The following is a 72089-nucleotide window of genomic DNA, read 5'->3' as shown; positions in this document are numbered from 1 at the left end:
GGCAGCACGGCAGTAGGCCTATTCGATTTGCAAGGTTCGACCAATCGCGAGCGGCTAAAACGCCCCAGCCCTCTGGTAGCTAGACAGCGGCGAGTTCCGGTTCCCGCGGCTGTCGCAAACGTTGGCTCAACAATCGCCGTTCAACACGTCCGGTATAACAACACGAAATCTAGTGAAAGTTATCGCATACTAGAAAGCGAGCTCGAAATTATCTGCCATGTTATCTGCTCACAACGGTCACTACAAAACCACCCAAAAGAAGAGAGAGAAAAAAAAAAGGCGACAACGGAAGTGCGCAGTGCAATGCGACAAAACGAATGCGCTCCGGCTGGCTCCGGCCAACGTTGGCTCTGGCTAGCTATGGCCGACCGCATGTCGAAAAATTGAAGAGGCCCTGTGGTGGCAGCGTGGATATGAACTCGGTTCCTCGGTTTCCCGACTTTTTTCGCCCGGCCGCAGTGTGCTTGTGTGCCAGCCCGCGTCATCGTAGGTCTTTTTTTTTTCTCGGACAGTCCAGCAAAGCGTCGTACGAGGCGGGGCCGGCGTAAAATTGCGTCGTACAATTGAGGTTTTTAATACATTATTTCTATGGGGGTTTTGCCGGGACCAAGCCAATTCGTCGTAAAACGCGGGTCGTCGCAGGACCGGGGGACGTATAATCGAAGTTCCACTGTAGTGCAAAAACGTAGACTCACCGAGAGCGGCAATCCCATTTATTGGCAGATTGTGCATCTGTCACAACTAGTAGGAGCATTCGGTGAGCTTTGGCACTGGAGAACATACATATTACCAGCATGCTGCAATCAACGCGGTTTATTCGCCGACATTCAGCTCATACCACTCACAACGAATTGCCGCTGTGTACATTTGTATACGCGCCGCCAGCTGCCTATCCACACTAACGCGTGACGGCGCTACCACCTGTAGCCCGATCTCAAGACAAATACAGGCACGGCCATAAATCTCTTGAATAACAGCACTAGCGCCATCGTGAAAAGAAAATAATACCAACCGAGGACATCAGTTCTAAAATTTTCTGATAGCATGCGGAATGCTTGTCACTTTCGTTGCAGTACATTGGTGTTCTGCGGGAAAGCGCATTGAGATTGGCGAGGGGCTACTAGCTGTCATGGGACCCAGCCTATTTCGTCCCTTAAGTACACACATGTGCATGCGCTGTATATTAGGGGCGAAGCTCCTTAAGGCGGCACCCGTTCGTCCCTCGTAGTCGTAGTCGTAGTGTGTAACCAGTCTTACGCTTTGACCTCCAAAGTTGTGCCGGTGGGAGATTTTTCCTGTGCGTTGTTGAACAATAAAAAATTCGCAGCGGTAGCTAAAAGCCGACTTCTTCTGTCTCTCATTCCCATTAGCAGCCATTCTTTACCTCCAAGGTAGTGCCTGGTGAGATTTCTCCTGTACGTGATTAAACAATAAAAATTTTGTTCAAAACGCCGTTGATTGATGAAATAAACCAACGAAAGACGCCAGATGTTTTGTAAAAGCAAAACAGAATAACGCCAGATGTTTCTAAAGCAAAACGAAAAGACGCCAGCTGCTTAACGAAAGACGCCAGATGTTTTCTAAAGCAATGGTTTTCTAAAGAATGAAAATTCACAGCGTACATGTAAAATTAAAGTTAGCTGCAAGTCGTCATAACTCATCGAACCTTTAGTATAAACGCACCCGATCTCACGTCGGTGATGATGTACTGGGCAGAGTTCACGGAAGATTCACGGTTTACCGATGAACCTCCGCAGCTTCGCCCACTCATCATCATTCACTCCGTGGATATGCTGTGATTTTTTACGAATACCAGTATGAGCGCTGTCTTGTACAAGCTTTACTGGCAATGACTTTTATGGTGTCGCTGTGGGCCTGAGAAACAGTATGTTAATACGTCCACCAGTTTTCTTCCGTCTCGCCCCCCACTTTACAATTCTCTTGAATTTCGAGGTCACCATGTTGGCAGGTATGTATATAAAATAAATACTGCCTTGAGGTGTGGTTTCACAGGAGTGTGGGATGTCCTGCCACAAAGCCACACCTTTGGCACTTGTCTCATCAGTGTTGATGAAGGGCTGAGAAACAGCAGCCTTGACCGAATATCCAGCGTGGATGATTCTTGCATCTGCTAAAGGAAGCAGGATATGTTGAAGGATATGATCATTGTATGCAATGAATTTGTCAGGTTATGGGCATTAATTTTTTAAAGGCACTTTTTCATTTACAACGTTTGTTCTGGCTTTGGAATAGAGCCATAAGTGGGAGTGGCCAACACAGTCAATTCTCAATACAACTAATCTCAAGGGACTGCTCAATTAGATTGTTTGTTTTCTTCCTAAAAATGTTATAGTGAAAAAATGAAATTCATGCTAAAAATGATTAATGCTTCAAAAGGAGTTGCCTACCTTTGCTTGGAACACATCTGCAAACACGTTATTCTCAAACAAGCATGAAGGAAAGATATGAAGTAATCTGGAATGAGTGCACGTTTATGTGAAAAAGTCTGTGATCTATGCCTGGCGGGTGCAGCTCTACTGGTACAACACTAACTCTTCAAAGTTGTGCACCTGCTTGTTCACTGCCTCAGTTCACTGCTTCTTCATTGCTGCAGCTGCCAAGGAAAGTATGCATCTTTCTTATCCACTCTAAAATGCATTCTAATACAGATAAACTCTAATACACTCTAATAATGCGCTCTAAACAAATTCTTCATGTTGGTGTGTGTAGGCTGTTTCGCTCTCAGCATTCTCGTTGCTTTTTCCTTGATATGATCTTATCACTTGTCAGTGCAGGTGATATGCACGCTTCATCGTCACACAGTGCATTGTCTTTAAAGGGGCTGCCTACCGTCCTTCATCACTTTTCTGTTTTGTATCGCAATAGAAAGCGTACTATCTGAAGTGTCCAGTCTTGCAGTGGTTTCTCTGGAACGCAAGTATAAACTTTTACTTCTTTTTCAACATTTCTTGTTCATTCTTTTTTTCGATGTTGCACATCAAAAAACAGGATGGGCAGTTAAATTTTCGTCTTTCTTGAATGTTTTGCCACAAACCGCATTGAAGTAGGATACCTTGTAACAAAACTGCAGCGAAATGAAATAGGCCAGTTCTGAAAGAATCACCCGGTATTATACATATAGCAAGTGGTAAAATTACATCCCAGATACGAATGTTTGTTTGCTTTTGTGCAGGATGCTCCCAGTTTGGACGCTTGCACTTTGGCAAACAGCGATCTTTTGCAGAAGGTTGAAAACCTGGAGAACGAGATAAAGGACCTGAAGAAGCGTCAGAACGAGGAGGGTGAGTGTTTCACTGCTTGTAAAGTCGCTTGTAACCTCGAAGTTCAGTACATGTGGTTTTTACTGAGGTGAATATATTCTGAGACTCTTGTGCTGTTGTTTCGATTTTGTTTTGAAAGTTTCGATTTCATCGTCACTTTCAGTTCGCATGTGTTTGTGTAAGCATTTTTTAGTGCCCAACAATATTGTGTCAACCTCGGTGTGGTGGAGCGCTCTGAACTTTAGTTGTGCACGTGTTTAAAAACCTTGCAATAATTTACAGCTTATGCAGAGCCCGTACAATTCACCTAAGGCCCTACACTACCATCTCGAGTGGGTTTGTAAAAAATCACCAAAACTATTTCAGGGTCCCTTTATTACTGGGGGACACTCTCAAAAGGTGTGTGGTCATTTCACTGTGCTTCGAACAGTTTTGTTACGTTATAAGGCTATAAGTGAGACTTCTAGATACTTTTTCTAAGCAAGTGGAAGGAAGGAATGTAGTGTTAGAGTTCAAGTTTTCTTTTTTCAAATGCAGTGTTCCTGAGAATTCCAAAGTTAGCCAGCTGTAGTTATCGTGTGCCTTTGGTAACAAAAAATTGTGTCTGGCATGTACGCTGATCAAATGTAACTGTAGTAAACTGAACTTTCTTGTGTGCAAACATCAAGAAAGTAGTGTTGCGGGTGTCTGACGAGCTAGGTCATTGATGCTTATTTTACTGAAAGTTCAAAGCAAGTAGGGAGAGTTTGCGATTGGCAAGGAGTGTTATGATATAAACCTCTTTTTCTAAGCTGCAAATGGTTAGCATGTGTGCTTTATAGAAAGCCCTGGAAAATTGTCTTTTACTGTATAGAGTAAAATCCCGTTACTACGAACATCAGATTAACGAAGTTTTTTGAAATCCCCGCCAATTCCTATATTGCCAATGTAAGACTTTCAGTGCTACAAATTTCAGAATGCCGAATATTTCAGGTTAACGTATGTAATTTAACCCCGAAATCAACAAGATATTACGAAGTTCCGTGAATGTTTCGGTACGGACATCACTGAAGCTTACACCTATCATCATCTGCAGCAGATATGCGCCGGCAAACCCGCTTCAACGGGTGCAGCCCTATCAGCGTCGCCATCAATGCGAGCGTCACCAACCAGTCAAACTTGTCAAACCAAATCAAACAACGTCGTAGGCTTAGTCCCGCTGTTGCCGCTGTTCTCACCACATTTCCAGTTGCTGTCGTTTGGAGCTGCGAAGTTGAGATTGTGTTGTGCGGTCGCTTTTCTGGCAATGAGTTCTCCTGGCCCCAGTGTTAAAAAGAAGCGACGCCAGTTTTTGCTCAAGGAAAAAGTGGACATTCTGACGGAGCTAAATGCTGGAAAAAAGCAAGTGGACATACATGTATGCAGGAAGCGTGATATCATGCCGTCAACAGTGGCTACTTAAGGATCAGGAGAAGATCGTGAAATTACATCGAGAATCACAGCTGGCTCCCTCAAGAAAACGCTTGCGGCTGGGCAACTACCAAACCGTCGACGACGGCGTCCTCACATGGTTTAAGGATGCCAGACAACACGGTGTGCCCTTGTCAGGCCCTATCATTCAAGAAAAGGTACGACAATTCGTGGTCGCTTTGGGCACCTCCGGCTTCGACGCAAGTGCCGGATGGCTCTATCCGTTCCAGCAAAGGAATGGCATCATGTGGCAAGTCGCGTGCAGGGAAGAAAAGGCGGCCGATGCCAAAAGTACTATTGCCTGGCGGAACGAGCGCTTTCAGGAAATCGTTGAGTCATTCAGTCCAGGCGATGTTTTCAATGCCAACGAAACGGCATGCTTTTATCAGCTGTTACCTGATAAGACAATGTACTACTTTAAAGGTGAAAAATGCAAGGGCGGAAAAAAATCGCGTCTTCGCGTGTTAGTGCTCTTCTGCTGCAACGCCACAGGCACGGAAAAACTCAAGCCTCTTGTTATTGGCAAGTCCGCCTAGCCTCACTGCTTGAAAAACGTCTTGTTACCTTGCGACTATCGGGCAAACAAGAAAGCGTGTATGACATGGGAACTGTTCACGCAGTGGCTGCTGCAGTTCGACAACACAATGAAGAAGAAACAAAAGAAGGTTCTAATCGTTGATAACTGCTCGGAACATATGGTGAACGTGCATTTGAGCAATGTGCAGCTTGAATTTCTGCCCCCGAATTGTACGTCTTTGCTCCAACCTTTAGACCAGGGCATAAGATGTGTGAAGCCGAATTTCGGAAGCGACTTGTGCAGCGCCTTCTCACTAACATATGACTAAGCTGCCCATGGAGGTCAACATCCGTCAAGCCGCAGAAATGCTGACAGGGTCGCGGTGGAACATCAAGGCAAGCACCATTAGCAACTGCTGGCGAAAGGCAGGTCTTCTTGAGACATCGCTTACGCCGGAAGACTGCGAGCCTACGCCACGAGACTGCAATGACGAAGCAGAGCTCGATCCAGAGCTTTGGAATGAGCTTACCGAGAAGCTCCCGGTAGATGCTGCAGTAACCTTCGAGGGTTACCTAGACAGTAACTGCGCAGCGGCTATGTCCGCAGAGCTCACCTGCGAAGAAATCTTGAGTCAAGTGCGTGAGCAAGATTGCTGTAGCAGTGACGAAGACGATGCTGGAGATGCAGAGTCTGGGACAGTGGAAGAGACTATTTCCAGCTCGGATGTTGCGGTGTTCCTTGAGAAGACCCGATCGTACCTCGGGTGCTGCAAGGATGTACCCGAAGACATCCTTAGGAAGGTTGCGGACATGGAGGCATACATGCACCAGCGCCTGCTTTCTACTCGCCAGACGAAGATAGACTTTTTTAAGCAGTAAATTGTTTCCACTCGGTGCCCAGTGTTTTCGTTCATTGTTTGCTCCCCAACACGTGCACCTCCTGCAAAGGTATGTTATTTTCACTGTTGTGTTACATTACCGACATCATTTTTCAGTACTACGATAGTTCAGAATAACGAATTAAATTCGGCGGTCCCGCGTAGTTCGTTGTAACAAGATTCTACTTATTTACTCGTGTAATGATCGCACTTGTTTTCTTGAAAACTTGACCGAGACTTGGGGATGCGATCATTGCATGGGTTAAAAGTTGCACGTCAGAATTTTTGCAATGGCTGCCATGAGAATAACTAAAGAATCAGGCTGAAGAATAAGGCTCACTTTGGCATTAAAGGCACACACTTCGCTCTGCGTGAATTGCTCTTCGGAAAGCATGGCACATACATAGGAGGTTGTGAAAATTGTGCTGAAAAAATGGAGGAGGGGAGAGACAGGCCTGTAGCCAGGGTGGGGGGCCCTTGGTCCCCCCCCCCCCCCGAAATTTCCGTGAAGGAGGTGTTTTTACCAAAAATAAATAATGAAAATAGGTGCTTTTCTCAAATAGTCAAGGTTTTCAGCAAGTGGACCCCACACGAAAAAAATTCCTGGCTATGGGCCTGGGGAGACAATACACCCGTTTAGGCATTTTATCTGCATTATATCAAAGCGATTTAGTGGAAGTTACTGCACTGTGTCCTAAAATGTAGGCTTGTGTGAATATTTGAGCATTTCGAATATTTGAACGAATATTACAGTTCGAATTCGCTTTGATTCGAATTTAAATTATTGGAAATTTTGAAGTATTCGAAATAAACGAATAGGTGTACCAGTGCTGGGCAGTATCGAAGATACATGTATCCTAGATACTATCTTAGATACTCTTTGGGTATCTTGTATCTGTATTGTGATACATCTCGCAAGTTGAGTATCTGTATCAGTATTTCCAATGCTTTCAATAATGTATCGTGTATCTTAAAGGGATACTGAACAAAAATTTGAAAAATCTACGAAAACACTTACATTCGACTCGGACGACATGACTGTTCCTATAAACAGCATTTATTTCACGTAATTTCGAGCAGTTGGCCGTATTTTTAGTGAATTGTGAGAGCGCGGCGGCTGCACGCCAGTGCGCTTGTCGATGGCTGTGACGTCGAATGCTTCAGCAAGAGGGGGCAACCGGCGTGCTCTCTCCTGCCCTGCCACTTCCCTTTCTCCAGCTCTCAAGAACCGAGGGTGGCTCGGAGAGGCTGATGTGGCGCTGAGCCTTGTCCTTTCCCCACATGGGAGACAAAATAACGCTTCTTCCTCAAAATCCACTACAACTACCCAGTGTGTCGCGAGCGCGCAAACATGAAAGGTGCGAGTGACAGTAGTTCCACGAGCGGTGATTGCGACCCCGAGTTCGACAGGCCTCCAAAACGGATGCGCCAAATACAACCATATCTGTGTGACCCTTCTACTTTGTCAAGCGACAGCGAGCTACGAAAAGCCAGATGAGCTGCCATAGCCCAACGTGGGTCGGCAGCCGGGACCAGCAATTTATACAGTCACTCACAGTCACTATCCTCGAAGTGTTCGGAGCACAAAAAGTCACGCTTTGAAGGCACCCATGTTGGCTGCGATGGGCGCGCAGCGTGAATCCATATCCTTTGAAGCTTCGGCTCTCTCGGAAAGGTATGACAAGGCTTGTCGCTCCCTACGCTGCTTCTCGCACACGCTAGCGCAGAACAGCGTTCAGGCATTCTGCGTTGTGTCAGGTGCTTCACCGTTCACATTACTTAGCAGCACACAACACAAACGGCAAATTCGTAGACGCGGGCGCAAGCTCCGCTTCCGAAAACAAATATACGGCCGATAGCGCGGCAATGGCGTCGTTGGCTGCCGGTTGAGCACACGCACGGAGAACACCTTCCCGACCGTGAAAACACGTTTTGAGAGAGATGCGGGGCAGCGGGTGGCGGCTTGCGATGTCGATTGGTAAGCGAGTTTGCAGCGAGCACGGTTGGCGAGTCAGTATCCGCCGAGCTTCGCGTCACTTCCTCTCTAGTTCGCGGCACGGCCGCTAGACGCGCCAATTTGCGAAAAACGCATTAAATTCATTATTTTCTGCTAGTCTCTGGCTGAAATGAAGGTTGTTTCAACAAATTTCAGCACCCAGTCTTTCAATTGGGCCATTTATCTCGGCGCCGAAAATTTTGTTCTGTATCCCTTTAAGATACAAGATACTGCTATGGAAACACCACCTTGAGAAATTATAAACGTTGGCTGAACTCAGCTTTTTAAGCTGATAATGCTGCCGCTAAGCCAGCTGAATAAAACTAAAGACAATGGCATTCACTTTATCTTACCGATAGTGTCCTTCAGCAAGGGCCGGTGATGAAGTCTGCGCATTCTTATTGGTGGAGCGTAGTCACGTGGTGCCGCTTGTGCCATCTCGACAAAAACAAGCGCGCGAACGTCCACGCGCAGCCGACCTTCATTTTCCCTAATATCGACGAACCCAGCCTTCAAAGACACGTACACAAGAAGAGAAGTTTTGATGACCGTACACGCTGGGACTAGCAACAGTTTAATGAATTGACAGCTATTCGAAAGGAAAGCCAAGATGCACATGCCCAGATACATGATAATGTAGAGGTGAGAACTGTGCGCATGAGACAAATGAAGCACAACAAAACGCCCATGAGCCCTAATGGGACTGTCTACCGTCCTTCATCGCTTTTCTGTTTTGTACCGCAATAGAAAGTGTACCGTATGAAGTGTCCAACCTTGCAGCAGTTTCTCTGGAAAGTGAGTAGAAATTTTCGAAACAGAATTTTTCTATCTGCGTTCAGTTTTCTTCTATTGGCATGAAACATGCCCACAACACTGGTTGGTGGACGCGATGACGATTGTAGTGCCAGTAAGAATTAAAACCGAAAGCACATGTGATTTCTGTAGGATTACTTTATTTTCGCTGAACACTATTGTAATGAATGCAACAGTCGTTTTCAGCGCACTAGCGGTTAAATGAAGCCTTATGATACGATTACAGAACACTTGTTTTGCTGTAATCGCAGTCTATGCATTTATTTTAGCACTGCTGCCGCAATCCAAGCCAGGTTGGTTCATCAAAAAGCGACGATAAATGCATGCCTTCACAGCGTAGTACATGTGAGACATCCTAACAACAATACAGCGGCACGGTATGACCAGCGCGGAGGTCCGCATGGCATAGAGCATGAGTTGAAGTAGACGAAATCGAAGGTGACGCTGCCAGCAGCACCTCCGGGCACCTTTATGGCCGCGTGAGAAAAAAAAACAGCAAAAGATTACTTTCTCACGCAAGCGAAAGCTGCCTCAAATGCGTAAAGTACAATTTCAAGTCATACATGCTTGTTTTTAATTAAGCAAAATGAGTCTACCTGCGAGGATTTATTGTCCTACCAGTAGATTGACCACATCGCTGTTGGGTGACGCTAGCGGTCATTCTTTTACAACTTTCAACATCAGATTAGAAATATAATTCCTTTCTTATGGGGCAAAAGCATGCTCGTTGCCGGCGATGTGACGAATGATCTTCTCGTTTTCACCACAATCAGAAAAAAATTTCCGAGCGGTAGGCAGTCCCTTTAAAAAACCGTGGAGGTAAAAACGCAGCGCATGGCATCTTTTAATTATGTTTCTTTAAAAACGTCTCCTCTTTTTGTGATAACGATAAGGAAGGTACACTTACCCCCGAATGCAGAGATGTTACTTGACTCGTGCCTTCGACTTGACTTGAGCAAGTCGGCCCGAAGCAAGCAGCGGACTTGAAAGCGCCCAAGTCGGCCTTCGCGTGTCATAGACGCTCAGGCTGTCTTGCTTGGTCAAGTCAAGAACGAGCTTCAATGCAGAAACACGTTGCTCGCCTGGTACCGAGGTTAATAATGAAGTTGTTGGCGTAAGGCACGTGTTATAGAAAGAAAAGTTCGTATATTTCAAAAGAACTATCAGATCAAAGTGCTACAAGCATATTTTTGTCATTTTACTGCTAACGAGCGACACGTGGTTCCCGCCGCTGCAGCGATGCGCAGTGTTGCTTGTGTAAAGCGTCTGTTGCCCGCTGGTTTCATTGGCCGCCCAAGCGCGGCGCGTTACTCCAAGCTTGCTTGTTTTGGCCTGCGCGCTAATAGAATTTCCCATAAAAATGCGAAACACGGCACGGTTTGCGTTGTGTTCTTTCGTAGTTTTTTTTTCTTATCGAACGCGGAGTGTATATGCGCTGCCCTGGCTCGCACGTTCTAAGCGAGGTATTGCGAATTTTCAAGGTACTAGCCTTTCTATTCGCCTATGGACATGCTTGTAGCGAGCTAGGTCGAAGTTATATATGACGACATAAAAAAGCAACAAGTTCTTAGAACAAAGTGTACAATGCCTGTGTTCAGGCCCATGTGGGTGCCGCCACCCGACAAAAAAGCTAAAGAATAGAACTGGAAATGCTCATTATTTGTCTACTTTCTTTGAACTTCTGATTCTTGGTAAACAAGACAAGAAGCGGGGGTCGGGATCATGGGCCTCGGCGGAATTTTACCTCGTGGGGTGCAGCAATGCCGCGCTGCATGTTGGTGAGGGGAGGGGGGGACCCACATGATCAGGATATGTTATCTGCTGGAAGCTTTGTCGCGAACAACGAAAAAGACACAGGCCTGCCATGTGCATCCTGCGAGGTGAACGAAGAGCTCATCCACCTGTTTGTATGAGAGCACCTGTTTGTGCTGGGCCAGCAATGCCACAGCCAACCCGTGGCGCACGCTCGACAATCGTCCGATATGCTTCGCATGTCGATACCCCGGACACGTCGCCAGGTATTGCCGCCGCCGGGTGCAAGGCAACGACGACAGCCCTCGAGAGCCGTACTGCCCGCCAGACTCAAACGCACATTACGCTCCCGATGCTCCAGCGCCAGCTCGCTACCAGTCTGATCGCCGCCCTAGGTTGGAACATCTTCGCTCGCCATCTCCGCGCCGCCGCTCGCTTTCCCCTATGCGTCGACGGTCCGCACCTAACGAAGAGGGAAACTAGACGACGCAGTTCCTGAGGCAAGAACTGCGCAAGTTTCGGTTTGCCCAAGTCCTCATTCGTCACCTGCTAATGTTATTGATGTGTTCGTCGAAGATGTCGCTACAGTCGCTCTTATAGATACCGGTGCTGCTGTTTCTGTTATCGATGCTGGATTTTGCCGCTCACTTCGTAAAGTAACGACGCCTCTCTCCGGATTGTCGCTTCGTACAGCCAGTGCTCAGCCCATTCAACCGGCCGCAGTCTGTACAGCGCGTGTGACCATTCAGGACGTTCTGTACACGATAGAGCTCATCGTACTTTCATCGTGCTCCCATGCGATTATCTTAGGATGGGACTTTTTGTCGCGTCACAACGCCGTTATCGATTGCACTCATGCTGAAGTCGAATTCTGCTCACTCGATGACCCACCCTCCGTCGACCACCAATCTTCCGCTAAACTTGTCGTCAACGACGACACCTCCATCCCTCCGTACTCTTCGGCAGCCGTACCAGTCTCGTGCAGCGCCATATCCGACGGGCCGGTCTTCTTCACGCCCTCTCAGATCTTCGTTACCCGAAGAGCCCTTCCGTTGCCCTTTGCTGCTCTTGACCTTGTCGCAGGTTTCGCCACAACGCCCATTTACAATCATCATTCATCGCCGCTATCATTGCTTTGTCACGAGTGCCTTGGCCACATCGAGACGGTCAACACCACACGAATCATCTCCGTCCCCGATGAGGTGCCTTCGACGGCCGTCTGTGAACTGGGTGTCCTCTCCACGCCTGACCCAGCATCTACAGACGTATTCCGACCGTTCATCGCTGAAGATTTGACACCTGCGCAGCGATCAGAGCTCCTTACCATCCTTCAGCACTACCGCTCTTCTTTCGACGTTGCACGAACATCGCTAGGTTGTGCCTTGCCAGTCGAACACCACATCGACACGGGTTCTCACTCACCGCTGCGGCAACGTCCATATCGCGTGTCTGCTACAGAACGCCGTGTCATCGCCGACCAGGTGGACGACATGCTCCGCCGAGGTGTCATTCGACCTTCCCAGAGCCCATGGGCGTCTCCGGTGGTACTTGTCACAAAGAAAGACGGTTCCATCCGTTTCTGTGTCGATTTCCGGCGATTGAAGAAGATCACGCTGAAGGACGTCTATCCACTGCCGCGCATTCACGATGCTCTGGACTCTTTACAGGGTGCTGAGTTCTTTTCCTCGCTAGACTTGCGGTCAGGCTACTGGCAGGTGCCGATGGCGGAGGCCGATCGCCCCAAAACCGCGTTTGTCACGCCAGACGGCTTGTATGAATTCACCGTCATGCCTTTCGGACTTTGCAACGCACCTGCTACGTTCGAAAGAATGATGGACAATGTTCTCCGTGGCCTTAAATGGAAGATCTGCCTATGCTACCTCGATGACATCGTGGTCTTCGCCCCTGACTTCGCAACACACTTGCACCGCCTTCAGCACGTCCTTAGTTGCTTGACCAACGCGGGGTTTGCAATTAAACATTAAAAAATGCCGATTTGCCATGCGTCAACTGACCATTCTAGGCCACGTTGTGTCCAAGGACGGCATCCTCCCGGATCCCGAGAAATTGCGCGCTGTTACTGCGTTTCCTAAACCTACTAGCATCAAAGAACTTCGCAGTTTCATTGGCCTATGTTCTTATTTCCGGCGATTTGTTCGAAACTTTGCGTCAATTATATTGCCTCTCACACAACGCCTTGGCGACACTAAAGATCTTTCATCGTGGTCTCCTGCCTGCGACGAGGCTTTCACCACCTTGCGACGGCTTCTCACGACGCCACCCATTCTTCGCCATTTTGACCCTCAAGCTCCAACTGAGGTACATACCGACGCCAGCGGTGTAGGCCTGGGTGCTGTGCTTGCACAGCGTCAAGCTGGCCACACAGAATACGTCGTGGCATACGCAAGTCGCACGCTCACCAAGGCAGAGAGTAACTACAGCGTCACAGAAAAGGAGTGTTTGGCCATTGTGTGGGCGCTTGGCAAGTTTCGCCCATATTTATATGGCCGTTCTTTTGACGTCGTGACTGACCACCACGCGCTGTGCTGGCTTTCGACGTTAAAAGATCCATCCGGCCGCCTTGCTCGCTGGGCGTTGAAAATTCAAGATTACGATATACGCGTGGTTTATCGCTCAGGACGGAAGCACGCTGACGCTGACGCGCTTTCCCGTTCCCCTCTCTCTCTGGAAGCCACTGCTGATTCCACGTGTGAGAGAACATTATCATCTCTTGACTTTGACAGCATTGCTGCCGAACAGCGCAATGACCCGTGGACTGCGTCTCTGCTAGACCTCCTCTCCGACTCTTCTCAAGTGCCAGCGTCGCGAATGCTCCGGCGCCAAGTCCCGCACTTTGCGATTCGTGACAAGCTCCTCTATCGACGCAACTATGCACCAGAGGGACGCACGTGGTTGCTCGTCGTACCGCGAGCCTTGAGGTCGGAGATCTGTTCCTCTTTCCACGCTGACCCCACAGTGTGGCCACGCAGGAGTTTTCAAAACGTACGAAAGACTTCGACACCGTTACTATTGGCGTGGCATGTATACTTTCGTCCGCAACTTCGTCCGCTCTTGCCGTGAATGTCAGTGCCGAAAATCTCCACCGCACGTCTCCGCCGGTGAACTACTACCTTTGCCGTGCCCTTCCTGACCCTTCGATAGGGTCGGTATAGATCTCTATGGGCCGCTTCCATTGACTCCTACCGGCAACAGGTGGATAATCGTTGCAGTCGACCACTTAACACGCTATACCGAGACTGCTGCTCTTCAAACTGCCACAGCACAAGAGGTCGCCTCTTTCATACTGCACCGTTTTGTGCTGCGTCATGGAGGTCCTCAAGAACTTCTCAGCGACCGTGGCCGCGTCTTCTTATCAGAGGTCGTTGAAAAATTGCTCGCTGAATGTGCTATTGTACACCGCACATGTACTGCTTATCATCCACAGACCAATGGCACTACAGAGCGCTTTAATAGCACTCTTGGTGACATGCTCGCTATGTACGTCACACCTGATCACTCGAATTGGGACCTAGTTCTTCCGTTCGTAACCTACGCCTACAATACCTCGACGCAAGCTACCACTGGTTTCTCCCCTTTTTACCTCGTTTATGGCCGTCACCCTTCCCACACCATTGACACCATTCTGCCCTATCGACCGGACGCGTCCGAGTGCCCGCCAATCTTGGAATCCGCCAGGCACGCAGAAGAATGTCGCCAGCTGGCCCGCCACTTTACCTCCGATGACCAGAACCACCAAAAAGCCATCCACGATGCCCAGAACTCGACTCCCGTCTTTCTCCCGGGTGCCCTTGTGTGGCTGTCAGTGCCGCATCGCACACCAGGGCTCTCTTCTAAATTTCTTCCCAAGTACGATGGGCCATACCGCGTTCTCAAACAGACTTCTCCAGTCAACTACCTTATTGAACCTCTCACGCCACCGTCTGACCTGCGGCGTCATAACCGCGAGGTTGTACACGTCCAGAGACTCAAACCCTATCATGATTCTACGGTACCTGCAGACGACTAAGTCGCCAGGATGGCTCCTTTTTTTCGCCGGGGCCATTGTAACGAAGACGAAGTACTCCGCAGAAGCAGCAGCATCGAGGGTGCAGCAGAGCCTCGCGCTAGCGGACTGTGCTCGGTGCATTACGCGACCAACGATAAGCTCGACGCCCAATAAATCTCCTTTATAATACAATTAAAGCTATAAGGAAGTCCCAAGAAATAGCCTTTGCGGTTACGGAACACTTCGGCGTCGTCACCACCGGGGCTACTAATGCGCACGTGTGTACAGTCGACACATCCTGTAACGCCTGGGAATTCGGCCACTTCATAAAAAGTCCCGCATAACTTTAGGAAATCCAACCGGCTGCGGGAAGCGCACCACCATCGAACGCTTTGCGATGAGTAGGGTCACTTTTCCGACTACGCGGCACACTGTCGACTGCAGAATGCGGACGAGATCCCCGGTGACTGTCTGGAATGTTCCAGCGCCGTAAAACCTGAGCGCCATCAGTAGCTGCAACATGGGAGGCACAGGCTGTCCTCAGTTGTCCCCGCTTTCTTGGAGCGGCAACATGGCCAGAAGCTCTTGCACGGCGTTCTTGGTGAACCTGTAGCGAGCGTGGAATTGTTCCTAGTCGTACAACTCCATCGGATTTCCTCGGTCACGTAAGGCGGGTCGCGGAATCTTCAGCAGGCAATGTACCTCAGAAAATTCTACGTTCATAGCGTGGCAAGCAAACTCAAGCGCAGACAACCTCCGCGCTACGTCCATTCGAGAGGCGGCCACGTTGGAATAACGCATCAAGACTGTTTCAAGCTAGCCCCGCAGCAGACTTGAAACTTGTCCTGACTTCGACCGAGGCAAGTCGCCCGCAAGTCGTCCGCAAGTTCGAGAACGATTTATGGCGAGCGGCAAAGCTGTCTTGAGTCAAGTACGAGTCAAGTACGAGACAAGTGACATCTCTGCATTCGGGGGTTACACACCGATGATGTCCATGTTTTTGCATTTGGTACGCTTCAATTATTTCTCTTTCACCTTTCGTGGCTCCCCTACCAACAATCTCGGTATCGTTAAAAATGGGTGAACAACCGCGCGCTCTGCAATGAGCAGGCAAGTTCGCGCCTCCTTCTGAAGCGTCCTGGTTTTTCTTTCGAGTAGCTGTTATGTCATTAAACTGTTGCTAGTCCTAGCGTGTATGGTCGTCAAAACTTCTCTTCTTGTGTACACATCTTTCAAGGCTGGGTTCGTCGATTTTCCAAGCTATGTACCAACAGGCCCAACACCAGACTCTACCCTAATATTTTCTTCCTTTTCAGTTTTGCATCTATACCATGACACTTGCTTTTAGCCGCTGTACTATGCTTCATACTCTGATGGGTGCGGCGTCTATCGCACAAATTATGATGCCGTTATAGTAAGTGTCGTTATCGAAGTTTATCTTACGTGGTGCTTCGTTACATCTGAAGAATGCAAGAATGGGCTTGCTTTGTATCTTGCGGCTTTCACACATAAGTGAGTTGAAATATCTCGTCGATGTATCGAAGTTTATCTTGCGTGGTGCTTCATTACGTCTGAAGAATGCAAGAATGGGGTTGCTTTGCGTCTTGCGGCTTTCACACATAAGTGAGTTGAAATATCTCGTGGATGTATGTTTTACTTACATACGATGCCATTGAGTTATATGCAAATTAGATTCTAACAATTCTCACACCATTGGTGCCGGTGATAGATGCTACAGAACAAGCATTTACGTAACAGAACATACCTTGGTGTTCTGCATCTTCGTTCTTCCTGCTTATTATTCAAGAATTTTTAAAGTCATAATTTGATTGTTAGCACAAGAGCTTTTCTTTGCTGTCCTCTGTTTGCATCCCATTCATTACGTAGGCATCTGTATAGTTTTCCCCGTCCGTTTACTGCTATATGTTTTTGTAACCTGCTGTTAAAAGACAATTTGTGCTTTATTCGTATTTTTAACTGTCTGCGTCATTCCTGCTGTTTACATATCTACATCCCGTGCGACTTTCCTGTTGTGTCAAGGCGATGTTAAAGGGGTACTGACACAAAAAATTTGGCCTCGCGTTTTTTTGCTGCAATGTGTTGCTGGGGGTCTGCTAGCCATAACACGGCACATTGTTTGCTGTAGCGCGCGACAGATAGTTAATTACAGGCACCTTATTACCGACCAGTCTCAGTTTCGGTTTCAGAAACGACAAACCTTCGGGTGCAACTATCACCACCTAGCGGGTGCAGCGCTCGATCACATCAGCACATATAACTGTGACGCACTTCCGCACAGTTCATGAGCAGCGGCTGAGAAGTAGGCTGCCGGAGCAAACTCGTCAAAAAAACATGGCAGCTATGACGTCATCATAACTTGTTGCAGCGTGGTCACGTGAAGGAAGTAGGGGGGTCCCCAAGGGTCCCCTTTGAGAGTGTCAGTAGCGCAAGGATGTCGATCGCTCACGCAAACTTCAGAATTCATTTAAAATAACTTCCCAGCTATATTCGTTGTTGGTATTTTGCAGATGATATACGCATGTTCACCGAAATCAGTGCCACAGGCTATCTCGGCCGCAAAATTTTGTGTCAGTACCCCTTTAAATCTGGTCGTGCCAGGAGTATACAGTAACCGAAATTCTGGCCACGACTCAGTAAAATAGCGAAACTAAGTTTGCATTATAATACTGGAAAATATAAGAAAATGTCTTAAAGGGACACTAAAGGCAAATAACAATTTATGTCAGAGTGAAAGCTCAATGTATGACAACGTCTAAATCGGCAATATTATCAACAGCAGTGCCTACTTACCGAGAAATTAAGCTAAATGTATCACACGATGAGTGCCACGAGTGGCACATTTTGAAAATGATCTCGATGACGTATGAGAGTCTGTCGACAATTAATCACTAGTAATCAAATAAGCAGCAATAAAAAAAGAACCTTCCGTGCATGAAGAGACGTAATAAAATGCTCTTTGTTCGTTTCTGTTTAATTCACGGAAAAAAGAACCTCTTTGGCGTTGCCATGGGGAATGGCGCGCGTGGTTCAAAGGTTCCGTTTCCGCCAAACTGCGCTTCGCCCAGTGCCCTGCTTCGCTCACACGGTCGCGTCTCAGTGGTAGTTTCGGTATCGCATACTGCCGCGTGTGTTTTGCGCGCTCGTAAAAGTCACTCTGACAGAAAGTTCGACAAAATGCCGCATGCATGTGATGTTGCCGGATGCCTGAATGATGCACGGCGCCGCGCAGTAAAGGCGGGCAACTTTGGGCACGGCAGCAGTGACGTGTGAAAGACTGATTTGAGGCAGGTGATTTGAAGTGCGCTAACGCGATTTGGACCACTAAAACGTGATTTTATTTCAAAATAGGCACTTCCTTGGCATAAAAGTAGCACTACGAGGTGAAAGTTCGACAAAATGCCACATGCATGTGATGTTGCCGTATGCCCGAATGGTGCACGGCGCCGCGCAGTAAAGGTGGGCAACGTTGGTCACGACAGCAGTGACGTGTGAGACTGATTTGAGGCGGGTGATTTGAAGTGCGCTAACACGATTCGGACCCCTAAAACGTGATATTATTTCAAAATAAGCACTTCCTTGGCATAAAAGTAGCACTACGGGGTTTCTGGACCGCTATTTAAACAATCAACGTCGACTTAATATTTGCCTTTAGTGCCCCTTTAAAGATGTTAGGAAGGAGATTCAAGAAACATTATAATACCAAGTACTCCATCTTTCTCATGAGCGCCCCACGAGCCGTTTTATGCTATTTTCTGTAGGTGCTGAGTTTTCTATTATCTGACCTTAACATCTAAGTTTCTCAATAATGCTCAATTGTCGTGGCTTTTAGGAGGCGCCTGTATCGTTTATATAGAGTGTTCCAGGTAACTAGGACCAAATATTTACAAAAAAGTGGTTAACCTCAACTGAATGAAACCAAGGACATGGTTTTCCGTCATGTGGCGCTCGTTAGGGTATTTTTATATTGCGCTTAATTGATTAATTATCTAAGATCAATTATGCAACATTTTTAATATTCACTGTAGCGCCAAGTGTGTTTTGTTACGTTGTAGTTGAGGGCTTTAAAAAAAATGACCAATCCAGTTTTTTGAGGCAACATACGTGCTGCGTGGTGATCTCTGCCGGCTTCTAAAGAAAGCCCGCGAAATACAACCACATGACTGCTCTAGTGCGCCGGCGTACTGCAGTGCTCTGAAACATGCTTCGAGCAAAAACAACCGACAAACGGACTGTGACGAAATAAGGGGCCGCAACTCTAGGCATCGGCTGCACAGTGCGTCAGTATATTTGACGGTCGCACTCGGCAAGGAAACACTATCGTCCCCGAGAAGCGGTAGGCTCTGATCCGCGCGCCCGTTGTTTCGCTTAAAACACATCTAGCGAATGCTTCTCGCCAGCCGATAAGTAGAATATCACAAGTCATTGAAGCTTTGTGTCCTCAGTGTATACAAGATACCTCACGAAAAAGAGTCGCTACCAGCGTTGTTGCTGTAAACCTGCCGGGTGATCTGGTATTGCGAAACCGGTAATGTGTTTACGGACATAGTAAAGCTGTACAGCAGTATTTGGGATCATGCGAAGGCTTCTTATTGACGTTCTTGTAAGTACATGGATGGCAACCCGCTAGCTGGTCGGCAAGCAGAGCAGCGACTCCCATCAGTTACAAAAGTGAGAAGGAAAAAGCCACTAACAGTGCAGCGTATAAAAAGCTGTAATGTGTAACAGTCAAATCAATCCCCTTAAGTTGTTTCAGAAATAACTAATGTACTTTGAGCAATGAAAAAAATCCGTAAACAGTGGATGGGTGCTCGAGCCGACGTTTCGACGTCTTCATCAAGGCTTGAACTCATCAAAGCCCCCACCCACTGTTTACGGATTTTTTTCATCGCAAGCTTCCATCTTCGCCTTCCTGTCGTTTTTTGGATACTTTGAGCAAGAAAGACTGAACTTTTGGGATACCAGCAGATATTTCACTAAAAGTAAACAAGGTTTGTGGCAGGCAAGCAAATTTGAAGCGAACATTTTTTAAATAGGCGTTTGCTGCTTCATTATATAGATCTATAATTACAAATTCACAAATGTATCGAAGTATCTTAAAGGGGTCATGAACCACTTTTCCAAGTAATGATCTAATGGCCTCAGTATCGGAGTGTACTGCCTCCCGAATCGATTGCCGCAAAAATTTCTTGAATCCGTCAAGAATCAGCGGAGTTACGGGGGTTTGGCGCACGCTCCCAGCGCTTTCTCTCTTTTCTAGTGCCGACGAGCGCACTGGAAGCTAGACAGGGAGGGCTGGCATGGGGGAAAGAAGTTACGCCAGCGCGCGTCATGAAACGCGATCGCTCTCCCACTGTGATTCGCTTGCGCGAGTGCGGCTACCGTGTACTGAGGAGTGCGGCGCCGGCAAGTGGCGGCACCCCGCGGCAAGAAGCGCATCTGATCCGAACGCCGCTCTCGATTTACGTCGGCTATCGGCCAATAAGCATGCTATGTCTCTTGCGACGTACAGCGGACAGATGCCCCGCCCACCGACGAGAGTGAGAACCGGCCTCTGTTTGAAAAGAGGGTGCCTGGGGAAATGGCAACTTCGCGCTCCGCTTGTGGCCATTACGCGGCGCGCACGACTGTAATATTTGGCAGAGCAGTTCATAGCCGTGTCAGCTTTCCGCAGGACGTGTTTTTTCAATCAGCCCAAGGGGTGCTTCATGACCCCTTTAAGATACAATAATTCTGGAATTATCTTGTATCTGTACTTTAAATACTTCTTGCCCGAGTATCTCGTATTGTATCGCGATACAATTTCAAAGTATCTTTGCCCAGCCCTGACCTGGTGTACATAGTCCGCAAATAAACCCCCCCGTGTAAAGGTGGTTTCACTGCAGTGGACGGGTGCTATACCGTGAGTACACCTTTCCAGGAAAAATCCGCACTGCCGCGAAGCCCCACTTCAAGGTTAAGGGAGGACACTGCTCTTAAAATTTTCTTAATTCTTGACCTATTTTGATGAAACTTATGTATGTTTGTGTGCTCATTTCAAATATGCAATGATTTTTCTAGTATAATGAGTTTTTTTTAAAATGCGTAATATTTCATGTGGCTTTTGGGGAGCAAGATTTTTTCTAAAACTGAGTTACAAAGTAAATCAACATATCAGAATACTAATCTGGAATCAGAACTGTGTGCAGTGCAACAAAAACTGATGTTCTAAACCCATGTGAACAAAACTTATGGAAACCCTTGAATTCAAAAAGTGCATTCTCAAGGCCCTTGGAATATTTGTAATTATTTTTGTTGCCTTGAAAACTCGTGATTTTGTTGACTAATTCTGTCTAATATTGTGACCGGATTTTTGTTGTAGATAAGCGTTCGTCAGTAGTTCACAACTCGGAAAAAGTTGAAGCATCATACGACATCACCTTCGTAATGAAGTCATACGGTTTGCCAAAGACTTGGGTAAATAAAGATGGAAAACTGTTGAACATTGCCTATCTCATACAAGAGATGTCCCAGCACCTGTATTAAAGGGTCCCTGAAATGTTTTCTTTTTTTTTTTTTTTGACATTTCGTTTTTGCTAAGACTATTACTGGAGCAAATCATCGGCACTATAATTCAGTCGAAACACCCTTTATTAAGGGAGCTGCATATAATAAATAGCTTCCCTCCACTCCGCCTTGCACCCTCAACTTTTCCTTCGAGCGCTCGGGGCAAAGCTCCGCCTTCAAGAGGCTCTGCGTCACGATGTGACGTGCGAGAATGCTTGCGTGCCGTCGCGTCGTCTACTTCCGGTAAGTCGAAGCCAGCGCAGTAGCCACCGGTGGGTCAGGCGCTGGACCGCTGGCTCGGCTGATCATCCGTCTCCTGCGAGCGCCATCCGATAAGCGTGTGTTTTGTTTCACGGCAGTTCAGACAGGTTGCTCAGAATGGACCCCAGCCTCGAAGAGCGGTTGCGCCGAATGAGCCGAGACGTAGGTTTCGACCCATACAGTGACATGCCATTTCGCGATCCGGCGCTTCGTGCTGAGGGTGGCAGCAGTGATCCTGCCACCACCAGACTCGCCGGGCTGTATTATATCAACATCGTCACACACGAGTTGCACCATTGTGGGGTTTTATTTGAGCTCATTATATACGACACCGCATACCGCACACTTGAACCGGGGATTTCCAGCTGGCCCTACGACGTACACACATGTGCAGAGGTTTCAAATGCATTGTTTTCAATTCACATGCACCCTGTCATCTTTTAATCAGTGCTGGAAATCGCAAAGCGACGAGTGGCATTCTGTGTATATATAATTATTGCGAAACTGGCCACATTACATTGCAGAGACTGAGTCGCTATAGTTATAATTAACGAGATTACGTGGAATTTTGTGAGTGCCCACATGCGAACCGCACACTATGCACACGCAGCACACGATCTGTATCAATTGTGAACTTACCGTTCCACCGGTAAGGAACAAAGACGGCAGTGCGTCGGCTTTTGGGGATACCTCTTCAGACCGAGGCCGAATCGCTGCATAAAAACGGAACTGATCTCGTATTCTTCCGGCTTAAAGTGGCGACCGCAAACGTGTATATCCTGCCATCGATCCGATACATAGAGTCCGATGTGCTTCAACCACTCAGCGCGCCTGTTGCCTTCCAAAGGTACACGGTGTCGTATTTTCACTTGTCGCCGACTGCTGGACTTGCAGCCGACAACGCAGCAAGGGCGATTCATGATGTCAGGCGAAAAGCTCGCAATACACACTGGTCGCGCACCTCACGTCAACATGGAGCGCGTGGTATCACATGCAGTCGACGTTCGCTGTGCTCCAGATGTGCTGAAGTCTAGTTGTAAATTGTGATTGTGTTCATTTTATTAGTTACTGGTTCTTAACCAAAGCAAGTTATAAAGAGTTTCAAAGATCACGAACAGCATTTGTTCGCAGTTATGTCGAAAAAAATTGCCTGTGACGTGTACTGTGGATCCAATCAGATCAGCTGCCTGCGTGACGTCACGCTTCCAATACGACGCGCACTGGAAGTGGGCGGTTTGAAAACGCATTTGGCTGAGTCGCTGTGGTCGGTGGCGGTTCGCAGACTTGTAATAAATTACACAGTTTACGCACAGAGCTTAAATCGGTCTGTAAATGATCCTTAGGACTTGCTCTACCGGCCCAATGTGTTTGTACAAAATCGTCACAACCGTTTCAGGGTCCCTTTAATGTTGTGAAGTTTTGTGCATGTTCGGAACTTAATGCGGTCAATAGGGAAAATTTCTAAGGTAATTTATGTATTTCTAATTGCAATGAAACTGTCCATGCTGTTTTGGGAATATTGCTAAATTAACATTCCCGCTTGGCTTGCTCCTCTGCGTTCTTGAAAACACTTACATCTCGGCCTTCGAAACCCACACGAACCCAGCAGTGTATGCCTGCTTACTGCAAGTCGGGACTTGCTTGAGAAAACGACAGCAAGCGATTTTCGGCTGTTTTTGATGTGAAACCGTAAAGTCCCTGCTGCATGCAGTAAAATCCTATTTATTTGACATGGTCATGGAAGCTCCGACTGCAGATAGGCAGTCTTTTCTGTCTCTATTCAAAAAGTGTCACAGGGTCCCTTAAAAAATATTCCAGGTAGTCTGAGCTAATCCGGAGTCCCCCAACTACTGCATGCTGCACAAATTTATCACTGTTTCGGGATGTTGAACTCCTGTAGCAAGTTAGCATTTAACAAGACAACAGCTTTGTACAGGCACAAAGATGGCATGGCACGTGAGATAATGGAAACCCTATTCTTTAAAAATGCTGGTGATAGCTGCATCAGCTCTTCTTCATTTGTGTTATCGCGAAGCAAAAGTAGTTTTCTGGAGGCAGGGTAGCTTTAGCCTGCATAGTTGCCTTTGTATGCTTTTTCTGATGATGTGTTGTCAGTATCATTTCTTTTCGTTCTAGCATCCTTGCAAGGTCTTTAGATTGCTATGTTGTGGCAGCTGTGCATTTGGTTTGAGTTAGTGTTCCTTTTATGTTGTCATTCAATGAACCCCTGAGTTGCGAGTAAGCGCTTTCTTTGCCTGTCTAATGTTTGTCCATTGTTTGCGCTCAGTCTTGTGTAGAACTCCCGAATTTGATTAATTTGCCCTTTACCGCTACTGCAATTTTAGGCTCGGGTGTTTTGCAGCAAACGTTTCCGCCTCGTCAATGTCCTTTATGTCGTCTTCTTGACGACCACCGTGTTCTGGTCAGTTGCAGCAGCATTTTTTCTTTTCTTTCAGCAACACTTGCTACGTTGGTTGAGCAGGTGAAAAAACTTGAGCAGCTTCTGCCTCAGCTAAAGAGCCGTCTTGAGGACAACGCTTCTGAGACAAGTGGCAAGGAAAGTCTCAAGGAAAGCCCAAGCAAACAACCAAAGAGAAGTGCCAGGCGCAGCACAAGGAACCAACGTAGGCCCAGCGCTGCAAGCAGCTGGGTAGGCAGGCATATAACAAAGGACTTATCCTTGGAATAGTTTACTTTCTATGCTCTGTGATAGCTTAGCAGCGAAACTTGCATTTTGTTCATCTTGCTTCACCGACAACACGGGAGTCAGATCTGGCAAGGTTGATGTAGCATACAAAAACAGTGCTTGCTGTTCGTGCAGATTGTCACACGTGCAGTTAAGGGAGGCAGTGCATTTTAAAACTTATTTTTACTTTGTGATGATGAAACTTTCCGAGTGTTGTATGTTCGTGTTCTCATTTCAAATTTGCAGTTATTTTAATAGTACAGTATGTAGCTTTTAAGATATAGCCAAACCTCAGTATAATTCAAATACAGCGTAACTCCGCTACGTAGCACCCATAATGTTCCTGTGTGCTACGTTCTCCCGGCTCCTAACTTGTTTACGGCCTGTCCTGGCGTAGCTCCCATAGTATCCATTGCATTGGGAACCCTGCTGTTAGTTGCAACTGTTAGGATGTGATACATTTCGAACGGGCACCCCGAGCTGGCTGCAGCCAAGTTTCTAAACCTTGTTTCGGTTGCCAAGCTCCCCGCCTCCGCCGTACGTAGAAAGCGGCGTGCAACTGGCTTACGGTACAGGTGGCACTACAGCAGCCGCGCATAGCTCACAATGAAGCGTGAGCGAAGTGGCATAAGGAACTGACGAAGGCACGGCACTGCAAACAGCTCAGTAGGCAGGCGTGTGACCAAGAACTCATCTTTGGTACCATTTGCTTTATCTGCTTTGTCATTGCTTAGCAGCGAAACTTGCATTTTGTTCATCTTGCTTGTCAGACAACACGGGAGTCAGATCTGGCAGTGTTGGTGTAGCATATGAAAACAGTGCTTGCTGTTCACGCATATTATCACATGTTAAGCGGGGACAGTGCATTTTAAAACTTCTTTTTACTTTGTGATGAACGATGGTGAAACTTGCCAAATGTTGTATGTATGTGTTCTCATTTTCAAGTATGCAGTTATTTTAATGGTACATTTTGTAGTTTTTAATATATAGCCAAACGTCATTGATTCGAATACAGTGGAACTCCGCTACGTAGCACCAATCATGTTCCCGTGTGCTACGTTTTCCCGGCGTCGCTCTCATAGGAACCAATACTTTGGGAACCCCGCTGTTATTCGCAACTGTTACAGTGTGATACATTTTGAACGGGCACCCGGCCTGGTTGTAGCCAATGTTTCTAGAACTTGTTTCAATTGCCAAACTCTCCATCATATGCTGAAAGCGACTTGCAACAGACTTTCGGTACAGGTGTCGCTACTGCAGCAAGAGGCTCTACGTAGCGGGCTGATGAATTACAAGCGAAGGCGGTGGACAGCTGCGATTGTTCGCAGCTGTGCAGCAAATATTGAATCTCTAAGCAATACAATTGCAAAAACGACCTTTTCCGTTTAGGTGACCATCAACAACATTTGAGACTGGGTCTGCTCGTGTTCTGTGTTATGCGAATCACAGTAGGCACCGTGAGCAAGACCGGTGCCAGTGATGGAAGTGCTGCTCCAAACTACTTCAAAAGAGAAATGGTGCTCCATACTGCTCCAAACAGCAATTTTTGTTAGTAACTGCACTGAACCTGCTCCAAAATAGTGCTGGGAAACTGAAAAAAACTGAACTTTAACCGTGTGACCATCCAGTGAGCCTAAACAAAGCTGTATACTATCATCCTAGTAGGATGCTGGTATACTAGCTGCATACTAGTATTGTTAATATATGTCTCATTTAGCTGTATGTTAAATTTGTACCTGACGAGCAGACTATTTTGGTGAAATGTGTGTGAGATTAGTTCACTGTTCACTATCATACTGATTAATAACTGCTGCTGTGACGAAATTGATGTGTGACTTACATTTATCGCTTTATCAGCTTTGACCTCATTTATGTCACAAAAGCTGGCATTTTATGTATATAGCTAGCAGACTCAGTTGCTTTTTGTTTAAATTTTCAGTATAGGCTATTTTGGTGAAGTATGAAAATGAGATTGCTTCGATCTCAAGCTGTTTATGAACTGCTCCTTTGGTGACGGTTATATGTGATTGCAATTACTTTTATAGTCCGGTGTTCAGCTTTATCGCTTTTATATAATTTCTGCTACAAGTACTTGTATTTTAAATATATGTAGCTCATCTTACTTCGTGTTCAGTGACCATTCATCTGCTTAATTATGTTTCTTGCAATTAGTAGCGATTATTGTATGTGCAATATTTTTAATAATAAATATTAATGAAATACTTAAATGATGCATTAAAGTCCAGGAGTCGCACGGTATATTTTGCCATCTGCTTCAAAAACACCAGTTGCTGCTCCAAACTAGCATTTTTTTTTCTGCTCCAAAAACACTTATGGCTGCTCCAAAGCAGCATTTTGTCTGCTCCAGAATCTGCTCCAAAAAGCGAAATGTCGCTTCCATCACTGCAGTGCTGCTGCTTTCGTCATGTTCATCTCTACAGGCATTAGCATTGATCACTGGCTAAGTGCAATATTGAAATATCAGGAGAGCTTAATTCACAAACCTTTTTAACAGCAAAGCTGTTTATGTTAGCTGTAATTTGTGCGGCCTGTGGGCCTACATGAAAACTGTCATTATCGTAAACAAGTATGTGCCACAGAAATTGGGTAAATCCCACTACTCACCACTGGTCCACAAAAAATGAAGCAGAAAACTATCGTCGTCAAACGGGTATGTGCCACTGTGTGGCCTATCAGAAAACTACCATCATCATAATTGGGTATGTGCCACAGAATTTGGGTAAATCGCACTACTGGTCCACTAAAAATGAAGGCAACAGTTAGCCCAACAAATGGCTGCAAAGCAATGGCAGCGAGCCGAAGACCCCGAGTATACGTACATGAGTGAATACTAGGGAATGGGAAAGGCAACGGCGGCTGCGAGAAGACACTGAAGCGGTGGAAGGCATACGCCAAGGACAACGAGCCCATAGATCTATGAGAGGAGGGAACGCTTGGTTTCAGCGCGAGGTTCTGTCTCTGGAGTTTGGACATCCGTGTCGTGCCTGTGACTGTCTGTAGTTTAACTTGAACCCCTCTGCACTGAGACTCAACGTAGAAACAACCTAGCATCACCTAACTAAAGCTTAGCAATGACCTAGAAGCAACCTAGAAACAACCTGCATCACCAAGCTAAGGCCTAGAAACAACCTAGAAGCAACCAGATTAGTCTTCAGAATGATTCAGTTTCGCTGTTTCAAGCCTTGCGCAGTTTAGTGCAAGCTTCGCCTCTTTGAAGAACGTCGTGGCTGTGCGTTACAACCTACAGATCGCGCATCAAACAAGCCAGTGTCACAGGCGCTGCGCAACCAACCAGAGCAACGCAATGGAATGACACCGCCTTTTCGTCAACTACACGCCAAGGGGGATTGGAACTTGTTAGAATTCAGCTGAAAAATGATCAATATTTGTTAGGAAAAATGCACTTTCCGGGCTTCGGCATGGCACAGCACTCAATATATCAGATGTTTCGCTGTATGGGGGTTCGATATACGTGTGCTCCAGCCCCATACTTTTACATGGCACGTTCAAGTGGATTTCTCAACTGTTCAATATAGCCAATAATTCTATATATCTGGGATCGACTATATGTATGCACACGCACAACCATACATAATATGGAGTCGTTGCCCTGTCCCCCCCTTAAATTATACTTCTGGCCGAGCCCCTGCTGCCTGTTATAGATCAGCCTTTCTCAACTCGGTACTTTGGAATTGGCTGAAAGCTATCATAAAAGAATCAATACATGAAAGGTATGAGTAGTACATTTACAGAGCACAATAGTGCATGTCAAAAAATGCGCATAAATGACATGTTTATTTGAAAGGTTTGCTGGGTACTTCAGTATATACAAGCAGTGATTCCACTCCTGCGCTGTCTTGATAATGTGGACGAAAATTGTGCCAAACTGCGCCAGAGTCTCGGGTTTGGAGGCGTCTATCACCGGCAGTCGCATCGCCGGCGCGTGAAAACATGTGCAGTTTGATCTTGGGGCTGTCGAAAGTTACAACCACAGACCAAGAATTATTCCGCTGAATAAACAGCGCTCACGCATGTGTGCCGAGTAAGCCATGACGCCATGCACGGTGCCGACGCAGCTTCTGTTCTGCAAGTCGGCTTAACAGCAAAACGCGCTCTCCACTGACGCTCGTGACGTCTAGGCCAATCGGCAGCGTGAAAGTATGGCAGCGGTTCATCGGCGGACCTCATCTGTTCCAGGAACGCCGCTGATAGCTCGTTTCAAGCATCGCACGGCACGTAATGAAAGCAATGTTCAGTAATAACTGCATGCGTGCCGCTAAAATGTCTGTCACTTCTGTTTCTTGACATCACGGAATGAAGTATGGGATCACTAGCACAATATATATGGAACAATATCGAATTTTCCATGCTCCGCGTCTATGGAAGAGCACGTGAACAGTGGGAACGCATTCGATACTTTTTCTCAGATATACTTTATCCATGGATCTTCATTCCGAAGAACTTTTTCATAATTCCTTCCACCAGCACATCCGGGTTTGTAATCACTCTGCGATAAATACCCCTTAAAAGGCCCTGCCCTTTCGAGCTCGTCAGTGCTAGTGTTCCGATTCGAATTTTTTGCTTGCTTTTTAAAAGAAAGTCACAGTTTCACTGTAGGGGTGAAGCAATGAATGCGATAGCAAGGATCCGATCTCGCGTAACTGTACAAAACACCGGTGTACGAGAGTACGGCCACTCCAGGGAGAGATGCTCTTTCCGCATCAGCGATCGTGACCGCGCCCTTAGAATCAAAGTTCAAAGTTGCTGCCCTAGCGGCAGCCCCCTCCCTCTCACGTCTTTTAATGCGCATTCAAGATGGGCGGGGCGTTTCCTTTCTGCTTCGATGGCAGGCCTCCGCGCGGGATGATGTTATCGCATGCGCCCTCCGAGCGACGGAGATGGGCCGGCTCGTTTGATCTCTGCTTCAGCCGCGTTCGTCGGCCCCACTCGCGCGCTTTTACTCGCGGTAGAACATAGGATGTGCGGGGGGATGCTATCAATTTGGACTTTATACGGGACATGATGGCAAAAACTCCTCGAGAGTGTCCATATAATTGCTATCGCAATAAAATCTCATCTCATTAATAAAAACATGCCTCCTGGTCGGAGCAGCCACAATTGCGTTTTAATATGCGCAGCTGTTAGTAGCGGGCCCGTCGCTGATGGCCCACTGTGAAGCCGCTACGCCATTGTTACTCGTCCGCCTCTCGCTTGCCAGGGTCAATAGCTGACGGTTAAAAACACTCAGTTTCGCTTGCAGTGAATGCGATACCAAAAAATTGTATTGTTATACGAAGTAAGGCTAGCAACTAACTCTTTTGGATCCGATCTCGCGTAGCTGAACAAAACGCTGGTTTAAGGGAATATGGCCGCTCCAGGAACCGAAGCGGTTTTCGTGTTGTGAGTTCTCTAAACGCGAAGTAGGTGTTGAGAGCACAGCTAGTTTATGAGCCGTCTCCTGATTCCTCGAGACAGCGCGCGCCAGCGACTGAGCCCTTCGAGCGATGCTGTCCCCTCACCCTTCCCCTGGCGCCCCTTCATGCTCCTTACGAAAGACGGGCGAAGCATTTTCTCCCTGTTTGATAAGCAATCGACGGCAGGCCCGCACACGGGAATGTGTTATCGCATGCGCATTCCGTACGACGGAGACAGCTGGCTCGTTTAATCTCTGCTTCAGCCGCGTTCGTCGCCAGCGCTCGCGAGCTTTTACCCGCGGGTAGAACGCGCGGGGTGATGTTATCAATTTAGACTTTATATGGAAAATTATGGCAACGGCGACGGCAAAAACCCGTCGAGAGTGTCCATATAATTGCTATCACAATAAAAATTTAAAAAAATCGGGAGCCATTCCACTCTGTGAAGTGAATGATAAGCGAAGCTGTTTCGCGCACGGCACAGAGGTGACATGATGGAGGACAGTTTGGTATGTAAGGCCATATTGTTAACGGCCAGACTATTAAATACGCAATATAACCCCTTCAGGCGCAACGTCCACATATGTGGACGCAACTGTTTTTGCCAGTTTTTTGGACTAGTCGGAAAGAAAGGGCAAGATACATTGCGCATAGCGTCAATTGAACCTTCTGCATAGTCAAAGTGTCTTGACTTAACCTCAATGTGCTAAGTATGACCATAACCGATCACTTTGGTGAAGGCACTACGATGTTCGACGGGTTGTTCGACGTGCCGCATTCCAGGACCAACGTCATAAGTATTATTTTTCTCCGCACGAAATGAACGCAACCAAAAACAAATTGCGCATGCATTTTAAGCCAACAATTTCCTTATGCTTATATAAAAATGGAACATGACTGACTGCTGAGTAATTAAATATTCAATTTTCCTCTAATTAGGATTAATTAGCAAAACTCGCAAAAAACACCATATTACTTCATTTTCTTTCTTGGAATGTATTATTGAGTTCCTTAGAATTACGTTGTGCGAATTTGATACATTTGCAGACAGTACATCATAATTCGCACCTGAAGGGGACAAATGCATACCTGCCAAGTCTCCCGGATTACCCGGGAGACTCCCGGATTTTGAACGTTTCTCCCGGTTGTACGGGTCATAAGAAAATCTCCCGGAAATCCAGTTTTGCCCCGTGCGTCCAGTGCTTTGTCTGGCCACATGAGCAAAGTTGTCTGGCCACATAGTAGAAAGGATTCTTTTTTTTTTTTAACGATGGTAGAAAGGTTCAACTCAGTTTCATTGCGCATGAAGTAGCTGTGCACTTCGCGCCGCAGTCCAGCACTTAAAAGGGTAGCCGTTACCGATGTGTGTCGAGATAGCGCGTTCGCCAGCACTCGCGACCGTCCCCGTCTCAACGGTGCCCCTTGTGGTCCCTTGCCCGACGAAATAACTGGTAAGCAAGCAACGACAGGCCTTGCACGCGGAGCAATGTTATCGCATGTGTCCTTCGCGCGACGGTGACGGCCGGGTCGTTTCATCTCTGCTTCAACCGCGTTTGTCCCTAGTGCTAGCGCGCTTTTACTCGCACGTGAAACAGACGATGCGTAAGCGATGTTATCGGTTTGGACTCTGTACAGATCAGCGGCGACCGCAAAATTCCCCTGACAGTGTTCATATAATTGCTGTCGCAGAACCCCCCCCCGTTGAGTAGATCTCCCGGATTCCGTTCCTCCAAACTTGGAAGGTATGTAAATGCAAAAGCCTTAGATCTATGCTTCATCCAACACGGAAATTGACCGTTGGCAGCGTGAAACGATTTATGCAAAAAATAAACATCACGTGATGGCGTCATCATGATGTCATAGACCGTCAAAACTTGTGACGTTATCATGGCGTCACATATTAATGTCACGTGATGATGTCATCACCTGACATCGTCGCTTTGCACTGCTTCCGTGATCGGTGTGCCGATCGTGGAGGTAGTGCAAAACCAGGTGATGTGCACAAAGCTTGCAGAGAGGGAGGGGGGACCAACACATCGATCGAGAAGAAAAAGAACCTGGCTTTCACCTTGGAGTCATCTTCGGGGAATGCATTAGGGACAGTGTGACTCTTTGGCTTTGAGGCACTGTTGTATGTCACGACGTTTGACTACCATGTCTGCTGATAACCACATAGATGTATTTAGAGTATTATTTCATAAAGTACAATTTTATTGATCCGGTATTCTGTTTATTTGGTAGTGTTTAAAATAACCACTGAAATGGTTAATCCAGAACATTCAACTGCATGAGCCCTTATTTTTGCATTATCGAGTGAAATATGGAGTTCTCCCGAGATGATTTTTTCCATGAGCTTTGCAATGAATTGAAATATTTCTAGCTCTTCATAAGAACCCCGTAATAATTATTCAGGTGCTTAAATGTTAATGCAATTTGCTTCTCTAGTGCACTCCAATATGTAAAATTAGCTGCTCCAGAGTGCTCCCAGATGCAAAATTATCTGCTCCAAAGTGCTCCAAGATGGAAATTTTTGCTGCTCCGAAGTGCTCCAAAGTGGAAATTTTGCTGCTCGAAAAATTGCTCCAGATCAGAAGTCCTTGGTAGCATCACTGTTACAAGTAATACACACTAACCTTTGAAGATTTTCAGAAAACGAGCCCTTTCCCGGCTTGCATTGCTTGCTCTTAATGATACTTGAGAAAACCATTGAAAAAAAGAAAGACGCATACATGAACGAAGAAAGACAACGGCACGCTGGACTTGCACTTATCACTGAAAACCACACTTGCCTTGAACAACCAAAACAGCCAACACATGCACCATGCTCTCGGCAAAGTACAAAAAAAGGGATGAAACACCAAATTTGCTCTAACCTAATGTCTTTTTTCGCTGGTTTTCTCAAGTCTAGTATGAAGCTACTGGCCCAGTAAGCGGCACTTCTACAGTGCATTCGTTCATTACCTTGCAATATGTCTGGCGGTCTTTTATCCTGCCTGATCATGCAGAACCCAAAAGTGCCTTGGTCATTTTGTTTCTCCTATTGCCACTGTGGACCCTGGCATGAAGCAGGTAATCTCCTGTAATCTCTTCTGCTGTGTATTACAAGATCCAAACTCTTTGTCTGTCAAACACAGTGACGCATCTGATCTGGCGCGCCGATACATTAGCAGTGGCCGCACCGGCACACCTTGCTGAAGCCTGGCACGAATGCAGCACCCCTTGCCGCCTCCACTTGCGGCAGAGCCGTGCAACAAAGCTGTTTTCAAACTGAAGTGGTTCTAGAAACATTGGCTGTAGTGGCCATGAAGAAAAGCCATTGCCTTTTCATGCATCTTTCCTGGATTCACCATGGGGTTAGCCGCACAACGTTGCCCATGTTTTTTTTTAAGCGAAAGCTGTTATCAGATCACAACGGCAGTGGGGTAGTTGTCCGTCGGTAGTTGTCCGTAACTGCTATCACGCGATAAAGAAAAAATGGAATGAGAAAAAAAATTCTAGAAACCTCGGCCACTTTACTGACTGCCGTCATCAACCAAGCATTGGCACTTTTAACGGTGGGTAAGCATACCTGCCAAGTCTCCCGGATTACCCGGGAGACTCCCGGATTTTGAACGTTTCTCCCGGTTGTACGGGTCATAGGAAAATCTCCTGGAAATCCAGTTATGCCCTGCGCATCCAGTGCATTGCGCGCCCCGTGCGTCACGGTGACGCGAGGTGGGACGTTTCGCGTACAGATGCGCTACACGCAATTTCAAAATTGATCTTAAATGTGTTATAGGTTATATCAGTCGTTAATATTTCCTAGATTATGCGTTTGTGTACACACAGATCTATCCCACAAGTTATCTCGCCTTCAAAAATTTGTGTCACTACTGCTTTAAGTGGAGAGCCCAGCACTTGAAAGGGTAGCCGTTACCGATGTCTGTCGAGATAGCGTGTTCACCAGCGCTTGCGACCGTCCCCGTCTCAACGGCGCCCCTTATGGTCCCCTGCCCGACGAAATGACTGGTAAGCAAGCGACGACAAGCCTCGCACGCGGAACGATGTTATCGCAAGTGCCCTTCGCGCGACGGTGACGGCCGGCTCGTTTCATCTCTGCTTCAACCACGTTCGTCCCTAGCGCTAGCGCGCATTTACTCGCACGTGAAACAGACGATGCGTAAGCAATGTTATCGGTTTAGACTCTGTACAGATCAGTGGTGACCGCAAAATCCCGCTGACAGTGTCCATATAATTGCTATCCATATAATTGCTATTGATCAGATGAAGAGCGTCGGTTAGGATATCCGCCTTCAGATTGTCAAAGTTTTACCAAGGTCTTGTATTATTCACATTAAGTAAGTTTTTTTTCATCGACTACGAGAATAGCTTCCTTTGACTTTTGCATCCGTTCTGTTGGTAGTAGGTGCTTGGGCTAAGCAAGAGAAAAGTTCGTTCCGTTCCTCTTGCTTTTTAAGGCGAAAGCCTTAGATGTCTCATCAAATGCGAAATTTGACCGTCGGCAACGTCTCGCGTCCCGTGGCGTCGTGGACAAATGATGCAAAAAATCATCATGAGATGACTTCATATGAAGTCACAATGACGTCACAAATCGCCAAAATTTGTGAAGTCATGACATCACAGTGACGTGACGTCACATGATGACGTTATCACATCATATCGTAGCTTGTTCAAAGATGGTCCAATCACTGACGAAATGCAAAACCAGGTGAGGTTCCTCCGACATTGGAGAAAGTGCAAAGCCACGTTAGGTGCAGAAAGCTTTCGAAAAGCGGCGGGGTAGCGTCAATACATCGGCTGAGAGGAAAAAGAAGAGGGCCTGCGCCTTCGAGTCTTCTTAACTGAATTCGTAAGGGACCCTGTGAGTTATTTGCGCTCGCTCGTTCCTTGGGGATGTTCGGTGATTTCTGCACATTTTCCTAGTTGTCTATGGGAGACCAGCGCTGGATAGGTGGCGCGCCGAAAAAGGGCGCCTGACGGGGAGTCGCAGCATAACTCAGCCGCTCACACACAGACGACCGGCCGCACTGCACCGCGGTGAGCGCACGCGCGTGCGCAGTTCCCGTGCTTGAGTTTGGCGCGAACAGCTCGAGCAGCCATTGCGCCAGTAATAGTGCACTATGGTTTAGAAAAAAAATAACTTTGTCTGAAGGTTACTTTCTCAGGAAAGCACGGGAAAACTGAGAAAGGCCCTGCAAAGCAGACTACGTCTGTGCATACGGCGTCGAAGAGACAGTGCCGTGCCATGGTGGCGACTCTGTCGTCACCATTTCCTGATTGTGCTGGGATTTGTGTCAAGCTAGTGCAGGCTCACAAGCCTCCATTGATAAGTACGTGCTGTGTCGATACCACGCTGCCCACTACTGCAGTAAAAAAAAAGTAAGAGGCAAGGGGTAGCTGCATCAATGTTTTTCTGCCGTGGTATGTATGCCAAGTCCGCGATATGCATGCACGCGGACATTGATCAAGCAAACCACCGTGCTAGCATAGCATGTATGGTGTCGCGCTGTTATGCTCGAGGGCGCGGGATAGATTGCCGGCCACGGTGGCTGCATTTCGATGGATTGAAAGACACAGAACTCCCGCGTACTGAGATTTATGTGCACATTAAAGATCCCCAAGCGGTCAAAATTAATCCTGATTCCCACGCTGCGGCATGCCTCATAATCATACCTTGTTTGGCACGTAAAACGCCAACAATTGTCGATGTTGATCAAACACCTTTATTCTAAGCAGACACAGGCAAGCGAAAAAACTAAGACAGTACGTTAGGCGAATTAAACGGCGAGTAAAAATCCAAGACATTTGACCCTTTTCTAGCGAGGCATAAATTCCGACGTTGCTTCGCCGCGGCAGCCAATGCACAAAGAAGCTTTACCGCATCAGCTGACTCCAGAAAGCTAAACTTCGAGTAGTCCGCAGCTTTGTTCGTGACAAGAACTCTGTCTGTAGCACAAGTTAAGTTCCACTTAGGCATCCATCGCGTGCGTATTTCTCATAACAGTTAAGCGGCTTAAGCGAACGTGCCCCTGCACGCATCTCATAGACAGGCAGCTTTCCTTCTGCGTAACTGTTTGCAAATAACTTAGACTACCTGCCTATCGGATCATTCACTGTACGCGGTGGCATCAGAAGGAGCTTGGTGATGGTCGTCAAATGCAAAAATTGTTACGTATGCCGCATCCTGAATAATATGTTTGTTTCGTTTACGACAAAACAGCGGTTAAATTGTTGGCCCGGTTTCCACTGGTGGCCCTCACTATTGAATAAATCTAGCAGGCGCACGCAATTCGGTTTAGAAACCATCCCGACGCATATAGACAGGAGAGCAAGAGCACTGCTTATGCGGTTTCGGTGTTTCACAAGTTGCCGAATACCTCCATCGGTGCTAAAAGAAGGCAGAGACCACGACAAGGAAATAAGCGCAATAATAGCAAGGACTTAAAAAATTGATAGCGTCTGTTTATTTCACATGTCACACTGCCCTTATTCAACGCTCTCATCGCTCGTTCTCGTGAGTCTTCGATATAAATCAATATAACTTTATTTTTGGCAGCTTACCGGCAGTGTTTGTGTAGCCGTTGTGACAGCCATACATGCAGCAATAGCATAGTTACACTCTTGTTTGACTGTGAATCAGCTTCGTTCTTTTGAGCTGCTGTAGTTCCGCCCGTACACACACGCTCTCAGCTGCGACTGATTAGAGCGTGCCGCGGGCAGCACCGCTTGTTCAGTCAGAGCTGCAGCGCACTAGGCCTATGCAAGTGTCGTGTCGGGCAAGGAATTTTGTTAACATATGTGATATAGCGTCGTAGAAGAGTAAAATAACAACCAGGCATCACACAATGCAAATTGCGCATCAAGTTATTCGATGCTTGCTACCCATTATAAAAAGCTCAGCCATATTTTTTCATCACCACCAACCACAGCACAAAGCGCACATAATGCCTTACAGATGTTTAGGGAGTTTCTTGCTTATCCACAGAATCCCGAATAATGGTGTAGCGGGTGCTTCCCTACTTCATGAAAGTTATGGTGGTTTTTGGCGTAGTGGGTACATTGCATATGTACTTGTATGTTGCCACAAGAGAGTACAACTGGCTGTGGAAAGGCTGCTCTTCCAGGTTTTGCTATGACTGTGCTGCGTGCATAGCTCGGCAAACTCACTCTTGAGTCAACTCACTCAGACTAAGATTGGGTCGTGAGTCTGACTGAGTTCGGTTGAGGAAAATATTGGTGAGTTTCAGTGAGCCCTAAGTGCAAAATATATTTCTTGAGCGAGTCTGAGTGAGCTCCACCTTTCATTGCCGACCTATGGCCCTATCTACGCATCAGCATTACTTATGTATATACTCAAATCTATTCACATGTATCTCAACGCACAAGCGTTCGGGCATCACCTCAGTATTTATTGATCAGAGGCGTGAGTTTGGGGGGGGGGGGGGGGGGAGGGGTTGGGTGCGATGACCTCCCCCTGCAAACTGTTTCACGGTAACTGGATAAAGATAGCTCGTGAGTCACATATTTCTCAGAAATGTCCTTACTGGATTGAAACCACTGATAACTCGTGTTTGAAGGTACAAGATCAAAAGGCGTATTGTAGAGCACCGATTATGTGAGATATTGGCGTTAAGGAGCATTGACACCATGATCGAAAAAGCTGATTTTATGCTAACGGATTCATGAATCAACTTACTCAGGCTCACTCAGGCTCATGTCAAGCCGTGAGTGTGAGTCGTGGTGTGTCCATCTGAATAATATGTTGGTGAGTTTGAGTCTGGTTGAGAAAAATTTTAGTGAGTCGGAGTCCAAGTGAGTCTGGTTGAGAAAAATTTTGGTGAATCTGAGTCCGAGTGAGTCCTCAGAGCAAACTCTATTTCTTTAGTGAGTCTGAGTGAGCTGCAATTTTTTGCCGACCTAGGCTGCGTGTTATGCGCAGGCGTGGTGATTTTTTATTCCTGCCATCGAAAACATACACTCCGAGATCCATATTTGCTATATTCAACATGCCGCCTATGGCGCCACACTGTTAATAAAAAAATAAGGCCTCTGTAATCTGCTTTGGTTTGCCGTCGTGTTGGCATGGGCTTGTTGTCCATGCTTCCTGCGGTCTTCCCGCACTGTCTTTTTATTTTCACCGGGGCCTTTCATGCCTGCAACTGTTTAGCGATGGAATCATACAGGAAGGTTACGTTTCTGTGGATGATGCCACTCTCGCCTCCACTGTTCTCTCCGTCGACAAGATGTGGCTGATTGCCAATGTGTGCGACAGTGACGAAGCCTAGGAGGTAGGGCCGTATTCGCACCCATGGAAGAAGGATAGCCCCTGCAAGTGCACAAGATGATGCCACATGGTGGCACATAAAGCAAGGCTGCAGGATTTTCGCCAGCTGCTTCAAACATGGCGCCTTGCAGTTTACACAGAGCAAGCACATGGTTATGGGTTCGCGAAGCTGTGGCATGTACTGACGGATTGAGCTTTGTCATTTGGCTGGTGGATTGCGCGAAAAGTCGTCTGTGAGGACAGGCAGCAGGGGACCTTCTTTCTTTCCTGTGGAGCACGTCGTTCGTATCGGCGTTGCAACACAGAACTGGTTTCAACTGCACGTTTGACATGAGTAGAGCCACTATTGCTCGATTTGCAATCATGACACCTGCGTACCAGTTGCAGGAACACACCAAGTTTTGCACTCGACTCCAGTGGTTTTTTTCCTGCTGAGTAAACAAAACTAAAAAAAAACTGCAGTAATAGTACTTTGTTTGACTGATCGCGTGCTCTAAACTACCGTTACGGTGGTCGTTTTATTACTAAACAAGAACGAACTAAGAATGAATTACTCCTGCAAAAACCGAAAGTGGTTCCAGTTTGTGACTTTCACTGGCAGAACGATTGTCATTGCGTGCAGTAACCAGCATTAAGATGTCCCCACACTGTTCGAAGAAGATAAAATGTAGATTAAAGAAATACTGTTTTAAAATTTTCTACTCACTTTCCAGAGAAACTGCTGCAAGGTTGGACACGTCAGACGCTATGCTTTTTAGTGCAATACAAAGCAGAATGATCATTAAGGATAGTAGCCAGTCCTTTTACGTTTCTTGTTACAGAACTCCAGATGGTCGGAATTAATACAGACACCACTACAGTACCTCATGATATTGTGGTTTTAGCACGTAAAACCTCATACTTAATTAGCCCGTCTGATCTCTTTGTTCCTCTTGCCAAGCATTCGCTTGTTGCTGTTCACGTTGTGAATTCTTTTCTCTTTTTTTGCTTCACCTGCCTCAGGTGAAGATTGGTGAAGGTGTCACTTTGAAGAAGAAGCAGTTGGAGAAGATTTGGAAGCAGCCAAGCCTCACCGCGACCAAGTTTGCCCGCCAACTCTGCAAAGCCGTATTCACTCGTCAAGAGCTGCAAGGCAAATGCCTGAAGAAAACGAGTCGCACCGGCAACAGAGAAGTCCTGGATCCGATTCGCCTGAATGCCATAATTGGTGAGGTGGTGTAGACTAGAATACGTTGTTTTGTTTCTTAAAGGGACCGACAACTGCCCAGAATATGAAATGAGTTGACTCCACTGATGTAAAGATTGTCTATTGCACTGACTCAAACCAACCCTGTTTTTTTCGTGCGAGATGGATTTATATTTTTAATTCTTAATTGAAAGTCGCGAGAAATGACTTGTGGCGCCTCTGGCGGCAAAAACATGGACGATCCGATGAAGACGGCCACGTGACCGTTGATTGCTGTACGCGGTTGACGATTTTTTTGTTAGTATTGAAATATTGTTCGTTTCTTTATATTAAAAGGTATTAGTCCATAATAATGTACATACTATAGGCCTGCGTTAGTAGTATGCATTAAAGTGGCACTTCCTTCGCGTGACATAATGATCCCATGCTCGTCAGCGCGTCTTGAGCAACTTTTCAGCGTGCTCATGCAACCGTGCACGCAGTTACCAGGTCGCTAAGATTTTGGAGCGACAGAGTTTTGCTGCCTACACTTCGTCTCAGAAATGACGCGCGCTGCTGCTCGTGCGGCCGTGCATATGCACAGTTACGTTTTCGATTACTTGGCTTGGCTCGTGTATCGAGAGAGTAACGACGCCGGGAGAAGCCATCCATGAAACAGGCGCAGGCGCACACAACGCTGTACAAATACCGGGAAGGTGTATAAAGCCACACATCTCATTGTGACAGCTTTCTATTTTCAAAAATGGTTGGAAAGCTCAAAGTAAAGGTGGTTAGGCATACTTACAGTAACTCCTGCGAAAGCAGACCAACGACAGCTTTCACAAGGGCTAGCGGCATCGCTATCAATTCTCAGCGTTGCTGGAGCAAGCCTTCATGCGTGTTTGGAGCCTTTCAGATTGAAAAATACTGCTTATAAAATAACTACGGGCTTCTCGGATAAACCACTGCAGCTACAAACCCTACGAAGGGTGAGCTTCCTGTCGCGCCGTAAAAAACTGGGTCGAGAAAAATCAGTTGTCGGTCCCTTTAAGGAGCACACAAAAAAATAAGTCTCGTCTGGGACAACGTAGTGTTCGATAAAAGTAGGCCCGTGCGAATGTTTAAAGGGGTACTGACACAAAAATTTTGGTTTGCTGTTTTCTCGTTGCATTATGTTGCTGGGAGCCTGTTAGTCAAAACACGGCACATCGCTTGCTGCAGCGCGTGGTAGATAATTAATTCCGGTCTGTTTATAGACCTTGTGCAAAATCTGCTGCCATCTAGCAGCCACCATGCGCATTTCCGTCATGGCTAAGCGCACTCCGTATGTGCGCACACGGAGCATACGTATCAATGTGTTGCGGCTGACAAGAACAGCAACGCTGACATATTTTCATGTGCTGTGCTGCTCAGATTGGGGAAATTCGGATGCTGAAAAAAGTTTGCAGGAAACTAAACTCCATATTATTAGATTTCCTCGCAGCCGACGAGATGCAGTAGATCATTCCGTTGCTTGGCTACTCCTTATACAACTAACGCCATGTTTACGTTTGCCGTTCTTAATATATGGTATGTGACAGCATCGGCACTCATCAGAGAACACTCTTTCGTGTCATGCCGGAACGAGACAGTTTTCACGCCATGTGCTTGCAGGTACAGACAAACCGGCTTCGCGCACGAGCTTTAAAGCTGCATCGCGGCTACTCACAAATGCCTTCATTGCTGTTGACGTCATTACTTTGTTTATTACATTGCCATAACAGTTACATGTTAGACAGGTAGCTCGTGTGCGTCATAGATCCTCACTGAACGGACCAATTGTTCTGGAGCATGTATTATAGTTTGTTTTCGATTGTGGAGTTTGACAAGGTACCATTTGATGGAATGCTTTGCGTGCGCATGGCTTCACTGCGCGTATTTTGCAAGCATTCCAGATGCGTATTTTTGCGTTCTTTTTTCAAGCATTCCTGTTAAACAACCCCGCGGTCCAAAATGTGATATGAAGCTGTAACTGTGCATTTATATGGCGTGAACATGCTGCCACAAGAATTTTACTAATAAGTGAAGTAAAAACTGCACCTAATTTCGGTTTCTCGGTCGGCCTTCCTACCCTTCTCGGCAACCAAGAGGGGTAGGCGTAGCCCGCTGTCATGACTACACCCACTTTGGCGATGTAACACGATGTCGGTGATTACGTCCTGGGCACACAGCCAACGACCAAGCAAGGCTTCTTCCACATGTTGCCCGTGTCAGAGCGGCGCTAGGGTCACCCTAGCAGCACAGTGAAGAAGCGTGGTAAATGCGCGGCCAAAACCGCAGGGCGGAGGTGCCGTTTCGTAGTGCAGAGGATCAGTCTACGAAGCCAGTGATACGTAAAGTTGCCCATGGGCAAGTTTACGTCTCTGCGCGTATGGGGAGGGTTGGACAAGCGCTGGGGAACGGTCTGGGAATTGCTTTTCGAGATGGCGTGGCACGTAGTGCTGTGATATTCGCGGAATGTGCTCACTGTGGCCTCCTGCACGAATTAACGAGCTTGTTTCGGAAGTGTAGAAAATAGTCTGAGCCTGTTTACAGGCCCTTTAAATTCAGAGGGGCGGCCTGCATGTCCTGACAGCCTACCCTTAAATTTTTTAATGTGTACCCCAAGAGGATGAAGTTCTCCCAAAAGCTGATCCCCTTTCGGACGAAACCTGTATCCACCCCTGTGTGCTATGAAATGTTAACAGATGCCTCAAGTGTGTGGTGCTTTTCGTATGAAATTGAAGAAATGCTATTCCGAGGAATGGGTTACGTTCGACTGTGTGTGCGCTATCATTGGTTGCGCGCTGAGGTGGTTTTGCAAGCGTTCAGTCGGCGACAAAAAACTCTTGCTGCAACGGGTTGACACTGTAAGGTGCCAGTAGACCCTGGAAGCGACGATGTGAACGCGAACATTATTGGCGTGTGGGATGCGGAGTCGGTGAAGGACGGATCCCAACATAAAACGAAACGATGTTTATTAACGTAGTAGCAGCAGCAGGGCAAGCATGCCGATGCTGCGCTTTGGAAGGTTAGAGAAACAAACATGAGACCAAGCTTGGTAGCTTGGGTTATATAGCCAGCAGTGGTGACGTAAGCCTCCGTTGAAACTGCGTGGCGCTGTCTTTTATCGGAAGCGTGTTGCAGCAGGTAGCTGTGTCACGCCGGGCTAATCAGTGACGAGACGGAGGCTGCGTAGGTCTGTGCGCAGTGGTCGCCACAGGCGTATCATGTTATTTACAAGCACATGTCGGAAGGATATTGCATAGAATATTAGCTAATCGGCACCTACTTCTTGGGGCAACTAACGCTTTTCATGTTCACTCGTGCGTGAGATGCGTACATTTTTTACATTTTAATCACACAGTATTTCTAGACATAACATATGTCGGTGACTACAGCAGCGAAACATTTAATTCAAAAGAATTTTGAAACGAGGACAACATTTTATTTACAGTTAGGTGCACAATACTACGGCGTGGCCTGTAATAACCCTGAGAACGAGTACAGAGAGAGAGAGAGACAAAGAAATAAAGAAGAGAACTTGCCGAAAAAAAATTGTTCACGAGGCAGGATTCGAACCAGTGTACCCTCGATCAGAAGGCAAGCGTCCTAACCACTCGGCTATCCAGGCATGCTTGCAGATCATAGCATAGCCTTGTATAGTATAGTGTAGCAAGGGGGTGGGAAAGGGAAGTAAGTGTGAGGAGGAGGGGAGAGAGTAAAGTGTAGCACAGAAAGAATGAAAAAGAGAGAATTAGAGACAAAGAAACGCAGAAAGAAAGAGACAGAGAGAACATCAACGAAAGAGAAGTAGAGAAAGAGAGAAAAAAAATCCGGCACATCCCACGCACTGTGGGAATCGACGTAATGCGAAGCAGCCAGCAAAGAGCTCCATACATTGCCTTGTTCCTCTTTGAGGAAATGAAGTCGTTCATGTCGTGACATCTAGTTCACTATACACCACATGTTTGTCGTGCATGCATGCATGTACAATCTTATATATAATGAAACGTATATTTTGGTATATAGAATGCATGACCTGTCATTTACCATAAAATGCCGAGCAAGCGCTCCCCCCCCCCCCACGGTGAAGGATAATCCGACCAGATTTGGAGGGGGCACTTGCTCAATTCCGGACCGAAATTCTAGATGATGACGGGAGAGCCACTAAACATAAAAAATGCCCATCCATGTTTCTAATGAAATGCTCTATTTATTTACTGTTTTCGTTTCCCCTCGTCACTTTCAAATTGAAGCAGCGACTGGTTTGACCATTATACAGCCGGCCATGTGACAACGGAATTTCATAAACAACATTAGATACACATTCAGTGTACTCATTCTTGTGGTTCTTTTTACACAATGCTTGTCTTGAAAAAGAAAAGTGGCCGCAGGGGAGGAGGGAGAGGAGGGGGCAATTGCTCGGTCACTGGCGCCTATTTCTGATCTCCCGAAGAAAGGAGGAGGGGCGCTTGCTCGGCATTTTATGGTATGTTCGTCACGTACTCATGTCATGCCATATCAATTTTGGTGTATATCCATTTAACAAAACAGCCGGAAGCGCACCAAGACAGTGTCATGTAAATCATGCAGTACATGACATGAGTGTTATGATTCACGTGTTAGGACCTGTCATTTATGTTCGTCATACAGTCACATCGCACAATACCAATTTTGGTGTATATCAAGCGAGCGAAACCGCCGTGGGTGCAGCATGTAAATCATGCCATACATGACATGCATATCACGGTTTTCATGTTACCGCCTACCATTTATGTTCGTCATACAGTCGCATCGCGCAATACAAATTTTGGTGTGTATCAAGTAAGCGAAACGGCTGTGAGTGCACCATGAGTGGGGCATGCAAATCATGTCGTACATGACTTGCATATCATTGTTTTCATGTTACCACCTCTCATTTACGTTCGTCATAGTCGCGTCGCGCAATACCAATTTTGGTGTATATCAAACTAGCGAAACGGCCATGAGTGCACCATGAGCGTGGCATGTAAATCATGTCGTACACGACATGCATATCACGATTTTCATGTTACCACCTATCATTTACGTTCGTAATACAGTAGCGTCGCACAATACCAATTTTGATGTATAGTATCAAACTAGTGAAACGGTCGCGATCAGACAATGAGCGTGGCATGTAAATTATGCCGTAAATGATATGCATATCATGATTTTCAAGTTGCCACCTGTCATATATGTTCATTATACAGTCGCGTCGCGCACTACCGATGTTGGTGTATGTTAAGCTAACGAAACGGCCGGCCGCGAGCAGACCATGAGCGTGGCATGTAAATCATGCCCTACACGACATGCATGTCATGATTTTCATGTTACCACCTGCCATTTATGTTCGTCATACAGTCACATCGCGCAATATACTAATTTTAGTGTATATCAAGCTAGCGAAACCGCCGCGAGTGCACCATGAACGTGGCATATAAATCATGCGATACATGACATGCATGTCATGGTTTTTATGATACCACCTGTCACTTATGTTCGTCATACAGTCGCGTCGCGAAATACGACTTTTGGTGTATGTCAAGCTAGCGAAACGGCCACGAGTGCACCATGAGCGTGCCATGTAAATCATGTCGTACACGACATGCATATCATGATCTTCATGTTAACACCTATCATTTACGTTCGTAATACAGTAGCGTCGCACAATACCAATTTTGGTGTATATCAAGCTAGCGAAACGGCTGTGAGTGTGCCATGAGCATGGCATGCAAATCATGTTGTACGTGACATGCTTGTCATGATTTTCGTGTTACCACGTGTCAGTTATGTTCGTCATACAGAAATGTCTCGTCATACCAATTTTTTGTATTTATCCATTCATTTACACGGCCGCGAGCGCCCCGAGACCATGTCATGTAAGTCATGCTGTACATGACATGCGTGTCACGATTTGCACGTTAGGACCTGTCATTATGTTCGTCATGAACTCTTGTCACGCCATACGAATTTTGGTGTAGTATATGAAATTAACAAAACGGTCGCAACAGCCCCATGACCATGGAATTTAAATCGTGGTGTTCATGACATGCATGTCATGATTTTCATGTTATGACCTGTCATCTATGTTCGTAATTTGGTCATGTTATGCCATACCAAATTTGGTATACGTCCGATTAAAGGGACTGTCTACCGTCCTTCATCGCTTTTCTGTTTTGTCCCGCAATAGCAAACGTTGGATTCCAAGAGATGGCAAACGCGTGAGGGGGAGACAGAAAATTAGGTGGGTAGGTGAGATTAAGAAGTTTGTAGGTGTAACGTGGCAGCAGAAAGCACAGGACCGGGTTGATTGGCGTAACATGGGAGAGGCCTTTGCCTTGCAGTGGGCGTAGACAGGCTGATGTTGATGAGAAAGCATAGTCTGAAGTGTCCAACCTTGCAGCGGCTTCTCTGGAAAGTGAGTAGAAATTTTTAAAACAGAATTTTTCGATCTGCATTCGGTCTTCCATTGGCATGAAACATGCCCACAACACTGGTTGGTGGACGCGATGACGATTGTAGTGCCGGTAAAAATTAAAACCAAAAGCACATGTGATTTCTGTAGGGTTACTTTATTTTCGCTGAACAGTAATGTAATGAACGTAACAGTCGTTTTCAGCGTGCTAGCGGTTAAATGAAGCCTTATTATCCGATTGCAGAGCACTTGTTTTGCTGTAATCGAAGTCTATGCGTTTATTTTAGCACTGCTGCCGCAATGCAAGCCAAGTTGATTCATCAAAAAGAGACAATAAATGCATGCCTTACAGTGCAGCACATGTGAGACATCCTAACAATACAGCGCCACAGTACGACCAGCGTGTAGGGCTGCATGGCATAGCACATGAGTTGAAGCCGACGAAATCGAAGACGGCGCCGCAAGCAGCGCCACCAGGGGCCTTTTTGGATGCGTGAAAAAAAGAAAAAGCAAAAACTTACTCTATGACACAACCAAAAGTTGCCTCAAAAGCATAAAATACAATTTCAAGTTATACATGTTTGTTTTTAAGCAAAATGAGTTTACCTGCGAGGATTTCTTGTCCTACCAGTAGATTGACCACATCGCTGTTGGGTGACGCTAGCGGTCATTCTTTCACGATTTTCAACATCAAATTAAAAATATAATTCCTTTTTTATGGTGCAAAAGCACGCTCGTTGCTGCGGATGTGACGAACGATCTTCTCATTTTCACCACAATCAGAAAAATCGTTCCGAGCAGTAGACAGTCCCTTTAACAAAACGGCCAAGAGAGCACAAAGTCGCAGGCAGGCAGGCAGGCAGGCAGGGCAGGGCAGGGCAGGGCAGGGCAGGCAGGGCAGGGCACGGCAGGGCAGGGCACGGCAGGGCAGGGCACGGCAGGGCAGGGCAGGGCAGGGCAAGGCAAGGCAAGGCAAGGCAGGCAGGCAGGCAGGCGGGGCAGGCGGGGCAGGCAGGGCAGGCAGGCAGGCGCAAAGTCGCAGAAGTTCGCTAAGAAATGCTTCGCATTTAAAAAAAGATAGGAAGAAAGAGTAAGCAAGCATCGTGTCATCTAGCGACCAGATACTGCACCGTCTGGCGAAGCCCCGCATGCGCAATAGCTAAGCCACACCCACCGATTGAGACATCGCGCACAACCTCAGCGACGGGGGTTTTATTTTGTGGCAGTGAGGAGGGAAGGGTGCCCAACCCCTTTGTAAATGTGTGAGTGTGTATGCATATATACCCATCAGGTGAACGTGTTCATGGTAGTGATGCAGAACTACCGGTAAATTGACTATCGATGGTACTACTATTGACAAACTATCGATAGTCCAATCGGTAGTACCATCGGTAATAATGCTAGCGATATTACTGCCACGCGTGTTTATTGCTTTGTTTTGATGTATTGGTCTTCACCCACAGACTGTTAGCAGCATTTGACGTAGACCGCGCAGGAGCGTTTGAGAAGCTTCGCGATTGTTTGAGATCATTTTGATTAGATTATGCGGCGGACGCGAATATTCAAGTTTATTCGAGAGCTTACGCCAACATCAGCGATAACGCTGGAAAGTTTGATGACTGATGTATAAAAGACGACGCGTTCCACCGATGATCAGATTACTCGACGGCCGACGACTGTACTTACCGCTACCAAGGCGCTGCATGTATCGCTTGTATTTTGAGTTTTGATTTCCTGGGCACAAGTTCGCCCAAATAAAGAGCTGCGTATTTCTCAGTCTTGCTGCAGCATTCTTCACCGTCACAACCACGTTACAGTACTATCGATAGTGGTGTGAATAATGATGCTGTTGCTGGTCGGCCATATTTTCAAAATATTTGCGATAGCCTACTATCAGCTTTGCTTAATTTATGAGCAGTTTTTGGTGAGAGAAATAAATTATTTCCGAAGTGAAACTGGGGGAATATGTCCATCAATATATTCATATCCAAAAGCAACCAGTTACATCTGACAATTAACAAACTTAGTTCTTGATATATTTTTTTATTTTGAAATCATAAAATGCCATATAAATTTGAAGCCGCGCAATTCCACCACATGTAACGGCTTCCTTTCTGCCTTAGCTGAACAGTTTGACTTTATGATCATGTGTCAGCAAAGCACCCTGGTGAAGAACACAAGCATGTCAACTGCTCCTCCGGCTCCGCTATGTACCACGGGTATGGGGAACCAAGTTTATTCTGCAATGAGTTCATGCTGTTGGATTTTAATACTATCGATATAACCATTGAAATTACTATCGATAGTGCTATTGATAGTATTTCTTACCATCGATAGTTCGATAGTGACTCAGCTATCGATAGTACCATCGATAGTTCTGCATCTCTAGTATGTGCCACAGAAATTGTGTAAATCCCACTACTCACCACTGTTCCACTAAAAATGAAGAAGGCAACAGTTAGCCCAACAAATGGCTGCGAAGCGACTGTGGCCTCGAAGCGATGGAAGGCCTACGCCAACGACGACGTGCCTATAGATATATGAGAGGCGCGAAAGCTTGGTTTCAGCGCGAGGTTCTGTCTCTGCAGTTTGGATATCCATGTCATGTCTGTGACTGCCTGTGGCTTACCTCGAACCTCTCTGCGCTAAGAAACAACAAAGAAACCTAGCATAACCTAGCTAAAGCCTAGCAACGACCTAGAAACAACCTGCATCACCTAGCTAAGGCACAACCTATAGGCAACCATATTAGTCTTCAGAATTGTCCATTTTTGCTGTTCCAAGCCTTGCGGAGCTTGGTGCAAGCTTCGCCCATTTTTTTTAGATGCGAAGTATCTTAAGGCGGAGCTCAATCCGGTGGTGGTGGTGGTGGTGTGCGGCGTGACCACCCTTACTGCGCATGCGCATACCCTCTCCACACACCTCTCCACTCACCCTCTCCCCTTTCCCTTTCTCCTCCCCCTCTCCCCTTCGCCTCTCCACTTTACCTCTCCCCCTCTCCCATACCCCTCTCCCCTCCCCCTTTCCACTCTTCCTCTGAAACGCGGGCTAGACATGCCGAAATTCTCTCCTGCGCAACGCCGCGGTGAGCTCGAGCGCATGCGCGTCCCCTCCCCTTCTCTCTTCTCTCCTATGCTGCCCCCCTCTCGCCCGCCTGTCGACCGCGTTCCCCGCTCGCCCTGTGAAAATTAACGGCCAGGCTAGATGGAAGATACTACGCGCGTGGGGTCCCTCTTCGCGTTCCACGACGCGAGGTCGGTAGCATGCCCAACGATCGCCAACGGAATGCGATCGTGCAAGTGCCTGGCTTCGCATCGCCTCATGGTCCCCTTAGCGGGAGATGGTGTAATTTTTCGTTAGGTGCTTGAAAGTCCTTAAAAACCCTTCAATTTTTTTAAATGCGGAGCATTTCTTAGTAGCACCTGTGGCGTCGGCGGCGCCGTCCACACCCCCACTGCGCATGCTCGGCTCGTCTCGTGCCGGCAGCAAGCCTCTCCTCTCCGTCCCTCTCTCCCTCGAACGCGGGCGGTATGTAAATAGTGCGCGTTCGGAATTCAGTCAAGGGCGCCTTTACTTGGCTTTCGCTTGACTTGACGCTTTGCTTGACTCGAGTAGATGCGATGGAAGCAACAGTACCTTCAATCAGCGCCCCACCACTCGTTGAAGGCTACATTACCCCACCCTCACGGTCTTCGGCATCAACAACAACAAGCAACGCAGAAGATGAGGCTGCGAAGAGACGAGCATATGACGCTGAATGCAAGCGTTTGAAGCGAGCTGCGGACCCGGAACTTTGTGCACGCTGGAGCCGTTCAAGTCGTACTTGGTGTGCGCATCATGTAACAATTAAGCATTCCCAAACCATACCCAATTACGCAACATTAACGCGATACCCCCACCACTCTGTGACGCATTTACTCGAGTTGCCCCCGTGGGAAGATGCGGGCGATTTTTTCTTCAAAGTTGCTATGAACCCCGTCTTGTAAAGAGACAACAAAAGTATCCCGGAATACAGATACAGGAGTACATATGCAAGAATACAGATACTGGAATACTTTTTTATTTCACGGATACTAATGCTCCACAAAGGCAACAAATGAAGCATAATATTGTGAACAACGTTGCAGTGGAGTGAAACTTGCAAGTCACACATATAGCTTGAATCACTAATGTTGAACAGTGAAATAATAAGTATACATGTATTGTACACACATCTGTTTTACTGAGCAGGCTGTTGCGTTAAATGCCCTTAAGCAAAAGGAGGGTGTCTCAATAGGGTGTCTTTGTGGTTCGGCCTCAGTACAAGACTCGCAAACGAGAAAAGTCTCTCAACTGCTGTAGACGACAAGTACAAGTTCGTGTTATAATGAATAAATACCACCTTTGTGACCGGAAAGTCCTGCAGCAAGGCTATGTTTCTTCTCGAGTCATCTAGGTACCGAAACTCTTCTGCTATCACGTAGGTTTGTTCTGACCATTCAGAAGCCGAAGTGTCTCCATCCATGATTCATCACCGCCGAAGATGATGACTCGTCGCATGTGTCATTTTGGTGTGGTGAATGTACCACTGCAGCTTGCACTCACAGCGGTGGTCCAGTGGTTGTGATACTCGACTGTCGACCCGAAGGTCATGGGATCGAATCCCAGCCCCCATTACAGTGGAGGCAAAATGCTTGAGGCCAATGTGCTTAGATTTAGGTGCATGTGGACCCCAGGTGGTTGAAATTTCCAGAGCCCTCCACTACAGCGTCCCTCATAATCATATTGTGGTTTTGGGATGTAAAACCCCAACAATTATTATTAATATTATCTGCAGCTCGCACGAGTAAGCTTTCAAAGTTGCCAGATTTTGTCACTTCGCATGAGTTCACTTACTACAAAAAGAATATTGGAAATCTTTGTTGTGCAGTATCGCGATATGTCAATGCATCGTAAAAGTATTTCACTACTGAGATAGGAATATGTTTTTCAAATGTATCTGGATACACAAGTACAGATACTCAAAAGTATTTCTAAGATACTCTCGTGATACTGCCCAGTCCTGGTACACGTACACGCTGCTAAGGACGGATTTTGCTGCCTTAACGAAGACGAGACCACTTGTTTGATGTTGGCTCCTGTGACATTCCCTGTTCAACAACCTCATTGCTTCAAAATTATGCCGGGATTTTTTAACACAAGTGTTTTATGCCAGTACTCACTGACGTCATTTTTGTCACGGAAATGACACTGGTAAAATACACAAGGACAGATGGCAAAGAAAGCTTCTTTGACGCGGATGACCTGGGAGTCAAACCCACGAGCTCTCGGTTTGCGGAGATGGGTGCCGGGCGCTCTACCCAATGTGCTACCAGCACACATTTGTGAGGCTTCACAAACGTGCCTCATATCTCTCACACCTTCTCCGCGAGGCAGACGCCACCGGGAAGTGGAACGCGTTCGTAGTTCAAGCTACGACTTCTGCCTTTTGCGTTCCAGGATTGCTGCTTAATAGTGTATGCATGAACAGAGGAATGTGTTACCCTATTCCTGGTGAGCGCACACCTTGCCGTTCTCTCTTCAAGTGACGACGCTTTGAATGAGTGCATATTGAGTATGAGTCTTTATTATGTGCTTGTTGATGGCATGTCTGCACGCGATGCACCCTAAGCTATGTCCAGGTGTTGGTTTACTGCTTCAACTACCACAAAGGTTTAATCGTGATCATGGATATTAGTTGTCGGGATGGACATGCGCCATCAGGCGCCGACGTTGATGCATTCACGCTAAACGGTGCTATAGCTGCCAAACACCAACAGTCATTGTGCCAGTTCTCATATATATATGTAAAATAAACAGTCAACTACATCTATGAAGACATGTTTCACTTTCGTGTTGTACCGATTCCTGTGACGGAGGGATCAACGACATCTTTAATATAAGGTCCCAGCAATTATTATTATTTAGAATGATTCATAAGAAAATACGCATGTCATGATTACAGAACAACCTTGTTATGGTGATCAGTTTGAGGAGATGTGCTGTATTGGAGCAAGCGGTTCGTTGTGCAGTCTTATGATAGTACAGCTTGTGAGGAGTCAAAAGTCTAGATTTTTGGATAGTGTGGTTGTGCCTAACAAAATTGGTCGTCGCTTTGATTTTCATTCTTTTGCAGGCTACACGTGTTCAAAGTTTAACACTGACAGACGCACCTTGAGACTCGCCATCGCCTATATGCTGTGCCATCTGAACGAGCGAACCACTCCACGATCGTATTAGCGACGTGCACATCGGTAATGCGACAATGTAGCTGGCTTTTAGTTGCGTTTATGCTCCATGGCCATATCCATTGTTCCTGTGTTCATCTTGTATTTATTTTTGTTAAGGTGTACTCATTACATGCTTTTGTAATATCGCATGTCACTTTTGTTGTTCCAGAGAGAGCAAACAACAGATATCAAACTGGTGTATAGAAGACTCTTTTTAATCTAGACACTAATGTATAAGGAAGCACAATATGCCAGTGTGATTTTTGCGCCAACGAGTCTATTTTCTTTGTAGTGCTTTTTTAAAATTCTTTTTATTGCTTTTGGAAGTGTATCACAATACTGTGTTTTCATTACTTACGTGCAAATCTGTGTGGTGACAACAAAGCTTTGTTTTTGCGGCGTTGAACTTTATTCTCGTAGCTAATGCACTACACTCAAACCTCATTATAACAAAGTCGCATATGCAACGAAAATAACTTCGTTATATCCGAAAATTCGTTATAAACGTGTATTTTTAACATTGCATCTATGACAAGACTATTCTTCATTTACTTCGTTATAACCGATAATTCGTTATATCCGAGTTCGTTATATCGAGGTTTGAGTGTATATCTGTCTTCATCTTGTTTTTTATTTTTGTTCATACTTACTCCTATATATGCTCTTGTAATGCACATGTCACTTTTGTTGTGGCAAAGAGAGCAAACAACAGATATCAACTGCGATATAAACTCACTGGTTTATAAGGAAGCACAATATATGCCAGTTGGATTTTTGCACCAATGAGAGTTTGATTTTATTCGTAATATCTTTTATTCTTTTTATTGCTTTTGGAAGTGTATCACAATACTGTGTATTCATTACTGATGTGCAAGTCTGTGTGGTGACAGTGTAACTTTGTTTTTTTGCGGCGTTTAACTCAATTCTCATAGCTAATGCGTTATATCTGTATTCACCTTGTTTTTATTTTTGTTCATACCTATTCCTACATGCTTTCATAATATCACATGCCATTTTTGTTGGGCCAAGGAGAGTCAGCAATAAATATCAAGCTGTGATATCAACACCGGTTTACAAAGCAGCGTATTCCAGTCAGGCTTTTTTCTGGCAGCGAATGTTTGGTTTTGTTTGTGACGTTTTAACAACGAAGCTGTTTAAGCTAGCCGTAATGTGTCCTACCCTATCTCGAAAAATAAACGGGTATGTGCCACAGAAATTGGGTAAACTCACTACTCACCACTGGTCCACTAAAAAGTAGAACGCAACAGATAGCCCAACACTAGGGAACGGGAAAGACAACGGTGGCTACGAGAAGACCCCGAAGCGACGGAAGGCCTACGCCAACGACGACGTGCCCGTAGATCTGTGAAAGGTGCGAAAGTTTGGTTTCAGCGCGAGTTTCTGTCTCTGGAGTTTGGACATCTGTGTTGTGTCTGTGACTGTGTGTGGTTTAACTCGAACCTCTCTGCGCTTAGAATCAATGTAGAAACAGCCTAGCATCACCTAGCTATAATGCCTAGCAACGACCTAGAAAAAACCTGCATCACCTAGCTAAGGCCTAGAAACAACCTATAAGCAACCATATTAGTCTTCAGAATCTTTCAGTTCCGCTGTTTCAAGGCTTGCGCGTCTTAGTCTTATAAGAAGTGTAGACTAAAATCGAGCGGTAAACTGACTCCAGCATGGGCTTTGTATGCTTCTAATAAATCCTAAGACAAATTTCGATAGAGAACAGACGTCTTAAAGGTAATTCATCTGATGTGAAGTCTAGGAAAGAAGTGCGGCTCACTTTTTCAGACTTGTCGTGATAACCATCACCAGAGAGCTGCAAAAGGTTCGACGTTCGAGATGTGCGCGGCAGATATGTTTTTGAATTGCACCATTTCAACAAGGGCTTGCTGGATGCCGGAATAATCCCCTCTGCGCTGTTTGAAATATGCCTGACCACCGAATACACTTGGAGGCCGCGACTTCAGCCTTTGTACACCCGTGCGAGGAAGCTCCGACAGAAAGGTCCCTTCTGCCGAACCACCGACTCGGAAATTGACCTTTGCCCTGTTTGCAAACAGTGTGACGTCAATGCGAGTGCCACACCCACCAGCCTCACCCTCCGCACAGGCGCTGGTTGGCAAAAATGTTCTGCCGACGGGATCTTTCAGCGTAGCAGCCCTGCGTGTGTCTGCATTGTTTCCATTAAAGTTTCTGCAAATTGCATTTTCTGAAGTCACGGCTTTTAGAAGGAAAAGTCACTGCCTAGATATGGTTGATTTGCTCATCGTAGACGTGCACGTACAGCCACAAAAAGATGTTACTCTCTTCGAAAGCAAACGTTGTACATCTTCACGGTGCCGAAACGATGTGCTTTGTACTAAATGACTGGTGTCATGGAGAAATATTTGCGTGGCATGGATGTGAACGTACTCAATGTCCGTCGTGACATCTGCACTGCAGTTTTAAACGATGTACATCATTGGCGGCAACACGGTGTCGAGCGGCTGTGCACGAGGTCATGGATTAGATTCTCAGTCATGGCGCAAAATTCTGATCGACGATCAGTTTGAAAAAATGAAAGGAAAACACTCGTTGCCGTGCGTTCGGTTGAGGTTAATAAATCCATGCCGTGAAAATTAAAGCAATGTTTTCCCCTACGGCTTTTCTAAACCACTGCAGTTTCGCGATGCTAAACATGATAATTTAATTATATACATAATCTCTTGCGCGGTTACTTCGCGGGATCTGATGCCTACAACGTGTTTGCGTACTCACTTTGCTGCTTTTGACTTGATACACAAACTTGGAATGGGCACTGTAACTTCGATAAAAGTCGAGTGGTAAACGTAAGCTAACAAGAATATGTCAAACAAGAACCTCCACTGTTTCCATTATTGCATTTGAGATCTACGATAAAACGCGATATCTTTAATGGGTTCGTGTATTCTCCGTGGCGAAGCGTACATACAGAATTCAACAATGCTAACACATGCTGGGAGCTCATGCGTGTTTATACCTTTCGGCGCGGAGATTATGCAATTTTTTTTTTCCGGCACGCAGCGCAAACACTGAGATGTACGCTTTGGCAGATCACCGCGTCAAATTCATTTTTAGCTTCACTAAAATGTTCAGTCCCGATGTTCCGTCTACAACCGCGGTCACTGCAAATGGTCCCGTTCACAGAGCGCGCGCCAATGTTTTCGCAAGCAAGATGCATTGTTATTCGCACACCACCCAATGTTGTAGCTTTCACCATCCGTTCAGATTAGCCAATATATCGTCGCTGTCTTTTACGAACTTCTGTGGAGCGCGTGTACTGGGGAGGGGCGAAGCATGGAGTGTGCGCCGGTGTGTCCCACAGCAAAATCGCTGCTAATCGGCAATGAGAGACAGATGAAGAAGGGCCTGACCGAGGTAATTCGCGACGTTGTTTTGAGAGATTTCTTTGATGAGGCACTATAGTGGTGCCAAGCCTGAAACTGGGCATATATACGGAAGGGTGTTTCAGCTCAACTAACGTCGTCGGCTATTTGTTGGGCTAATTCTGTTGCCTTAATTATTCATTTTTAGTGGACCGGTGGCGAGTAAAGCACCATCACTTGCAGATATGTTTCAAGAAGTGGTGTTTCAAATAGATGACCCTACCGCGTAGAGATCCACGTTTGTGTATCTGGTTTTAGATAAGAAAATTTCGTCGGGGATTCTGGCACCGCTGCTAAGCCAAACAATGTTTTAGGCAGTAACGACGAACCTTTAACTCATGCATAGAATGGACAGGGGCCGAGTAGTGGGACTTGTTCAGTTTGTCCAGACCGTGACTACGACATGAGCCGAGACCCTAAGGTGCTTTACTCCTAAAAAAAGAAATTGCGCCATCTCCCACTCAAGGGAACCATGAGGGGATGCGAAGCAGCATTGGGGGCGCACACCAAGTTTCCGTTACGTTCACTCGGCGTTTCTGTTAGTGTGTAAGGTTTGTATTTAGTGTTTGTGTTATCATTACGCTGTTGTTCGTGCGTTGCTTTCCGTTAGCACCGAGTGAACGAGTGGCGCCGACGTCGACGTTACAACTCATCTGAACGGAGCGAAGCGAGAATGACGGAAGCCGACGCGAGCGCACGCGCTTATATACACATGAAATGGGGGGAGGGAGAAGAGAGAGTGGGTTGCAGGCAGTATTTGGCTGCGGCGCGGCTGCATCACGTAGGAGGAGAGGCTGCGCCGCGGTTGCAGCGCGGGGGAGGAGAGGAGAGAAGGTGGCCGAACACCTGCGTAAAAGAGGAGAGTAGGAGAGAGCGTAGGCGCATGCGCAGTGGAGCGCGGACGCCACCACCGACGACGGACACAGCCCCGAGCAAAAGCTGCTTCGCCTCTAAAAACGTCCACCAAGCACCGTGCGACTGTACCACGCTGAGCCAGCAGCGGGGGTGTTTTGCCAACCACCGCCGCTGCACGTGCGCCGGTGACGCCACGCAGCAAAGCATTTTCTTGGGAAAGTTGGTTCATGACTTCTTGAAGAAATAAAAATGTAGCGCAAAACGACACAATGACAGACAGGTACACGGCACTGCAGGTGCTATTCCCATGTCCCTTTCTCTCGTGTCGTTTTGCGCCACGACTTCAACAGCGGAACTGTTTAAGCGGCCCGTAGTCTGTCCAACGCGAACAAAAATCTCGGCCGGGTATGCGCCACAAATATTGGGCAAGTCCAATATTTGTGGAAGGTGCAAGTACAGCAGGTACAAGTAAACAAAAACTGTGCACGGCGAAGTGGAGAGGAGGAAGGAAAAGATGTATTAGAAGCGGAGAGGAGGAAAAAATAAAGAAAACGAAATCAAATCTCTTCGCGGGGACAAACTCCGTCGGTCGTCTACAAAAAAATATAAATGAACTATCATCATCATGAGCGCAATAATATTCCGATGGCTGTAACTCTGATCTTTTTGGTCAAAAACCGACCCGTAATCTAGTTAGAAAAATATTACGAAACACTGGAAATTGAGAATTTCAGGTTTTTCAAGGACTATTTGTAGGCTTGCATTATCGTTAAAAAATAGCCAAGATCAATTTCATGAAAATGCGACGAGGCCTTCAAAATTCAAAAATTCCAAACTTTATAACTTTGCGTAGGCTTGCCATCTTGCTCAAAAAGTTTACCCGAAATGAACTTTCTCATATCTTTTCATGCAGAAATGAACCGAGAATCAAATTTTATCTCTATGTGACCAAACATCGAAAAACAGAAATCTTCAGGATTTCCAAAGGCTGTTTAAGGCGTACCCTTTTGGTCAAATATGCACCCGAAATCAATTTTGTCAGAATGCGACAAAGCCTTCAAGAATGAAAAAAGCATCCGAAATAAATTTTATTGAAACGCGACGAAAATTTCCGTATACTGCTACCTTTTCGGTCAAAAGTGCACCCAAAATCACTTTGATCGAAACTCGACGAAATTTATCAAAATGCGACAAAATCTTCAAAAAAAGAAAATTCGAATTTTAGTGATAGAAATGAGGTCGTACCAAATTTTATTAAAATATGGCTAAACATTAAGGAATCGAAAAGTCCGAGATTTCCGCTAATATTTATTGTTTTATGTGCCGTCGTATTTAAATAAACTCAGATGTGAGTGCATTTCTGTCAGAAGCCTAAATAGCCTTCGGAAGCAGCTCGTACCTAATTTTCTTCAAATACGGCGGAACATTTCAGAGACGCAGCTGCTTTTAGATGTGAAGCATCTTATAGCGGAGTTCAATCCGGTGGTGGTGTGCGGCGTGACCACCCTTACTGCGCATGCGCAAGCCCTCTCCAAACACCTCCCCTCCCTCTCCACTCCCCCTCTCCACTTCCCATTTCCCCTTCCTCTCGCTGTTCCCTCTCTCCCCTCCCTCTCTCTCCTCCCGTTCTCCGCTTCCCCTCTCTCCTTTGCATCTCTCCCCCCCCCACTCCCCTTCTGAAACGCGGGCTCTACATGCCGAAGCGCTCCTTCGCATCGCCTCAGGTCCCCTATAGCTGCTTTTTCTCATGTTCGTAAACTACTCTCACAATACCGCTATTCAGCTCGCTCACCGCGAGAAAACGCTTGGTAAACGAGAAAACGCGCAAGAAGAAAATGCCGGTGGCGACGCTAGCTTGAAGTTCACGCACCAATCGCCATGACGTCGTAGATTTTGACGGCGTCTTCTGGGACCTACGTCGTTCCTAATAGTTAAAAATGGACTACGTTGTCCTCTGAGGGAGCCAGAGGCTTAACATACCAAGTTTCAGGAAATTTCCGTTGCCCAATGTTGCCAAAGCACGAAAAATGTGCCTTGAAATCCGTGACATAATAATAATAATAATAATTGATAGGGTTTAACGTCCCAAAACCACGATACGATTATGAGTGACGCCGTAGTCGAGGGCTCCGGAAATGTCGACCGCCTGGGGTTCTCTAACGTGCACGTAAATATATAAGTTCACGGGCCTCAATCATTTTCGCGTCCACTGATGATGATGATCATGGCAAAATCAATGACATTAGAGCTTTCAGAGTAAAATCAGTCTAAACGGATTCATTGTTTCACTTTAGTGTCCCTTTAAGGAAGCGGAAAGTACAAGATTTCCAAAAACTATAGGGTTTTACAGTTCATGACAGAAATGCGCTCGGACACTTTTAAAGCGATAACAATTATGTGGACACTACAGATGAATTTTTCCCGTTGCCGTAAGGTTCCACATAAACTCCAAGGGCGATAACATTTCCCGGGTGTGGTATGTTGTATGTGCGAGTGAAAGCGTTCGAGGGCTGCCGACGATCGCTGCTCTAAGTAAAGAGGAAACGCGCCGGCCATCTCAGTCGCGCGAAAGGCTCTTGGAGAGTTGCAGAGCAGGGGCTGCGTGCTGGCTGGAGATGCGTACTTCGACTAGCCGGGCGTGGTCGCCCACATACGCGCGCGCCTTATCCTTGTCGTACGAGCGAAAAAGATACGTACAAAGATACGACCAATGTACGACAAAGATTGTACAGAGGTACGAGCTTGCGGCTCGTACCTTTGTGCATGTTGCGTTGTAATCGAAAAGTTTGCTTTGAAAGCCATAGACAGCGGGAAGGTCGTTTCGCTGGCTGCATCGGCCGCGTTAAGCCAGCGCTTTGTTGTGGTGCAGGTCTCATGCTAAAGGACTGGGCTCCTAGCATTACTTCGTATATCATTACAATTTGTGGCTATCGCATTCATGGCTTTGCCGTAGCGTCGAAACTTTCACTTTTAGACAGCCGCTAGACGTACATTTCAACTGGCGAGTATAGGTTCTAATCTATATATGTAGATGACTTTCCATTAGGGGGTCCGAATATTCAAAATCTCGAATAACGAATCGAATAGTGTTCTTTTCGATTCGGTATTCGAATCGAACTGCATGCACATATTCGAAATACCGAATATTTTTCGAATACTTTTCGGATAATCAGCATTGACGGAAAAACACCAAAGGAACAAAACATTGGAACATCGACGGAGCATTTTTCTTGTTCTTTATTTATTGGATTACCAAGATACTGGCAGCCCAACCTTTTACGGGACTATGGATGCTTACAAATCACATATGAAGGTGCTTCTGTTTAAAACTGTAGTGTCAACGAAGCGAAAGTGTCTTCAATCTGCTATGTTCATCATGATCGAGATTCGTGCTGTTGATTCATCAAACATTGTTTAATTTTTATACCTCAGTTTTTTTTTAAAGGCGGTGACAAACTACCGGCTTGAATTCTGAAGTAACCACTGTATTTCAACCTACACTTACAAAATATCTCGTAGGCTGTCACTGTTTAAACAAGCTTACATCAGTTTACATACCTGCGGCATTTTTTTGTCGGTTAAAGTTAACCGTGATGTTCCTTTGTTGATGTTTAGGACTATATATCTGTTCCAAACAAAATATTGTTGAATTACGGAACTGTTTTGAAAATGGTTGGCTTACTATTCGAAAACTATTCGAATATACATAGTATTCAATTTCTATTCATATTCGATTCGTTGTCATCGCTATTCGATTCGTTTTTAAAATTTACTATTCGCGCACCCCTACTTTCCATGACACTTTTAACTGATTCGCAAACAAATTAAAGCAGAAATTCTGGAAATTAATTAGTGTTCTTTCCTTTTTTGCAATAAGGCTGGAAAGCGGGCTAGTTGGTTTGGCTGCATTGTGGAAAATTTGCGCACACCACACCAAGACACAACGAAAAGAGTTCACAAGGACCAGCGCAGGCTAACAACTGACCTTTATTCCATTACGCGGTGCCGTGTTGCTCATGCGCAGTGATTATGAGGTGCTTATCGGGAATGTGTATATGTGCTTCCTGAGGGAATAAAGGTCAGTTGTTTGTCTGCGCTGGTCCTTGTGAACTTTTTAACACGAAAGTGTTTTATGCCGGGGTCCACCACGGCTCCACTGACGTATTTCCGTCACGGATATGACGTTGTAAAATAAAGAGGCTAACAGTGGGCAAAGAAAAAAACCACAAGAAAATGTTCTGTCACCGGGAATCGAACTTACGACCCCTCGCTCCGCAGCGCGAAACGATTCGGCCACGGTCGGCACGTCCTTCGCAATGCTAATGGCGAGCTATTTATATACACCATTTGACGCTGGCTGTACTCAGAGATCGGCGTTACAGCGTGTTTTCGTTATCACTAGCGAGATGGCGCAAAGGGCTCGAAGAGCGCGCTTAAAGGGGTATACAGACAGGGGACAAATACTCGGGGGATAAAGGCGGAGCCTAGTGACGTCAGCTCGCGAGGAGAAGTCTCCGCAAATGTCCCCCACTCACACGGACGAGGCGAACGGAGGGGGAGACCAGTGTTGCTAGATTACTCTGGTGGCTTGTACCATCCGTTCGACAAGCTGCTGACGACGAGCTGCAGACGACCATGCAGCTGCAGCTGGACACGCACTGCCGCTCTCTGCAGGAGCAAGTGCAACAATGTGGCCAAACGAGAGCCCGAAATTCCGCCATATCCCCCACCGGCGGGGGATCGTTTGTTCTGTCGGCGAAAAGGTCCCCGTCTCGTCCGAGAAGTCGCGGGGGGTCGTGCCCACTCACTAATCCGTGACGACGTGGTCATGTGATCCGCAATACACCCGTGTCCCTCGCCGATTTCTCCCTCGTGTGAATACCCCTTTAAAGTCGGTCGCCGTTGCGACGAGTCCCGCCTCTACAGGGCGTGGTCGCTCGTGCGTGCGTTTATCTCGTGATCGCGGTAGGTTCGTACGTCTTGCGTTGAGAGCACGAAGGTCACTTGGCTCACTGCAGCGGCCGCTTTTGCGATAGGAGCGTGGTTCTCACGCAGAAATAAGTTACAAATGTGGCAGCTCGCTCTCATCCGGTGTATGTTTCGTTCCGTGTGTCCTTTCTGCTTGAGCAGCGCGTTGCAAGTTCCGAGCTGCTTGCCGTTCTTCGCGTGACATTACAATTTGTTACTGTAGCATTCGTTCCTTCGCCCTTGGGGCGAAAGAATGCCCAACAAACGCTCAACTGCGTCTGTGAAGACACGTTTCACTTTCGTGTTAACCGATTCCTATGATAGAGGGATCAGCCATGTTTTTTTTCGTTGTCTTCGTGTGGTGTGCGCAAATTTTCCACAATACTATCCCTTTTTGCAATACATGTTATCACGCCACATGGTTTAGGCATGAGTAGTATTCAGGAGTGCACACTTTACTACTTTCGTAATTAATAATCATACAGGGTATTTTTTTTTGCGAAAAAAAAATGTAGCTAGTTAGAGTACGAAAGATGCTAATCTGCGAGAGCATTATTGCCTCTTTCATTAGTTGAAAAAAAAAATGTGCACTCAAAGTTCGCGGCCAAATAAAGCGCTGCTCTTCAGGTAACCTTTCTGGTCTACCGTGAAACAATTAACTTCGTTAACATATAAGTGCAAAAATGTGAAACCGACATACCGGGTTTCGGGAAAATACGCCGACCAACGTCAACAAAATACGGAAAAATACACATCGAGTACATAATGTCATGCGCGGGGATTTCGGCGTGAGATTTAAAAATACGGTGGTGAAATTAGTGCGCCATTAGAGTTTTCAGAGTAATATTTGCTTATCTGTACCATTTCATTGTTTACACTTTAGTGTCCCTTTAAAACAAAGACTGCAGCCGCCCTCAAGGCAGTGAGCTGCCTTGAGCGCGGCTCAAGACAGTCATAGAATGGCAGTCCGGGCTTTCTTGTCTATCGTTTACGACTCTCCCCATTCGTTCACTGTTTATGCCTACAAGATCGGGAATGAACACGATGAACACCGACTAATAGACACCTGTCACCGGCCAGAGGGCGCTGCGTGTGCCGACACCTGCCGCCATGAACACCAAGTGGGATGACGTTTGATATGACCAGAGGTATAGTGTTCTAGAATATTTTACCAGAGGTGTCATTTTTGACGCTACCGCTTCGACAACACCGTGGAACTTGCCAGCGTTGTCAACTCCGATTGATTCAGCGAGCTACTGTAACCTCTGTGATTGGTATAAAAACGCCGCCTTTATGTAATTTCGCGCAATATGAAACAATTTTCACAAAGTCGTTATCCCTGGAATAACGCTCACGCTTCGTCACTCGACTCAGAGTTGCAAATTGAGCTCTGTCAAAGTGAAGCTCGGAATTTTTCATGTTTCCAAGGAAGCTATATCGCAAGGATTTTGAACTACAAATAACTTTACTTACTAAAGGTTCTCTATCCCAGTCTTCGCTTTTGGAATAGCGCGCGAGAGCCCGTTCTGGTGCATATAGGCGTTTTCTATAAGGAAGGGGGGGGGGGAGCGATGTGCAACGCAGGCCCCCCGCCACCCCACCCTCGTGTGCACGCCTATGGTGTGATCTGTCCAACATTCCAGACCTGATGATATATGATCACCCAGTAGCTGCATATCCGTCTACGGTGCTGCCTTTGCGGTCTAGTGGCGCAGCTGTCCGACTTGTACAGGGAAGTTGAGTCAACCGGAGTACGCGCACTTGGACACTACTTCCACATCGCTGTCACCTTTGCTTAGCGATAAGCTATCAGATGTCACGGCGAACGCTTATCGCCACCCTCCCATAGCGCTTCAGTCGCTCGCCATGACCCCTTCCGACTGGCGCCCATGTGTGAAAGGTTAGTGTTACGAGTCGACAGCTTAGAGCATAAGGGTGTCCCAACTATCACACAGCATGATTTTAAAAAGCAGGAATGGCGTTACGCGGAGCAAACCTAGTACATATCATTCCTAGTAGATTGTAGTAGCCACCCACTATTTTTTTTTCGTTAATGGGTATTAATTAATTGGCCATAATTATAATTATACCTCGGCAAGTACACGCGTTATTAAGAAAATATCAGTGAGGCATACATATGCAGATGTTCAAATAAATTGCATCTAACTGCACACTTTTCAACAACGTATTAATTACTTACTCATTTTTTCCGGCTGATAAAGAAACCCGCGAAATATAAAAAAATAACACGTGACTGCGCTAGCACCCTCAAAGGAGTCCAGAGCCCTCAAATAAACGCGCTGCAAGCAACCGCTTTGTCTGCTGTCCTTTGTCAGAGACAGCGTTCAGCATTTTGGCAAGGGTACGATATACATAGAAATTTTGCTGGGATTCGTTCCGGTCGAAAGTATTCCACTATCATTGTCCACATCTGACGACCTACTGTTCTCACTGATCACGCGGCCGGAGCGCTGTTCTGATTGCATCCTGACTCCGTAAAACCAAGCGCTGCGTTTCTTCAGCCGGGGAGGCGCAGAAAATATTCATCGCCCTAGGGCGATGAATATTTTTTGTGCATATGCATTTTTTCCCTGATACTGGCTACCTCACAGTGAACCTGTTTGAGGGCGCTGGTTCCTGATGCGCGCAGCGGCCTAGTGACGTGTCACTTTTCATATTTCGCGGGCTTTCTTGATCAACCGGAGTTAATGAGCGCAAAGTTAGCACGTTGTTAAAAATAGCGCAATTAGATTTGATTTGAACATGCCTACATATGCCTCATTAACATTTTGACAGTTAGGTGAGTACTTCTCGAGTTGCAGATATAATTATGACTAATTAAGTAAACCGGATTAACAAAAAGAATTAGCCGCGGCTACTGCAGTGTACTAAGCATAGGCGTGCGCTGGGTTCCCCATCAGGGGGGGGGGGCGAAGGTTCATCGCAGCCCCCCCCCCTACTAAGTCAATGTATGAGGCAGATTATGCGCCCCCACCCTTCTTAGATGATTAGGGGAGGCGGCCGCCCCCCCTGCGCCCTCCCCCCCCGTGCGCACGGCTATGGTACTAAGAATAATATGCACTAGATTTGCTTGCGTAACGCCGTTCCTCTATTCTTCAATCGTGCTGTGTGATGCTGGGGCACCCTGTATAATCCTTAATTAAATAAAAAGAAATTAAAAAAAAAGACATTCCCCAGGTGAGGCTCGAACTCACAACCCCGGCATAGCTCACGAGAACTGTCGTATAAGTACCGTGCGCTAACCAATTGCGCCACTGGGGAAGGCGGCTGCGACCATTTGTTGTACGCACACAGCGCTTATCTGCAGCTTTGCTTGCGGGGCACTTTCATCCCGGTTTTCTTTTTCGTTTTAGCCTGATGTATAGGTCGCTTATCAATAACTGCCGCGTTTGCTTGCTGTCCGTCTGAAACACCCGTATGCCTCGTATGCTTCGGCGGAAATAGGGATGGTCGATTAAAAATTTTAATCGATTAATCGTTATTCTTTAATCGATTTAGCCTTTAATAGATTAATTGTCTTCGGTGGAATGTTTTAATCGATTAATCGACATTTTTTATGGGTGCTTTAAAACCTATATTCCTTTGTTTGAGAGGCATCGTTCGTGTTTGATATGGACCCAAATCTTTTTATCAGACGCGCTGACGATCTAAAATTCCCACTTTCGAAAGTGTCGACGACGGGCCCCTTGTGTCCAGTGTGCGAAAATTCCCACTTTCGCACAGTGGACAGAAGGGGCTCGTCGTCGTTGGTTGATGTCGCGTATTCAAGCATCTGTAGCCATCATCCCTGGACTATTCGGCAGCAGGTCGTATTTTCTCGAAGCCTGCCTACTCTAGCTCATCGAAACCGGAGGCGCGTTCGGGGACCACATGTTGTTGGAAAATCGCAGCTGAAACATGCAATGTGGCGGAGGGTGAGGAAATCCCGAGAAAGGTAAAAGAGAGACGAGGAGGAAGAGGAATTAAATAAGACACTCGCTCTCGTAAGTACGGCATCTTTTCTCGGTTTATCGGTGAGATATTGTGGAATCCCTACATAATACTATAAGTGCGGACTGACGCGATCTTTTCCTTGAGGTCACCCATGCAGAGATTACACAGGAACATAACGGCCTCAAACAAACCATCGGTACAGGCAACTACGGGAAATAGAGTGATATGAGTTTCTGCCTCCCGGCTAGAACAAACAGCAGCAGCGCCAGTATACTCCGCAGGTTTCATCTGATCGTTGCCTTAACACGGCGCCACTCGCACCTTTTCGATCGTGCGTACAGCCTGAACTGTGAGCGCTATCTAGTGTATCAGACATTACAACATAAATTTCGCGACTGTCCTTCTTTCTTGTCACAGCAGAAGACGGGAGCCTCTAGCTGAGAGCTGTATTTCTCCCTAAATATGCGACCATACAGTATTACTAAATGCTACAAGGTCACTTCTTCAATAGTAATGCACTGGATGCTAGACGTTCAGTAAACCGACGCGTAAAGTTGCGGATTACACAAAGGGTCTATAAGACCCTTTTCACAATTCGCGAGTGCGCATTCCTGCGCTACATTTTCTCTCAACTAATGGCAGCAACTTTCGTGCTTCAAGTGGAGACGAGGTCGTAGTTGCCCATGCTGTCTGTTATGCGTGTTCGTGTCAAGAGAGCTGAGTCTATCTTCCGCGCCCCAGCGCAAGCAAACCGCGCTTGAACGCTGTTTGTAGAAGTGACTAGCTGTCATTAACTGCATCGCAGGAAAGCTAGCTGAACAATTATGAAAATGGTATTTACCCAATAAGAGATCTTTAGCATTATACATGAGCTTAAAAATAACTGCTCGGCAGGTTTTGATAACATTAAGGCCTTACCAATTAAAGAAGTCGCCGATCTGATATCGGAAGTATTCTGTGAAATAACCAATTCTATATTGTTTACGGGAATATTTCCTGACACAATAAAAATAGCTAGAATTACTGTTTTACATAAGGGGGGCTATATCAATAATATCAGCAATTATAGGCCTATATCAATTCTTCCATGTTTTTCGAAAATTGTGGAAAAAGTGATTAACTCTAGATTGGTGAATTACTTGCATAAGCATAACTTGTTATCACAACATCCAATATGGGTTTCAGAAAAAAAAGATCTACAGAAAACGCATTACTTAATATTAGGGAAAAATTATTAGCAAATATAGAAAACCAATTATACACTGTTGGTATTTTTTAGACTTTAAGAAGGCATTTGACTCAATTAAGCAAGAAATTCCCTTTGCAACTTTACCAGGACATGGAATCAGGGGTTTAACGTTGAATCTTATACGGAGCTATTTCTCTAACCGAAGCATATTTGTTTTAATCAACAATGTCAAGTCAGACCTAGAGACCATTATGCGTGGCGTACCACAAGGCTCCATTTTAGGGCCTACCTTGTTTATTCTCTATATTAATGATATTGTCTTTATCCCTCACACCCCCGAAATAATGCTTTATGCAGATGATACGAGTGTTTTCTTTTCGTCTTCTAATTTTCCGTGCCTCATGGATTCCGCCAACATGTGGTTACAATACTTAGAAGAATGGTTGAACACTAAACAGTTGAACTTAAATGTCACCAAAACGAAGTTTATTATATTTCGCGCTACCAATAAACCACTTCCTTCATCCCCTCCGCTTTTATTCAAGACACAGGTATTGGAACGTGTCTCAATATAAGTTTTTTTGGAATGCAATTTCAGGAAAATTTGCGATGGACACGACACGTAGAATTTCTAGCGAGCAACCTAGCCAAATCAATAGTTATGCTAAACAGATACCGGACTGTGTTACCGAAGTCGTTAAAACGTCAATTATACTTTTCTTCAATTTACTCGCGTTTGCACTACTGTGTTCTGATTTGGGGAGTTACGTCGCAGTCTAATCTTAATAGCCTGTATCTTATGCAAAAAAAAAAGCTGTTCGTTTCATTCACAACCTGTCATACTATGAACATATATCCTCCTGTTTTTCATCAGACCACATTCTTGGCATTCGTGAGATATATAGCCAGCGTCTCGCTGAGTTTATATTTATGGAGTACAAAAATGACACTCAGCGTTTTTTTTTTTTTTGCAACCCTACAAGCAGCATCCAAAACTACAACTTCAGGCATTCTGCTTTTTTTAAACCAAAGACGAGGACTGCCTATGGTCAGCAACTGTTAAAATGGCAAATCCCTCATCTGTTTGACATCCATCCGCAAGTACTAACCACAGATTCCTCTTCCGTGTCCACTTTCAGAAAGAAATCGAAGATGTACTTCCTTGGACATAATTAGTTGCTTTATATTCCACATAACTTGAACCCTTCAATTTACGTGGCTATTTTATATTGTATAATAGTATTATATGCCTGGCTTTTTCACTTATGAATGCCTCCATATATGTTCCCATTAGAACGCCGGCATTTATATTTATATTTGTATAACTACTGCTCTCTTTTATTTACATGTGCTTTGTAGTCATATAAGTGACTCTGTTATCCATTTCCCTTGTCTTGTTACACTATGTTTCTATAAGTTTTTCTTCCCCTTTAATCAAAATGTTGTACTCATGCACTTCTTGTTTTTCCAATGCAGCTGCGTTGTGTGACAAATCTACAGGGTGGTGCTTGAGGCCTAGTCAGGCGACTCATAGTCTCCTTTAGTCTCCTGCACCAATACAATCATGTATTGTCAAACAAATGAATGAATGAATGAATGAATGAATGAATGAATGAATGAATGAATGAATGAATGAATGAATGAATGAATGAAAAGACGGACAGTTGGGCTAGTTGATATACAGCATAATAAAAGATGGTTGCTAGCATCCTTGTCCTCTTTACGCTAGCAAACGTGTCTTATTATGTATATTCGGATTACCTAATCCTCTCCCCATCATCGTACTTCATCACTCTTTTCCCCCCGTTGCCTCTTCCCCGGTGCAGAGCAGCAGACAGGCGCGTACTAGCTCAGGTCACCCTCTCTGCCTTATAATATATTTTCTCTCTTTCATTATATTTTAATTGGTAAAGAATATTTTATTTGCTAATGAGTAAAGCAGAAAGGCACTAAGAACCAGTCAGGAAATAAGCAGCGCATATTACTATGCCGCACTTACATAAGAAACGAGTAAAATCTGATGGTTTAGTAAAATACAAAGAAAGTTGCGATTGACACTACAGGCGACGAAAACTAGTCGTTTATCAAATGTAAGGAGAGATGCGTTTATGCGGCTACACCATGAAACAGCGTGGCAAAAAACAAACACGAACAAAATAAGCAACAAGACGATGCGCTGGCACGTATGAGGCAGTAGCAGCAGTAGACTGTGAGCCGGAGAGAAGCGGGCAAGTTCATTTCTGCCTCGATGGGGTGGAGCCACCTCCTGCCCGGGCTTGAAGCATTGGGTAGTGCTTGGAGTTGGACGCCGTACGCGACGGAGATCAGGGCGAGTTCATGTCTTTCACTATGGGGTATGGCCGCCGCCAGCTCCGGGCTCGTTCTGCTAGCGCACAAATATGCGCTGTAGTGAAAGCAGTCAAAGGATAACGCGCCTCGCAGTCATGCGCTCCGACCATGGGCGATGTTGGGGCCGGGAGTGGGGTGAGCCGTAATCGATTAATCGAATAGTTTTAATCGATTAATCGAATGTCGCAAATAGATGACGATTAATCGATTAATTGTGGACCTTCGATCGATTAATTGTTCATCGATTTTACCATCCCTAGGCGGAAACGAGCATAGTTGGGTTGTGATCTCTGAGCAAGTCGCTTCCGGAGTTAAATCTCTATAGCGATGTTAGAGTGCATCAAAGAATCGTCCTATATGTAGGACACTGGGCATATATGGGTTAATATTGTGTCTAGCAAAGGAAATCGAGCCCTTAAAAAGTCATCATCTTTCACGCTTGCCTTTATAGAATCACTAGATAATTTCGAGATACTAAGTGAACACATTTACTTCATTAATTACATTTTACGGACTAAAAAATTGTGGCCCCTTTTTTTACCTAATATTACGAAAGCGGGATGAAACATTCCGAAACCGAATTGTGCCAGCTTTCCTAATGGTATAGGCTTACCATGGATAATATAATTAACCACATGCCCAACTTTATTCAAACGGGACGAGACATTCAAAGGGGAGCTAAATCTTTCTTCTTGTCTATATTTATAGATTCACTAAATAATTTCGAAATACTACATAATAGAGTTTACTTCAATAATTCGATTTTACCGACTGAAACATTCTGGTCCTCGTTTCAGCTGAAGACTCAAAGTGCAAGATATCTGATGCACCATGTAGGCAGTTGAGCCAATTATAATAATATATTATTATTATTATTATTATTATTATTATTATTATTATTATTATTATTATTATTATTATTATTATTATTATTATTATTATTATAGTCCCGCACCATGGCTCCCAGTCGGTATGCATGCTTGCTATGCTCCTGCCCGTTTTTCGGTAAGCAGCAGTTTTTCCGCTGTGAAAATTGCTCTAAACGTGTTCATGCGAACTGTGTAACCTGGCCTGATGAAGAGCTGCAACTTCTGAAGTCTGCATCGCGCTCGTTTTGCTGCAATTTATGTGATCTGAGCCGGGCTGCTGGTAAGCCTAGCGAAGACAACTCGGCGGCGTGCAGCGATGAGCATTGCAGTCTCAAACCGGTTCCCTCGCCACGTGCACCCCTCCGGATGGCGATCTCTTTCTTTTTCTTCTTTTACTATACTCTTTTCACTCTCACTGTCCCTTTAATCCCCAATCCCCCGTGAGTGTATCGGTGGAGGTGTCCTCACTTGAGAGACAGTTATCGTGCACTCCACACCCAATTTCCATTTCCTTCTTCCTTTTAAGAATCACCCCCCCCCCCCCCCCCCGGGCTGCGCCGCCTTCTCCTCGACGCTTTGGAGGGCATCTCGTTCCTCAGCGACGAGGTATCCCAACTACGCGAAGAAAACGAGCGCCTCCGTAAGGATCATTCCCGCGGTGTTGAACAACAAGCCCGCGTGGTCGCCTCCCTTCGTGCAGAGGTCCGCTTCCTGCGTGAAGCGCTAGACACATGGTGCGATTCGGCATCCGATCCGACGTGCGACGCCGCACGCGGTATACGGCGATTCAGGACACATGGGGGGCGAACGAGCAATCAGCGCGCAGGCTCCGCCCACACACGGCACCCCGGCTTGCACGCTCGGAAGACATCGCATCCTCTTCGTTGACTGCAAAACAAACAACCTTACGCAGCCACGCTTCGTTCTGTAAGAACATTGCCAATAAAGCTACGCCTTCGCAAGCGACAAACATCTCAACAGCCCGCATTCACTCGCGACTCCGAGAGTAGGCCTGTCACGACACCGAGCGTAGGCATAGCAAGGCGTACGCTGTCGCTAGCGCCGTTCGCGATCAAACGCGAGCTGATCGTCGAGCACTTATTTTTATCAACACGATTAAAACTTTTACGCTGATGACACGCGTTTACATGCGCAATTGGTTTTCTCGTAGGCCTCGATTTGACGAGCAACGGTGGAAGCGAAGCGGGCCGGTTCGCCGAGACGGCCGGTGCGGCTGCGAAGTGGCCTTCCATCACGGCTCGATATCTCGCTAGTGGTTCGGAAACGGGCGTCGCCTTGCACAAATGACACACTTCAAACGTCATGGGTTATTTGATGTCAGAAAGAAAGTTTATCCGACGTTTTTCATGATCGGAGCCGTCCGAACGTAGTCCAACAAACGCGCAAACAAACAAACAAGCAACAAACGCGCCGCCAGAGGCGTGACGTCAGGCGTCTCCCGCGCTACCATTGGCTGCGACCGGCAGACCGACGCGGCAGCCGCGCGGCTACATTCAGCAAGTTGGATGCCCGTGCGGCGTGCGAATCGTCTCCGCACGCTGATGGAACCTGTTGGGCGTCTGTCGGATGCGGCTGTTGGCACGAACAGCCGTACGACGAATCGCATCCGAATTCGCACCATGTGTCCGCGCCGCACGGCCGGAGTGGCAGTGAAGGCACCTGTGATCCCCCCAGCGCATGTGATCGTTGACCGATCAGTGACTTCCGAGCAACCTGCCTGCTCTGAACCACCTCTCTCCAAAACTCTTTCATCTTCGAATTCGCCGCCAGCTGACGTAGACACGTCCGAGCGTGGCAGTGTGATGCCTGCGACAGCCTCTTATGCAGCGGTGACTGAGGGGGAAAGAAAGAAGAAACCCGCCTCTTTTGGAGCTATGACAACATCGAATATATCTGTAGCTCAACGGCCACAACGGCCAAAGGCCATTTTTGTTACGAAGCTGAGCCCGGACACCACTGTTGCTGACATCAAAAAACATATTGCTTCATTCGATCTGCTTCTATCTCCTGCCGGCGACTTCAAACCAAATTTCAGTCCTATTCTTCGTTCTACATCGAAGTCGACAAGGAAACACTACAACGCCTGAATGGCCCTTCGATGTGGCCCCTCGGATGCCTCTTCAAGCCATTTCGTGGGGAGCTGCACGATGACATGCTTCATCCCTCTGAGCAAGTGACTGGAATCGAAAGTGCCGTGTAACGTAGACATATTCTACCAAAATGCTCGTGGTCTACGTACCAAGACACGAGAGTTTTTCTCTAATGTTCTTTCGTCTTCTTTTCCTATTATTGCTATTTCTGAAACCTGGCTAGGCACTGAAATTCCCTCATCTGACTTTTTCCCCCCCGACCTACGCCACCTTCCGCAGTGACCGAGATTTCAGTGAAACCAAACAGAAAGGCGGTGGCGTGCTGATTGCCATTGACGATTCACTGAAATCCGTTAGACGGAAAGACCTAGAAACTATCGAAGAATCCATTTGGCTAGAAACCAACCTTGAGCGCAGTGAAAAATTGTTGATTGGATGTTCTATTTACCGCCCAGCATTGTCTCCCTGCCTCGTTTCATGATGTCATGTCTTCCATTGAACGTGTGGTATCTTCTCATAGTGGGCACAGAATTATTGTTCTTGGGGATTATCAATGCACCTGGAATTGACTGGAGCACGCTTACTTTTTC

General features: G+C 46.3%; 2 protein-coding genes and 1 non-coding gene across 3 annotated transcripts in view; 2 read left to right on the top strand and 1 right to left on the bottom strand.

Moving 5' to 3' along the window:
• Nucleotides 1-5266, top strand: part of LOC125759476 (uncharacterized) — a 24700-nt gene extending 19434 nt beyond the window's left edge. Inside the window, exons 4-5 of the mRNA XM_049418319.1 lie at nt 3194-3302; nt 5223-5266. Of these exons, the coding sequence (XP_049274276.1) occupies nt 3194-3302; nt 5223-5266 (153 nt within the window). The remainder of the gene's footprint in view (nt 1-3193; nt 3303-5222) is intronic.
• Nucleotides 5267-21633: 16367 nt separating this feature from the next.
• LOC125759475 (uncharacterized) lies at nt 21634-52868 on the top strand. The gene is made up of 4 exons (XM_049418318.1): nt 21634-21814; nt 23973-24166; nt 38924-39128; nt 51698-52868. The coding sequence occupies exons 1-4, from the start codon at nt 21634-21636 to the stop codon at nt 51799-51801; spliced, it is 684 nt and encodes a 227-aa protein (XP_049274275.1). The 3' UTR covers nt 51802-52868.
• Nucleotides 52869-64217: 11349 nt separating this feature from the next.
• Trnai-uau (transfer RNA isoleucine (anticodon UAU)) lies at nt 64218-64309 on the bottom strand. The gene is given in 2 exon segments: nt 64218-64253; nt 64272-64309. It is a non-coding gene; the product is annotated as a tRNA-Ile (tRNA).
• Between the last annotated feature and the right edge of the window lie 7780 nt (nt 64310-72089).

This window comes from Rhipicephalus sanguineus, chromosome 8, assembly GCF_013339695.2.
Source record: "Rhipicephalus sanguineus isolate Rsan-2018 chromosome 8, BIME_Rsan_1.4, whole genome shotgun sequence".
Taxonomy (NCBI): Eukaryota; Metazoa; Arthropoda; class Arachnida; order Ixodida; family Ixodidae; genus Rhipicephalus; species Rhipicephalus sanguineus.
This window is presented reverse-complemented; position numbering and strand designations above follow the sequence as displayed.

Excerpts from the sequence above, each read along its gene's own strand:
- LOC125759475 (XM_049418318.1), top strand. The coding sequence starts at position 21,634 with ATGGACCCCAGCCTCGAAGAGCGGTTGCGCCGAATGAGCCGAGACGTA. Across the intron at positions 21,815-23,972 it reads CACACACGAGTTGCACCATT|CAACACTTGCTACGTTGGTT; the intron begins GTGGGGTTTTAT and ends CTTTTCTTTCAG. Across the intron at positions 24,167-38,923 it reads CCAGCGCTGCAAGCAGCTGG|GTGAAGATTGGTGAAGGTGT; the intron begins GTAGGCAGGCAT and ends CACCTGCCTCAG.